Source organism: Hyaena hyaena, unplaced genomic scaffold (assembly GCF_003009895.1).
Source record: "Hyaena hyaena isolate Hyena2069 unplaced genomic scaffold, ASM300989v1 scaffold_795, whole genome shotgun sequence".
Lineage (NCBI taxonomy): Eukaryota > Metazoa > Chordata > Mammalia > Carnivora > Hyaenidae > Hyaena > Hyaena hyaena.
Window position 1 is genome coordinate 72,724 of NW_024081425.1, and position 62,965 is coordinate 135,688.

Genomic DNA, 62,965 nt, shown 5'->3' on the forward strand with positions numbered 1-62,965 from the left:
ACAATGCTATGCAACAATCTCACCTCATACAATCCCGAAACATTTTCATCACCACAAAAAGAAACCTGATACATATTGTAATGGTCGCTCCTCACTCCCCTTTCCCAGGCTGTGGCAACTATTAATCTACTTTCTTTCTCTATTGATTTACATATGCTGGACATTTTACATGGATGAAATCACACAACTCATGATCCTTTGTACCTGGCTCCTTCCACTTTGCATAGTGGTTTTGAGATTCATCCATATCGTAGCATCTATTGATAAAAGATTTCATTCTTTTTATGGCTGAATGACATTCTGTTGTATGCATATATCACTTTGTTTATCCATTCATCCGTTGCCAGACATTTAGGTTGCTTCCAATTTGAGCTATTGTGAATAATGTTTCTATGAAATTTGTGTATAAGCTTTTGATGAAATATCTATTTCTAGTTCATTTGGGTGTATACCAAGGAGTGGGATTACCTAGTCATATGCAAATTACATGCTTAAATTTTTTTAAACATTTATTTATTTTGTTTATTTATTTATTTATTTATTTTTTTGAGAGGCAGAGACTGAGTGGCAGAGGGGCAGAGAGAGAAGGAGACACAAGGTCCAAAGCAGGCTCCAAACAACACAAAGCTGGACTTGACGCTGGAACCCAGGAACGGCAAGATCATGACCTGAGTTGAAGTTGGACTCCCAACCGACTGAGCCACCCAGGCAGCCCTATGGTTAGATTTTTGAGGAACTGCCCAAATGTTTCCCACAGTGGTTGCACCCTTTTACATTCTCACTTGCAAGGTAATTTTTCCATATCCTCATTAACACTTACTTTTTTCCCATTTGTTTTTATTATAGCTATCCTAATAGAGCGAAGTGGTACCTTGTGGTTTTGGTCTGCATTTTCCTAATGACTAATGATGTTGAGCATCTTTTCATGTGCTTATTCATCACTTGACTATCTTCTTCGAAAATATATCTTATCAAATCTCTGGCCCATTTTCATCAATGGGAATATAATTGACATTAAACATTATATGTACAACATAATTATTCAATATTTGTATATATTACAAAATGATCATCACAGTAAGTCTAGTTAATATCCATCACCACACACAGGTACACATTATTTTTTGAGATGAGAACTTTTAAGAACTACTCTCTTAGCAACTTTCAAAAATATAATACAATATTATTACCTATAGTCATCATGTTGTACATTACATTCCCCAATTTTTTTAACATTCATTTATTTATTTTATTTTTGAGAGAGACAGAGCATAAATGGGGGAGAAGCAGAGAGAGAGAGAGAGAGAGAGAGAGAGGGAGACACAGAATCTGAAGCAGGCTCCAGGCTCTAAGCTGTCAGCACAGAGCCCGATGCGGGGCTTAAACCCACAAATCAGGAGATCATGGCTTGAGCTTCAGTCTGAGGCTTAACTGATTGAGCCACCCAGGTGTCCCTCCCCCGTTTTTAAAAACTGGGCATTTTCTCTTTTTGCTGTTGAGCTCAGTTTGCACACTCATTCCAAATCTGATTTCAGAACCACCTGGGAGATAGATGTTGGAGGAAGTCAGATCTGCCTTATTATTGATGAAGCCATAAAAGAGGCTATAGCTTAAATGCGAGAGTTAAGTAGAGTGACTCCGGCCTCCATCTCCAATCCAGATCCTGCACTAGCTCACCCAACACGTTTGGGACTACAGAGCAACACTTACCCAGGATTGCTGCCTCATGATGCTCCTGTTGTTTTTAAATGCTTATTTACTTTTGAGAGAAAGAGAGCAAGCTGGGAAGTGCAGAGAGAGGGGGGGACAGAGGATCAGAAAGAGCCTTCTCACTGACAGCAGAGAGCTCAACGAGGGGCTGGAGCATATGAACCGTGAAATCATGACCTGAGCCAAAGTTGGACCCCCAACTTTTGGAGCCACCAGGTGGCCCTGCCTCACATTGTTTTGAATGGAGTGAGCAGAAAGAGATATCTTACTTTCAGATTTTAAAATGCTTAGCTCCAATCACATGAAAAATAAGGATCAGTAGCTTTGATGAAGTAACTCATCCCACTTCTGTGGAGACGAATAAAGCATGGATTAAGAGGCCATAATACTTTAATAAGGAAAATTCTTCCTCTTAGGAACCAGAAAGTGGGGAAAAATCATCTCTCTCTATTTGGACCACCAGAACAAAAGTATTTTAATTTTTAGATCACGTGTTTATTTTAACAATGTAAACCTGACATTTATTAAATATCGAGGTGATTTGTTTTCCACAGTCTTTCTCATTTTGTATTTTAGATTGCATTCCTAAAATGAGTAAGACATTGACTATCAGATTCAATGTTTATAAGGGTATTGTAAGAGTTAAGAGACTAAAAATAAAATGAGACCACAATAGAAAATGTTTATATTGTATTTGGTTTTGTGTTCTTGAATTCTTTTTTATTTTTAGTTTTCTTGTTTACTCTGTCAGTCAAAATAAATTATGTGTTTGTTTCTGGAAGCATACAATAGTCTTGATTACCCCATTAAAGGGAATCAAGCAGACACATTTCATGGTTGAAGTAATTCCTTTGGAGCATATTATTTGAAGTACCAGGCAGTACGTGAAAAAGAACACTCCCTGCCTGACATACTTTTGGAAACCTCCAGTGTGTCAGCCATTATCATGCTGTGGGCAGCACAGAGCATTTGCAGTTGTTCTTGATGCTTCTCACACCATTTGACTTCCTTAACATTTATGGTAACTTCCCTGCTCTTCCGGCACAAAGGCTTTTCTGTAGTTGTTTTTTTTTTTTAACCCCTAATGCACTATATTCCATCCCGTCTGGCCTTAAGTACTTGGAATGGCTTCTACTCCTCTTACTTCACTCTGGCTGATGCACTATTTGTTACCAGATGTGGTTCTGGGTGCATCAGAGTGCTTCCATGACTACCCAAGAATATCTTCTCCCTCATAGCCCCTGGCCATACCTTACTAAACCAAACCTAATTTTATCCTTCTGCTTATAATGAAGGTGCAAATTGAATTATAGTGCTACCCGAATTCATAGTCTGATGAGGTCTTCTTTATAAAAGTCAGGACATGGTTGAGAAAGTATGGGTCCTAAAGGACTGAACTTGAGAAATATAGGGAGATTCGGAATAATCTGGTGACATTTCTCCTTTAAATTCCACTGGGACTGTCCCGGAGCAAGAGCTTGACTTTCTTAATCTCAGGGCATTAGATTTCCTTTTTAGGAAATCCTTTATTGCCTTTATTTGAGGTATTTTTCTCATTCCCCAAAATGTGTTCTCCATACTTCTTAATAGCTTTAGATCCAAAACTAGAGTTAGAGTCCTACATGCTCTAAAAAGTATGGAAAAGCAAGATATAGCATGAAGACCAAAAATAGTCACTATATTTTTCAATGTATTTCAGCCCAAACTTGGAGGATATTTGTGGAAATAGATTCCATAGGTGTTCAAGTGGGGAGGAACTAGGCTAACACTCTTTCAGATGGAATTTTTTGATGGCATACCTATCAGAGGGTCTTTATTTAATGTGCTGCCTAGGAGTAGTTTTAATAGTTGGTTGTCTGATGGAAATTTAGACTCAGTGGTGTTGTATATTTAATAAACATGAGATTCCAGAACTTCTTTTGTATAATCTTAAGAAGGAATCTAAAGAATAAGAAGATGGAAATGTTGGAATCGCTTTATTATGTGTAGCTTATTCAACCAACCTCTACTAGATGCCTTGAAGAACCCAGAAGGACACTCCTCTGGACCACTGACATATGTCAGTGAGGGGAGCCCCAGCATCTTTGAAGAACTCTAACACAGTTCTTTGTAGGCTAGAAATTATGGTAGATATTATACCATAAGATATACTCCTTGATTTCCTGGGGAGAGAGTAGGATCTGAGAATGCTAGAGGCCAAGTAACAGCACTTAATTTCTAGTAATGAGGTGGGACTGATTCTGTAATAAGTAGGAAAGTTGAAGCAGTAATGAGAATGAAGTAGCCTGTAGAGATCTTTAGAGGCAGCTAATTGAGGATACCAATTAGACCCTTGGGCAGCCTACAGAAGTCTCACTTGATCTCTGCAATTACAAAAGAACAGAACATGCAGACCTCCAGGATTTTGAAGATATGTGGTGCCGCAATATCCCCTAAATCAATTCGCAATCCTGATTCAGTTCACAGATTCAAATTCACTCCAGGGGAAGATGAATATCATTCATTTAAAAAATTTACATACACATATATGTAAATTATATATACATATATAAATCTATCTATATATATAGATAGATTAGCAAAAACCACTGTGAACAATGTATTTTCACATGGCAGACAGCATACCATACCTTCTCTGTTTAAACGTAAGGGTGTCATAATCTTGTCGTCAAGATAATTGGTAAGCCCACCTTCTTACAAATTATCCACTATTGTCCACCAGATTGATAAATTCATGCTGTTTGTATCTGGTGAATAGGAAGTGGCAAATATCCTAGATATCCTAGAAGACGTATGCATACAAGAAGATAAGTGGTAGGTCTCCATGAATATTCTCCATCTCAGGGAAGTGTCCAGAGACCTAGTATATATGCTGGATGTATTGAGATTTTACCTTCAAAACATAAAGACACGTTGCTGGATCTTCTAACTCTTACCACCAACATCAAAAAAAAAAAGTTATTGTTTGGTGGGTCTCTGTATATTTTTGGAAACAACATGTAAAACAAAGGAGTTTCCTGCTCCAATCTGAGGTAAATAGATAGGTTATATGGAGCTTCTGGTAGGTGTTGATAAAGAACCCATGCCAGAGACCTAATAGCCATGCTTACTTCTGCAAATAATGAATCTCCTTGAGGAAGAGCCCCTGACTTGGCTCTTGATAAAAGCTGATCATCTTATAAAACATGATTGTTGTCAGAACTGCCAACTTATGAAGTTGAAAATTCTCAACAACACTCGATTATCAAGTGGAAGCAGTTCATACAAGATTGGGCTCAAGCAAGCCTTGAAGGCAAAAGTAAAGTTACATAAGCTTCATATTCTGTGGCATCTACTCCAGCTGCATTTCACTGCTTCCTCAACCTAAACAATGACTACTCTGGGAATTCTCTACAACCAGTTACTGAGAGAAAATGACCAGGCAATATGCTGGTATCAGTCAGCAGTGGACCTGCACCATTACAGCCCCTGAAGGAGAGGGAGAGGAATGAATCCTCCAGGGGGCACAACTTGGGCAGTCGACTTGTTTACTCACCTTTGGTGCAATAAAGGAGGGATGGCAATTCCTCTACAATGAGCTAATGATATGTCTGGTGATTTCTTGGAAGTAAGAAAAAATTAGAGAATTGAGGACAAGAAGGTTTGTGGATAGCCAATTTGGAATGGGCCCCAATGTGTAGTATATTGCTGTTCTAAATGAGCTATATGTAAAAGCCAGGAGGACTGTGTTAATAACCGGGCGGACAAGAAGAGCTAATGCTCTGTGAATGTTAGTCAGCTTTCTTCAGCCTCTCGGTGTGTTCACTCAAAGCGGCATCCACAGCAATGATGGAGGTTATACCTGAGCTCAGTGACTTAAATGTATCCTCACGAGAGCTGATTTGACTACTGTTAATGTTGAATGTCTCACATTCCAACAGTGGACACCAACACCAAGTCCCTGCTAGGGTCCCATAGACAAAAGGGACCAACGAGTCACTTTTATACAGTTTGATTCTGTTAGACTGTACTCATCATGGAGGAAGTGGAGATCTGTGATCACTAAAACATGCATAGTTACTCTGTATATGGCTTTGTTTTCTCTGTTTAGATTGCTCTGCCAGAAACATCACCCAAAGGTTTATTGAATGCCATATTTACCACCATGGTATCCATCGGAGCACTACATTTGACTGAAGAACACTTTTTACAGAAGACAGATGTGATGTGCTAGGCTGAGCCCATGGGACACTGATTATAGCATGCTCCCCCTTATTCAGGAGCAATTGGTCTCATATTATAGTTGAAAGGGTTATTGAAGACTCAGTTATTGTACTAGTCAGAATAGGATACTCTCCCATGTGATGCACTACGTGCACTAAACTGGTATACATACTATGACTGGCTTTCCCATAGGTACACGGGTTCAGGAACAAAGAGAGGAAGTAGAAAAAGCCTTGTCTTACTATTATTCCTAATGAATTACTTGAAGACTCTGTGCTTCTCATCCCTGAAATGGTAGGTTCTTTGCACTGCGAAGGTGTCGTTTCCCAAAAGATGAATGCTTCTGCCAGTAGATAAAGCAGTGGTCCCATTTAGAAGTTGAGACTGTGACCTGGCCATTTTGGGCTTCTTTTGCCACAACGCAAACATGGGAGTAATTGACCTTGGTTATTAAGGGGCAGTTGGCTTGTGTCTATAAAATAGGGACAGGAGTTTATCTGGAACATATAGTATGTATTATGTAACATGTAATATGTGATGGAATATGTAATAAAAACATGGAAGATTTATCACATACAGACATATATTCACTTTTTTCCCCATTGTTGACTTTTTACCATGTGCTAACATTAGTATAAAAGTGTTCCATGTTTATCTTTGTTAATCTTCTCAACAGCAGTCAGATATAGGTATTCCCATTTTTTTTTCCTGTTTTGCAGAGAAGGATACTGAGGCTTAGAAAGGTTGAGTAACTTACCCAAAGTCACAAAGCTACTAAGTGGAAGAGCCAGGATTTTAACAGAGTTAGGCCCAAATTTAATTGACACTTTTTTAAAAACTTTTTTCACATTTATTATTGAGAGACAGAGCATGAACATGAGAGGGGCAGAGAGAGGGGGAGACACAGAATCTGAAACAGGCTCCAGGCTCTGAGCTGTCAGCACAGCCCCATGCGGGGCTCAAACTCACAAACCGCAAGATCATGACCTGAGCCAAAGCCGGACACTCAACTGACTGAGCCACCCAGGTGCCCCTAATTGACACATTAAAACAAACAAAAATGCCCCTATGCAAGATACATGAATGCAGTGACAACTTGCAATATTTACTTTTAACATTTCCACTGAAATTAAAGATGTAAAGAAAAGTAAAAACATGAAACAAATGTTTAACTAAAAAATCATAGAAGGAGAAAACAAAGAATACATATTGATTTAAATTTAATAAGCAAATGGAAGGAATTAATGGATAAGGACACAAAAATGGCACATAAATCTAAGAGCTACTCCTATGAATGAATAAAATGTGATAGGTTTATATCTAGTGTTAATAGGCATGGAGAAAATTGATGAGACCTGCCCACTGATATACAACAAAGAGTAGATAAACACCATCACAGGTGCAAGCGTGGTCTGTACAGCATTATTCTTGCTAACTAATCAACATTCTTGCCCTACTACATTGATTTTCAACCTTGCCTATTACCTTGTTTTGGATCTTTTCCAGTCTAAAATATATTTTGATTCTGTTTTTCAAAAATTTAGTTTTCTCGATTTACCTGCCACTTATACATGTCCAACATCACCAGTATTCTAAACTTAAAGGAAACACCAGCAATTAACCCCATCTGGACATTTAGGTTGCTTCTAATTTGAGCTATTGTGAATAATGTTCAATTTTGTCTTGTAAAACCGCTTGGCCTACTGAAAGAGGAATATTTCACCATAAGTCAATAAGAAAAAGCCGGATACAAGAAGATAAGCAGAGGTGAGTTCACAGGTTTATTCTAACACACAGGTACCCAATTGTTGAAAAAGAGTCCTCTTTTTTGTTTTTGAATATCATTTTTGCATGCACTTTTAATACATTACAAAATTGTCTAAGTTTGCAGTATTTGGGGAGCATATGAAGAAAAATCATAAAATACTCCATGCCAAAAAAGATATGGAAAGAAGTTATGGCAGCTGATTCAAGAAACAATATGTTCTTAGGGACAAAATTAGCACCATTACCATCATTAGCAGAATCTGAAAGTAGCTAAGCCGTTATGGTCATTGCACTGTCCTTTCAAAAGACTGTTAAACAAATTTCATCCTTCTCCACTAAAAAATACAAAAATGGAAATAAATGCAACCCTTACCTGATGTAATATTTACCTTAAAAATTATAATTATATAAGATCTATATTATATCTACACACAGAGCACACAACATCACTAACTTTGCATGCCTATAAGTTATATACAAGAATTATTTTTTTCTTTTTTTTTTTAAACTTACATTTATTTCTGAGAGAGAGAGAGAGACAGCGTGAGCAGGGGAGGGTCAGAGAGAGAGAGGGAGATACAGAATCTGAAACAGGCTCCAGGCTATGAGCTGTCAGCACAGAGCCCGATGCGGGGCCGAACCCACGAACCGTGAGACCATGACCTGAGCCAAAGTCAGACATTAACCAAAGTCAGACATAACTGAGCCACGCAGGTGCCCAATACAAGAATTATTTTTACTTTATTCTATAAATGCCCACATATAATAGAGATAAGATGATGGAATCTCTCTATTTTAAGATCTGGCTAGTGAGGAATAGACGGGGATACACAGGGAGAAATGATCACTTAATTATCATTAAGTGCTTAATTATGAAAGTTTTTGTGGAGGATGTAAGTGTGGGAAAGAGTTTTGAATGATGGTATGTGGGAGGGGCAGAAGAGAGGACATTTCTATTTAAAAGATGATTTCAAAACACAGTGTGTGTGTGTGTGTAATAATAGAACATAGGTTTGCCTGAATAGAGTGAGAAGGCAGGCTTGTAAGCAGGTGTACATCATAGCGTTCTGTATTTCTCTAACTTTTTTTACATTTTGGTTGCTATTCATTGATCGACCTCTGCAAGATTAGTTATTTAGACTGCTTAGTCCATTTCCAATTGTAAAGCTGTCATACAAATTGGAGCTGTCTTCCAGTAATGGTGGATAAATTAAGTATTATGGTTTGGGAAATTGGTTCTCAGGTTGCACAAGAACTCGGAGACTCTTATCTTTCTCCTCCTATTCTCTTTCTTAAAAGAGAAATCTATATTCAACACTTCAGTGGCTGTCAAAAATTTTTGCCGCTATCTACTGTAAAAAATATATTTTATTCTATAATCTCAACATGTGTGTGTTTATAATACAAATATATTTATATCCTATGTAATATATTATAAATATGTGTGATGTATTTTCCATACATAATTACTCATTATGTATATGGGAACACAGACTTCCTAAAATAGCACATACTTTCTCAGTTTGTAATGTCTGTGTGTTTTTGTGCCATTCTAGTCCAGAATTTCTTTTTAATCTTGATCACAATCAAATTAATGTGATGACTCATTGAGTGGGTCACATTCACAGCTTGGACAACGCTGCCCCTCCTTGCACACACTCACTGATGTAGTTGAAAGCAGTTTCTGCCCCCGGGACACCACTCCCTCATCCTGCCCATCCTCTGGTTTTCGGGTTCTTTCACTCTACATGTACTCCTGGCACCTCCATTTTAGAAAGGGACAGAAATACAGTATCTGATTTCCAACTTCTCTGTTAAACGAGGGAGGTAATTATCTATTCCTCTTTATTGTTTCCTGTGTAGGCTCTCATTACCCTGCCGGTTCTACCAATTCTCTGTGAACGTCCAGGGAGTTGTGGCAGCTACCACCCTGGCGTCTCCTTGCATGTCCCCTAACTCTCTGCACCTGAAAATGGTAAAAAAAAATATAATAAAGCACCCCTACAGTCCCTTTTTTCAAGATTTAGCCTTATATTGACATGGATACAGGAAGCAGGGTTGAGATTTTATAGGAATAACTAAGGTGATAGTGATGTGATAGAAATAGGGCGAAATCTCGCCTGGGTGGCTCAGTCGGTTGAGCGTCTGGCTGGGCTCCAGTCATGGTCTCACAGCTGGTGAGTTCAATCACCCCGGTTGGGGGCTCTGTGCTGACAGCTCAGAGCCTGGAGCCTGCTTAGGATTCTGTGCCACCCTCTCTCTCTGCTCTTCTCCCACTCACACTCTGTCTCTCTCAAAATAAATAACCATGAAAGAAAGAAAGAAAGAAAGAAAGAAAGAAAGAAAGAAAGAAAGAAAGAAAGAAAGAAAGAAAGAAAGAAAGAAAGAGAGAGAGAGAAAGAGAGAGAGAGAGAGCGAGGGAGGGAGGAAGGAAGAAGGAAAGAAATAGTGCAAAATCTACCTCCAAAACATAAAAGCAATGCTCAAAATGATCAGAGCTCTTATTCAACGATAATTTGAATCCTATTCCAAAACTATGAAAGTCTGTGCATGTTTTTACGTGTGTGTGTAATAAAAGTCTTACCATAAAATCAAGCAGAAATATTCTCATCAAAAACTCAATGTCTGAAGTTAAAAAAAAATCGAAACATGTCTATTGTTGTGTCCTGTAATTGAAATGTAGCTTATCCTAGAGTTTTGGATAATTCATATGTAATATTAAAAAAAGAGAAATTCTTGCATTTTTTAAAATTTAGCCAGCCTAGTCCATCAATGTCTCCTAGTTAGGACTATTTCTCTTTTCATTTTGGCCTTATGCTTAAATTATTTATTTGCTAAAATAAAAAGAAAATTATTAATATCTCTTGTTTTTTAATGTTTATTTATTTATTTTGAGAGAAAGAGAGAGCGTGAGCAGCAGAGGGATAGAGAGAGGGGAAGAGAGAGAGAATCTCTAGAACCTCTGGGCTGTGAGTGCAGAGCCCAATGTGGGGCTGGAACTTATGACCTGTGGGATCATGACCTGAGCTGAAATCAAGGGTCAAATGCTTAATAGACTGAGCCACTCAGTCTATTAATATTTTTTTTAATAAATCAATACTTGAAAGGTCTGGTAATAGTAATTTTTGTAGTGTAATTCTACCTCACCCAGAATCATCTTGAATTAAATATAATTTAATTATGTGCAATTAAATTAATTATATTAATTATTAAATATATTAAATATAATAGTGTTGAAGACTTTTTTTTCTTGCAGTCTTAATTTACATTCCAATTAGTTAACATACAGTGTAATATTAGTTGTAGGTGTACAGTGCAGTGATTCAACACTTCCATACAACACCCAGTACTCATCCCAACAAGTGCCCTCCTTAATTCCCATCATCCATTTAGCCCATCTCCCAGCCTACCTCTCCCCCAGCAACCCTCAGTTTGTTATAGTTGAACAGTTTAGATATCGTTAAGAGTCTGTTTTCTGTTTTATGGTTGGCCTCATTTTGTTTGTTCCACGTTCATCTGTTTTGTTTCTTAAATTCCACATATAAGTGAAATCATATGGTGTTTGTCTTTCTTTGACTGACTGATTTTGCTTAGATAATACTCTCTAGCTCAATCCATGTCACTGCAAATAGCAAGATTTCATTTATTTTTTGACGGCCAAGTAATATTCCATTGTGTATATATACCACATCTTCATCCATTCATCAGTCAATGGACTTTGAGCTCCTTCCGCAGTTTGGCTATTGTTAATAAGACTGCTATAAATATTGGGTTGCATATATCCTTTCAAATCCGGATTTTTGTATCCTTTGTGTAGCAAGTACTGGATCTGAGGGTAGTTCCATTTTTAACTTTTTGAGGAACCTCCATACTATTTTCCACAGTGGCTGCACCAGTTTACATTCCCATCAACAGTGCAAGAGGGTCTCCCTTTCTCCACATCCTTGCCAACAACTGCTGTTTCCTGTGTTGTTAATTTTAGCCATTCTGACAAGTATGAGGTGATATTTCATTTTGGTTTTGATTTGTATTTCCCTGATGATTAATGATGCTGAGTATCTTTTCATATGTCTGTTTGCCATGTGTATGTCTTCCTTAGAAACATGCCTATTCATGTCATGTTTTAGGTATCAATTGTATTGCTTGACTACTGAACCTATGAACAGACTATCACATAAATACTATATTGCTACTGAAGGACAAAGGATGTTAGGGAACACTGATGTTGCTATTGTTGCCTCAGGAATGAGAAAGAAGGCTGTGGTTCAGAAGTAGATTCCACTTCTCTAAACCACTGCCAAATGGGAAATAGTAAAATCAACTTGCATTGGCCCTGATTAGAAAGACATCCATGAATATGGATAAACTACATGTTTCAATGATATTTTTAGTAATGACTTGTTTGAACACAGGGCACGCACATATCCTTATTAAATTGAAACATAATACAAAAGTGAAAACTTGTATGCTGGGAGACAAAGTAAGAATTCAAGAAGTTTTCTACAGATTGAAAGATTGAAAAGAGATGCCCCAAAACAGACGATGTTATTTAACACATTAAAATATCAAATCCCACATTTAGGTTCAAAGAATCTTTGAATCATATGGTATCTAGAAAACCACAGCATCTGGTTGAATACAGGTCCACAATGTGAACCGATGTGGAAGCCTAGAAGATGTCAACTTAAGCTCAGAGTGTTATGCAATGTTCAAACTTTCAAAAGGAATCATTCTTTGCATAAGTTAAATCACATCTATGTTATTCTGTTTATCTTTAGACACAACTCTTTTTAAAAATTTTTTTTAATGTTTTTTATTATTTTTGAGAGAGACAGAGCACTAACAGGGGAAGAGCTGACAGAGAAGGAGACACAGACTCTGAAGCAGGCTCCAGGCTCTGAGCTGTCAGCACAGAGCCGGATGTGGGGCTTGAACTCATGAACCGTGAGATTATGACCTGAGCCAAAGTTGGATGCTTACTGGCCTAAGCCACCCAAATGTTTCTAGACACAGCTCTTAATGAACAAAATTGAATTATGTTGCCCAGGAAAGAACAGCCAGGATGGTAATGGGTTTTCACAGCTACAGGAAAGGGAGAATGGGGGGAGTATGTTAAATCTTTCCAAAACAGAAGTTTTATCACGTGAACAGAGGGTTGTATTTATTCTTTGAAACTCTGCAGAATAGCACTAGAATCAACCTAAGGAAAATGGGAAAGCACATCTTGATTAAATATGAAGAATAACATTGTGACAATTAGAGCTGTCCAACAATAGAACACATGCATCATTGTGTTGACATATTTCCCCTATGTCATTCAGGGGGATTCCAGCAGCTATTTTCCCTTAATATTGTCAAAGGCATTCATATACCAAAAATTATTTTATTATTTCTATGGTCTTCTAGGATTCAAATTCCATTTTCTTAGGATAGCACAGTTTCATTTAGACAGGAGAGGTCTCTAAGTGAGACATAATGTTCTTGAATTGCTTTGTCTAAAAGAAAAGAACCTAAAACACACTCGAATATAAACTTTAAAACTGATGTTCATCAACAAGATGTAAAATCAAGTCTCATTACTTCATTGTCTCACTCCATCTAAAACAGCAAGATTTCATTTTTAAAAAAGGTGACTCTGAACTTGCAAAAGATTTAGATTTTGCAATATAAGCACTCAAGAAAGAAAGAAAGAAAAGAAATGAAATGAAATGAAAGAAAAGAGAAAAGAAGGGGAAAAAAAGAATACAGAGTCTGTACTGTAGCTTTTCAGACATCACTAACTTTTAACAACCCCAGACACACAACACTTGAAAGTGTAAAATAAAGAAGAACCTGGGTAGCTCAGTCAGTTAAGCTTCTGACTTTGGCTCAGGTCATGATCTCACAGTTTGTAAGTTTGAGCCTTGCGTCGGGCTCGGGGCTAACAGCTCAGAGTCTGGAGACTGCTTCAGATTCTGAGTCTCCCTCTCTTTCTGCCCCTCCCCCACTCACACTCTGCCTCTCTCTCTGGTTCTCAAAAATGAATAAACATTAAACAACAACAAAAAAAGAAGAAAATGTAAAATAAAACAAACACAATAAAAACAGAAAGAAAAAACCAGATTCACTGACAAGCTAATGTAGAAAATTTGTCTTATTTAACATATATACCACTGGCTTTTTAAAAGGAAAAATTTTGTGGGCTTTAATTATAGAAAGAAAAGTGACATTGTAATATATAATGCAGACAAAAAAGAAGTCTGGGGGCATCCTGATTTTAGGCATACTTAAAATAAGAAAATGCCCCAGGGGTGCCTGCGTGGCTCATTTGGTTAAGCGTCTGACTCTTGGTTTTGACTCAGGTCATAATCTCATGGTTCAAGAGACTGAGCCCCACATCAGGCTCTGTGCTCACCGTGTGGAAGCTGCTTGGGATTCTCTCTCCACCTTTCTCTCTGGGCCTCCCTTGCTTACTCGCTCTCTCTGTTATTAAATAAGTAAACATTAAAAAAAAGAAGTCTGCATCAGATTTTTATAGAGTACATTCTTTACTCTTTCTCCATAATAGAAAAAAAATTAGTTGATTATGGGTCCTGTGGACATGCTGTTTAAAACAAAAAGTTGACATCTGGATCCAGGCCAAGGAATAAAAGCATCACCTTATATATTTACTCAGGAATCACAAAAGTTCATTTTAAGGTTAAGAAACTTGCATAATAGAAAGTTTTTATGAAAGTTTATTCTAAGTTTGGCTACAGTATATGTATATAAAATACTTAAAATTGAATCCTTGATTGGGCAAATGTAGGGCCTTTGAAGTTACATAAACTATGTAGTAATGCTTTAGCATTCATCATTGCCTGTTTTAAACATGAAGAGCTTTCATTTATGTTATTTTTAGTGCCTGTGACCTAATGGATTTCCTTAAGAGCACTATATTAAATAGTGCCTTCCTAATGCTAGGAATAACAGAGAATTAAGGAAATTTGAAATGTTTTATTTTGATTCACAGAAGAATATTTTCCTGTTGCATTTTAAAGTAATTCCTCCTTTCTTTAACCCTTAATGATGCCTTTTAAAAACCAAAGAAAATATTTTTTATTCATGTTTTTACTTGATACATAGTTTTTAAGTTTGTGTCAATATCTGAAAAATTTTTAAAAGAGATAATAAAGTTGCACAGAACAACATGAGAAGAAAAATTTAGCAAACAAAATTGCATCTTATAAAGGAGCAATGAGGGTATCCAACTAATGAATAAATCTAGGTGAAAACTATTTTTATGCTATTACGTTTTTATGCATATGCTGTAAAAACTTTTATGGAAGGCATTTTAGCAATAACTATAAAGCCAGTTAATATATTTTGTATATATAACATATGCTTTGGCCCAGTGATTCCACCCCTAAGAGTTTATTCAAAATAAATAACTATGAGGACACCTAGGTGACTCAGTCATTTGAGTGGCCAACTCTCTATTCCAGCTCAGGTCATGAACCTAGGGTCAGGAGATCGAGCCCTGCATCAGGCTCTGTGTTGTGTGTGGAGCCTGCTTAAGACTCTCTCTCTGTGTCTCTCTCTGCTCCTCTCTCCCACTCGTGCTCTCACTCTCTCTCTAAAATCAATCAATCACTCAATCAATCAATTCCAACGTTTATTCAAAATTGCTCATAAAAATTGGAAACAGTCTAAAGGACCATCAATAAGAATTTTAGAATATACATAATTGTACAACCATAAAGTAATGCACAATTCAAATTTTAATTAACATGAAAGAATTTTCAAGTGAAAAGATCAGGTTATAGAGGAATATATGTAACCTGGACATTTTCATGTGAATAGAAAACATAGTATGGAAAAGAAGGCAAACTATTAACAGTGACCATGGCTGAGTTTGGGAGAGTAGGGAATAGTTTGGGGTATAAGCAGTTATGCAAAGTCTTTTAAAAATATTTATTAAAAATATATTTTCTTGTCACAGTAAACTACTAAATTTCTAACATTCTAATATAAGTGAAAAGCTGATCATTCAATAAGCCTTATGAAATCATTTAAAAAGTATTTTATTTTCCAGTGTAATTTTTAATCACTCTAAATAAAATGAAATAGCTCCAAAATATTAATGGTTATGTTCCTGTTATATTCTCTGGTGCTAAATCCTTTGCTGCCATCTCTTGGAAGTAGGTTACTAATGCATTCCATGGGATTTCAATTCCCTTCTGGAAAAGACTTACCAAAGGAGAGAAACAAAGAAAAATTACATTCTTGCAGGAGCACAATGATAAAGCAGAATTAGCTTTTCTGCATAGTGTGAGGAATTTGTCTTACAGCATCTACAGCTGGATTCTGGCCTCTCTTTCTTTGAAAATCCTGAAAGTGGTGATCTTTTACAAGGAAACTCCAACTGAGCAATACCTGGCTTTCCTCAATGCTGCATTTTTTAAAAAAATTTTATGTTTTATTTATTTCTGAGAGAGAGAGAGAGACAACATGAGCAGGGGAGGGTCAGGGAGAGAGGAAGATACAGAATCTGAAACAGGCTCCAGGCTCTGAGCTAGCTGTCGGCACAGAGACCGACATGGGGCTCCAACCCACGAACCGTGAGATAATGCTGTGTCTTAATTCTACAACAACTCAAAAAATTTTGTGCAATTTTTTTTTGTCTTTTCTATCCCTAAACCAGATTTGTCTTAAAGGGAAGGTGCACAAAGCAGGAGGTTCTGAGCAATTCCAAAAACGAAGATGAAAATGGGAGCTACACTTGGATGAAGTGACATGTAAAACTACCTTACACAGTGTGGGCTAATAGATCAGGAAAGAAAGAACACACTAGCTCAACTTCTGAAGTGAGAATAATTTAGTTCTATGAAAACATTACTAAAATTGGAGATTTCTTAAAACTTGAGTAACATCGTAAAGTCTATACAACAAACCAGTCTCGTCTGACATTTCACAGGTGAAAATAATCACCTGGTTATGGAATTGAATCATTTGCTTTTGAACCCTACTTGAGTCTCAAGATGTTACATTATACACACTGACTTGACTAACATGGCCAGTTTCCATCACTCATCAGAAGCTGATAAACACTTTTAATCAGTGTGGCTGGTCATGGCAGCTTTCCTCGAGATTTGAATACTTCTCTTCTGTAAATATCTCACCCCACAAATAGGCAGGCATTTACAAGAAATGCCTTGTATCTGGGCACTTACTCTCATTCTCTTCTGATGTGGGCACTCAATGTTTAATGTAAATATAGTCTTTTATTAATTGACACGTATGGGAATTTGCTTTTTGTAGTGCACTTCTCGGAATGCCAGACAGCTGCTTTATTTATTCACCCAGGGTTGGCTGTGAGTACAAGATCTTTGGTCTCTGACTTGTGTTGCCAGTCACAAGACAATAAACAATTTGCTGAGGGGAGGGCAGGGAACTCATGAAAAAGAGCCACTCTTCATATGTTTCTTGATTGGAAAAAGATCTCGCTCTCTTTGTCACCCCAAAGGGGGCCACACCATCACTTTGTTCAAAAGCTTAAATCTACAATGAGATAGACTCCATATTCAATGACCATTTCTTCTGCTTAATATACTTCTGATCCTTCTTTATCTCGTAAACTCATTAATCAACTCACGCTTATTTTCTCTTTGAAAATTTTGTGCCTCCAGAATTCTTTGCTCTCTCCGGAGAGCTTCTCTCTTTGTACTTCTACAGAGAAGTTAGCACAATGTAAAATCACAATGTGTTTACTCAGTCTTCCAGCTATCTCTGGTCTGTATGATCCCTAGGCAGAGCCCTAGTCTGGTTTACATTTGAACTCCCCAAATCTGACCCAGAATGTTATTGACATAGATGTGTTTACTGAATGCATGAATGGATGAGCGAAGGCAAAGCTGAGCAAAGAAAAGAGCATAAACTCAAACAATACTTGCAAAGCAAATATGTCTGCGATCAAATATATATTTGAAAAATGAAAACAAGAGAAAATTTTACATAAGCTACTGAAGTTTTGTGTGTTGTAGTCTTTTTATTTTTTTTTTTAATTGAGTGTATGTGATCTTGTTTTGGAAAGCTTCAAATATAATTGAAAAACTGTAAAATTATTCAAAATGTGAAATTATTTTTCAGTTTAAAATGCTATGTGTTTATTCTTGAGTTCATTGAACAATTGTGTATTTATTGCAAACTGTGTTAGACAAAAATCATAGTATTAATTCAGGTATCATGTTATTATTAACATACTGAAGCTACCTTAAAATATTGATAAAGTACATAATATTCTGCAGCTTAAGGTTCATAGAAAAATACTGTACTTCAGGTCTTGCATACAAATAAAGCTAAGTTCATGTTAACTGTCTTTGTTTGCTGTAGCTTTGTAAAGCATAGCTTAATATTATTTATTAATTATTTTAGTATATGTGCTGCCGAAGCGAGCACTATTTACTAATCATTTTGTACTAAGTTGAAAATGAAAATCTAGTGGGTACTGTAGAAAAGATAGGATCTTTTCTGTTTTTAAATTTTTTTAGCAGTTATTTATTTTTTGAGAGAGAGAGGGGACAGAATGTGAGTGGGGGGGGGGGGAAGAGAGGGAGGAAGACACAGAATTCCAAGCAGGCTCCAGGCTCCAAGCTGTCAGTACAGAGCCAAATGCAGGGCTCAGACTCAGAAACTTCAAGGTCATGACCTGAGCCAAAGTCGGATGCTTAACCAACTGAGCCACCCAGGCGCCCCTATGATCTTTTCTTAAAGGCTATTTTCACTAATATTTTTCATGAATTTTCCTTTCTTCTTTTTTAAAAAAAAGTTTACTTATTTACTTTGAGGGGCAGGGAAGGGACAGAGTGAGGGAGAGAGAGATGGAGAGAGAGAGAGAGAGAGAGAGAGAATACCAGGCAGCTCTGTGCTGTGAGCACAGAGCCCAGTGCAGAGCTCTGATCCCACAAACCATGAGATCATAAACTGAGCAGAAATTGAGTTGGATACTAAACTGACTGAGCCACCAGGAGCCACATGAATTTTGTTTTCTTAAATCACATCTAAGTGAAAACTATATATTAGCCCAGTGGATAAAAAATGAAGAGTATTTCTGAATGAATATAAATATTTAACATGATCAAATTAGGACTTTACATAGCAGGAATGTGGATGCTGTCTTCTTACTAAAGCCATGGGCACACAATGGAATCGTATTTGTTTACTTATAACTTATATGAAATAGAAAGTTAACAGTAACTGGTAAGAATGGAAAATATTTCTCTTATGCAAAGGCACAAACATGTTTGAAAGCATTAAAATTAAACAAATGGTGATCAAACTGAGCTTTCTATACAAGTAGATCATGAACAGAGAGCAATATTTTTAAATTTGCATTGTAAATATTGTTAAAAGCATAATTTTTAAGCTAAATTTCCTATTTCTTGTGATGCATATTTAGTTTTCAATACACTAATTTGTTAAATATATATCTTGGGGCATTGAGGTGGTTCTGATGCTTTAGCATCTGACTCGTAATTTCAGCTCAGGTCATGGTCCCAGGGTCATGGGCTCAAGCCCCCTGCCCACCCCTGTGATGCTCTGTGTTGAGTGTGGAGCTGCTTGGGATTTTCTCTCTTTCTCCCTCTGCTCCTCTCCCCCATTCTATCCAACATAAATTAATTAATTAATAAAATATTTTTTTAAAATAGTAGAAATTATGTTATTTCGAAGTCTTTAAAGAATTGTTTCTAAAATTAAATTAAATTAAATTAAATTAAGAACAAATTGTTTCTGTCCTTCATTTGTTTAAGGATTCATTATACTAATTAAGTGATGTCTATTTTGGTTACTTCTGCAGGATATGGTCCTCCAGTCTATAAGACTATTTTGTTTATTGCGTGGCTTGATTTTAACGAGATTATCCATTCACTTCGTATACAAAGGGGGGAGCTTTACACGAAGGGATCACTTGGAACGGGTTTCCAGCTGTGTGGACAAGGGATGACCCCTGTCCAGGCCCTGTGGGACTGTGTTGCATAAAAAGTGTATCTAATATTGACTGAATGCCATCCCAGGCCTCTTGCAGGTGCTCCACCTGCATTATTTCATTCAATACTCACAGCAACCCCTAAAATGGCTTTTTAAATTTTTTCCCAGAAGAGGAAACGGGGGACATAATTTGCCCGACATCACACGGGTATAGAGAAGGGGTGCCACCCGCAGAAGTCACTATGTAGCTATTCTGTCCCATCTGTCAGTACACTACTCGGATTCGCCGAACTTCGTATCCTAACTCGGACAAAATGGTGAACGTGCTTTGACTCAAGCAGCAGGTGGAGGGACGGACTCTCAGTCTTCCAGCTAGCGCTAGGCTCGGGGTTCCAGGCGGGAGCCTGAGGGTCCTGTCTCCTAGGCAACAGCAGTAGCGCTGTGGGCGTTAATGCACCCTTTACCCAGGACCCAAAGGGGTGATGTCATTTCCTCCGTCTGGGCGGTTGCCCCAGCGACGCGTCAGGCCGAAGAGCGGTGTTGGGTACCCGAGAGACCTGGCGGGGAGGAAGTCACTTCCGCCCAGAGACGCTGTTTCCTAGCAACCTTCTCCCATCTCCGCTTTTAGTCCCTCCTCTTTGCTCAGTACTGGGACAGTGTCCGAGAGCCGGAAGGCCCAGGCCGGGGCGAGAGGCTCTAGCCCCAGGCCAGGCGCTCAGTCCCCAGGGTAGCAGAGAGGGCACCGCGGGATCGGCGGGGTGGGTACGGCACGCGGGTCCTGAGGGTCTCGGAGGAAGGGGACTGGGACAGCACTCGGTGTGCACGGGCCGGTAGAGTGCTGGGAGCTGGGCGGGCGGTCCGCGCGGTGCAGTGCGGAGCTTGTGGGGACCCGGGTGCCACCTGGCCTGGCAAGAGCGGTCCCCGGGCGCGCGCCGCGGTGGATGGAGGGGTGGCGGAGACCCGAGCCTCCATTCCTAGCACAAGAAAGGTTCAAGGAGTGATTTTAATGCTGCCTCTCACGGAAGCTTCGTTTTGTGTTAGCTCGCCCTATTAGCACTTTTATGGAAGGGAAGAGAGACTGGACAAAAATATAGCTATTGCAGTTTAGCATTATGACCTTCGTCTTTCACTAGAGCTGTACGCAAGGTTTTTTTGTTTTGTTGGTGCTTTTTTTTGTTTTTTCTTTTTTGGTTGTGCTCTTGGGTTTATCCTTTACGCTGCCAGTCTCCTGGTAGTTTTTAAAATAAGGTTTTAAATAAGGTATGGCTCTTTCTTGGACAATGTTATACTTTAGGAAGGGAAGAGGGGTGAAAAAAAGATATTATATTTTAATTGGCAACATTTTATCACATTAACCAGTTGGCAATCATTTATTTGATGATCTTTAAAATAATTGCAAAACTATTTGAGGACAACTTCAATTTGACTTTTCTTTGATAACAAACTGGTGAGAATTTTATATTTCTTTAGAAGAACTCTACATATTTAAGTGAATATTAGTTCAGTGTTCATATGAGATGCTTTTCTTAAGTGTTTTTTGTTAGCTCTTTTTTTTTTTTTAGCACTGAAGGGTAGTGATAGAAATTCTCAAATATGCAAAGAAGTCTGATTTGTTTTTTGTATATTTCAGACACCATCAGAATTTGAATTATGTCCATTACCTATTAGGCATTTTATAAATATTTTTTAAAAAGAAAGAAAGAAAAAACACTATGTCTGATGAAGTTTTTAGCACAACTTTGGCTTATACAAAGAGTCCAAAAGTCACGAAAAGAACTACTTTCCAGGTAAAGTATTTCAAAACCTCTTTATTTTGAGTGACTTCACAAGATGAACACTGTATTAGTAAAGGTGGACTTGAACTGATTCTAGGAATGGCCTTGTGTAAGCAGGAGTAAATCTTACATCCTTTTGGAGATTTTGCAGATGTTTGGGCTCCCGTATTACCAACTCTTCTGTGTGGCTTTCAGACTACTAAACTAGCTTCTACAGTAGGTTCTTACTAAATTAAATTTTTAAATCAGCTTTTAAAAGTTAAATTATATAGCAACTTTAAATGTACGTGTATGTTTTTGGGTTTCTTTTTTTCATTTCAGTTTTCTGAAACCCTTTCAGTTTTATCTGTCTAGTCAGCGCAGTGTGGAACTCAGCTTCTAAGTTTGCCGTATTGATTATGTTTATTACTGCAATATGCTGAGACAAAAGATCGCAAAAAGTACCAGTTTCCTCCCAAATGCCAATGTGTAATAAATCCTGTATACATTGAGTCCTGTCTTGTTTATTTCTTCTCCTGCCCTAATTACAGCTTGTAATTCATGTATTTGATGTTGTCTGTTTCCTCCAGTCTAACTGTAAGCTCTGTGAAGGAAGGGATCTCGTCAGTGGTGTTACAACTGAGCGTGAGGGTTTGGGTGCATGGCTTAAGGAATATATGCTCTATGAATGACACCTGGGTTTGAAAGCAATTAATCGAGCATCATTTGTTTAAGGAACTAATTCTAAATATGAGACCTCTATGCTTGGGTGGAAATTGATCTCAATTATCTCGTTTCAGGATGAGCTAATAAAAGCAATTACAGCCCGCTCAGCCAGGCAAAGAAGTTCCGAGTACTCCGATGACTTTGACAGTGATGAGATTGGTATGTGTGAACAGGGCAAAGTAAAGCACGTGTCCTTTTTGCACTTAGCCCATCCCTACACAAATAATCTCTTAAGTTAAAATAATACCTATAAATACACTGGTTTTAAATTTCCAACTTTTTAATGAATCAAATGCCATTCATAGTTTTTAAGAAGTTGTATGATTGTCTTTGTTTATTTCTGAACATGTATACTGAAAATAGAAATTAATTGATAGCAGCTTCCAGTAAAAGGATGTATGTGAGTTGTAAACTATGTTGGATACAACAATGTCAACCCTATGAGATCTTCCAGTGACTTGAAAACTAGGGCCTCTGAAATTAAACTTTGGTGCACATCGGACTCATTTTTATCATGCTTTTTATAAACCAGACTTCGGGGCTATCATAGGGGCTCAGTTTTAAAAGCCTAGCCTATCGGCACTGGTATGATTTGATTTGGTCTCTTTTGATTATGTAAAAATATTAGCATTTTAAGTTTCAAGTGTAAAGACATAATTCTAACCTCGCAAGTCAGTGTTTTATACTTTAATATTCAGTGACCAGCTTTTGATATTCTCTTTAAAAATTATCAGAACAATAGTTAAATCATTGCTATATCATTAAGTTAGCATTCTTTATCACTCTTCTCATAGTAAAATAGAATACTCTGGTATGGATGAAATTGTAGTTCTGAAATTTTTATGGAAAAAAATATAATTAGCAAATAACCAGTTAAGTTTTTTCACTTACCGATATTCTTGATTTTATATAATGAAGTCATTTGCAGATAAAAGATCTACAGTCCAAAACCTACTTAAAATTGTTATTTTGAGGAACCGTTGGATGATCCTCAAAGCAAGTGTAGGGCATGGCACACTCTTCATACTCAATAAGTATGTTTTGAATAAATTAATGAAATTTTTATTTTATAAATACAAACAAAAACTCCCTAAGTTAGCCGTGTCTTATAACAGTTTATAAAACAGACTTGCATCCATACTAGTTGTAGGTTCATTTTACAACCTTAAAGATTACTCTTCGAGGTCATCTTTTTGATTCATGTAACCTTCACGACTTTAAAAGAGACTGTTGAAAACATGTTTTCTCTCCCATTTCTCAGTTTCCTTAGGTGATTTTTCCGATACCTCAGTAGATGAAAATTCAGATAAGAAAAAAATGAATGATTTCCATTTATCAGATGATGAAGAAAAGAATTCTCCAAAATTGTCTTTTTTGAAAACCAAGAAATCAAACACTGACATGATGAAAGACCAGCCAGAATTCTCCACCAAAAGTGCTGAGGACATGGCACCTGCTGGTTGTGAGGATGTGGTGCGAGTGCCCTTGTCTGAATCTCAAAGTGAAGAGCAGGAAATTGGAAAAGATAAAATTAAAATGAAACCTAAACCCAGAATTCTTCCAGTCAAAAGCACCCCTTCAGGTAATTTGCAGTTCTTGAAAACTTATTTGCAGATAATCACAAAACATCTTTATATGGTAGGTAGGAGATATTTAAAAAATAGACTTAACTTTGTAATTTCAATTTTTCTTAACTTTTATTCAGTTTTGAGAGACAGAGAGACAGAGCGTGAGTTGGGGAGGGGCAGACAGAAAGGGACACAGAATCCTAAGCAGGCTCCAGGGTCCAAGCTGTCAGCACAGAGCCCAACACGGGGCTCAAATTCACGAATGGTGAGATCATGACCTGAGCTGAAGTTGGCCGCTTAACTGACTGAGCCACCCAGGCTTCTCTGTAATTTTAGAGTTATAAGTCAAAGTAATGGATTTAAAAAACACATAGTTCTGGCGTCCAGTTGTATGTCAGTCTTGTGTGTATGCTGGTGCCTTTTAGAAGGCCAGACAGAGTACCTTGTCATCCACAGCCGTGGCTCCCAGAGCTAGGTCGAGGCCTTGGGGCTTCAGTTTTGTTTTAAGGGATGGGATTGCAATGCACTCCTTTCTAATCCATTTTACACTCCAGAAATTAGAGTTCCAGCAGCCTTAGAACTCATCCTTCAGAGAATCATTCCCGTGCCGTCATTTGCCTGAAAATTTTTTTTGATGTGAGCATTTGAAGGGAGAGAGTTTTGTTGTTGGTGTTCTTATTTAAGCCTCCAACTTTCCTGAAGAAAAGAGAATCTCTATTTAGCTTCTCTGTTCCCTGGGAAAGCCCACTGAAACTGAGTTTCCTGAAGGGGAGTTCCTTGGTTGGGAGTGCACTAGTTTCTCCACAATTCTGAGCTCTAGGCAGTGTGGCGCAAAGACGGAGTGGAGCAAGAACCAGCCTCTCTGAGGCCCCCTGAGCCGCCACAGGGGCATAGAAGATTAAGCGTTTGGTGATTTCTAGCCTTTTTTTCCTGTTTTATGGAAAAAAAATATTCATCGATACTTACCTTCATAAAAATCTATTTTCTTTATATCATTAAATACTGTACTGGTAAATGTTTCATACTTTACCTGTTAGGTATCACTGGTAACATAAGACAGAAGTGTATTTCAGACGTAGCCCATTAACTTTCAAATGAGAAGATATGAACAGAGCAGGATAAAAGCCACTGTATATTAATTACAGGTGACCTTAGTAATTAGGGTAAGCCTTACTGTCTTTATGAGGAGGAGGATAAAACCTGTTCTTCTTGTTCCACAGAATCATTTTGAGAGTCTATTGCAGTGTGTCTCAGAAACTATGCAATTCTACAAAATAAAAGTACAAGGCATAATGAAACAGAATTAAATTGCTGAAATGTACCTTCCCAATGTATCAAATAGCATCAAAACTGGAAAGAAAGCGAACATAATGGAACTTGGCAAATAATCCACTTGTTCATCATTTCACAAAATACATTCTACAGTTTGTTCATTGGTATCATTGGAAAAACATAAAAATATAGACATATTAAAATAATTCTTTATGAGAGGACTTCTTGGGACCTTTAATAAAGAAATATGCATGAGAAATCTTTAAGAAGGATAGAGTAGACAGTGTTTCCTAGTCCTAGTGAATTTAGAAATCTATTTTGATGGATTATATTTATCCTATTTGTCTTGATTTTGCAAAGCTTTTCCTTAGTTAAATAAGAAAGTATAAGCATACAGAAGCTAAAAGTTGGTTTGATGTAGGTAGAGGTATATAATTAAAATTTTATGGTAGATAATCATTAATCACTTATTTAATACCTTTTTTTTTAAAACCTGAGACAGGCTAAAATGAATAGAGAAATACTTTCTTTAAACCACAAGATGGCACCAGGATTCTAAATACTCTACCTAAATGTGCAATACTTTATTTTTAAAGTCATTAGCCATTTGCAATTCACTGGATGTAATGTAAAAATAATTACCAAAAACAAGTAATCATTTACATTTAATTAAAAAAGAAAGCATTTTCAAAATGTATAGAAGTATTTTTTTCTTTCTGAATTGATAATATTTCTAGATGTGGAATTATGGTATAAATTATATGAAAGTCATTATTTCTAGGCTCTTTGGATTGAAAAAAAATTGAGGCTAATGGTTAGTGCCTGGCATTTACAATTCAGTAAGTATTTTAATGTCTAGGGGCACCTTAGTGGCTTAGTCATTTGAGCGGCAGACTTCGGCTCAAGTCATGATCTCATGGTTCATAAGTTCGAGCCCCGCGTCGGGCTTTGTGCTGCCAGCTAGGTCAGAGCCTGGAGTCTACTTTGGATTCTGTGTGTATGTCTCTCTCTCTCTGACCCTCCCCTGCTCACACTGTCTCTCTCTCCGAAATAAATAAAAACATTAAAAAAATTTTTTTTAAGTATTTTAATGTATAAATGAATAAACGAATGATTCATTCATGAAAGAAAGAATGTGGTTTACAGATTAAGCCTCATCCCTCTCTAAATTTTTAGACTTTTTTTCCTACAAAGTTTGGAACTTAATTTTTAAAAAAAGTTTTTGAAGATGTATTCATTTTTAAGAGACAGGGAGAGACAGAGTGTGAGTGGGGGAGAGGCAGAGAGAGAGGGAGACAGAGAATCAGAAGCAGACTCCAGGCTCTGAGCTGTCAACACACTTAACTGACTGAGCCACCCAAGCGCCCCTGGAGCTTAATGTTTTTAATGGGGTGAGACATTGCTGAGTAGCAATTAATGCTTTATAAAAATATTAGAACCTGAAAGTTTCCTTTGTTCTTGATTGGCTTTTGTAAAAAGAGCAATAACTAGACTCTTTATTTCACTTTATCAAGCAACTGTCATGTGGGCAGTGATTGTAGAAAGTAATCTTTACGGAGTATATTGTTTTTATTTTAACATTAAAATGACTAAAGTCATGAACTTTGGAGTCAGGGTGCTCTTGCTTTAATCCCACAAACTAGAGTTTGTGATCGTGGGTGTATAACCTCTTTGTTCCTCACTTTATTTGTCTGTGAATTGGGCATATTAGTTGAACCTGCACTAGAGGTTTGAGACAATTAAATGAGTTTATAGATTTGAAGTGTTTAGAGCAGTCTGCTGAAAATTAAGCACTTTTCTAAATGTTTTTATTGTTTATTGTTTAGGATTTGCTCATAAGCAGATCAATTTATTTTTCCACATATATTTATTGTGAATAGAGTCTTATTTCACTATGTTACAAGCACTGTGATGATAAGTAAGAATACGACATTATAAAGACATAGTACTGATCCTCCAAGACTGTCATAGTCCATTTGGGCCACTGTATCAAAGCGCCATAGGCTGGATGGCTTTTTAAAAACAGAAACCTCTTTCTCGCAGTTCTGGAAGCTAGCCATCTAAGGTCACAGTGCCAGCATGGTCAGATGAGACGGAACCCCTTCTGGGTCTCAGATTTCTTATTGTATCTCTATGTGGTGGAGGAGTGAGGGAGCTTCCTGGAGCCTCTTTTATAAGGGCACTAATCCCACTCATGAAAATTCCACCCTCATGGTCTGATCCCCTCCCAAAGGCCCCACCTCCTAATACCATCGCTTCCATGGTTAAGATTTCAACCTAAGAATTTGGGGGCGGGGGAGGCACAAACCTTCAGATCATAGCAAAGACTTTACAATTTAATGGAAGGGTATATAAAAGGTACCTAAGGAAACTAGCACCTAGGTGTACTTGTAGGCATCAGGGAGGGCTTCCTGGAAATGGCAATAATAGTAGTAACTGCCAAATAGTAGTCAGAAGTGTTGGTTGTAAATCAACTCAAACTTCAGTGGAAAGAGGAATTTCTCACCTTATTGAGCATGATGTCAGAAGACCTCTCTTTAGGTGTGATTAAATTTAGAGACCGTACTTTTTATGTCCTTGGAATTCTCTCGACTTCTGTCTTCCTTTGCTGACTCCCAGGCCTTCTCACTCTCTCTGGCCCAGTTACTCCATCCCTTGCCCCCCCCCTTTTTTTTTTTTTGGTCATTTGGTCTTTTTGTCTCAGCCATCCCTTCACTTGGCAGGAAGGAATCCCAATAGCAGTCCCGAAATCATATCCTCACATGTGCATGTGACCTTAAAGGTATATCCTCCAACTCCAAATAGAAAAACACTGACCTCCTGACCTCCTGCTGTGGTCAGGGGAAATGAAGTTTCTGTGATTAGCTGGGAGGGTGGTGTGCATTGCGGACCCACCCTTTGCACTGAGGTATGGAGGAAGTATTTGTTAATCTACTAGAATCACAAGGATGGAGAAAAGGAGAGACTATCCCAAGGAAAATAGGAGTGGTGGACAAACCAAAAAAAAAAAAAACAAAGAAAGAAAGAGGAAAGGAAAAGTTTACCAGAATTATCAATGTTCATTGAGTTCATGACTCAGGTACTGTGCTATATACACTTTACATGTATTTTCTTACTCAGGTCCCACAGGTACCTTAGGAATTCTTAACTCATGTTACCGACGGGAAAACTGAGGTATGTGGAGGTTATATGATTGTGTAAGGTTACCGTGCCAATAAGTGTCAGAGCCAAGGTTCAAACATGAAATATCTGAAATAGACAAACTCATACAGAGAGAAGGTAGAATGGTGGTGGCCAGGGGCTGTGAGGAGAGAAAAAGGGCACTTACTGTTCAACAGGCATAAAGTTTCCCTCGAGCAAGATGAAAATGTTCTAGAGAGCTGCTGTGTGCCACTGATCCTTTAGTTGATAATACTGTAGTGTGCACTTAAAATTTGTTAAGAGGGGAGATCCCTTGTTAAGTGTTCTTATCACAGTAAAAGACACTGACTCGGCACCTTCTTTCAGGCGTTATACAATATTCCGCTTACCGTGAGGCTTGAATGGCATGCAAGTATTTGTCAGGAGAGGAAGCAGGAGGCAGACATTCTAGGCAGAGGGATCAGCTTGGGTAAAGGTGTGGTAGTAACAGGAGGGTCTGTTGCGCAGCCCCGAGAGAGCAGTGAGCTGAGTATTTCAGGAACACAGACTACAGAGTGGGCGTGCCAGTAGACAAGGCAGCGCTGGTAGCCTGGGCGAAGACTGAGACCTTTTATACTGTTCAGAGGCAATTAAGCTTTTATTTGGTAGGATTGGATGCTGGGGAGCCATTGGGGAATTTTGTGGAGAAGAGTGATGTAATCTGATTTGCATTTTGTAAATACCTCTGAGGCAGTAATCGGAAAGAGTGAATGAGGAGCTGATGGCGGGGACGTAGAAAGTAGGGTAAAAGAGATTTAGCAGAAGAATCAATAGGGAGTCCTGATGCTCTGGACATAAGGGAAACATGGGGAGGAATCCAGCATAGGCTTGAACATTTGGCCAGAGTTGAGAACACAGCTAAAATTGGCAATAAAACATTTATCGTGGTGCCAGCTTGGTATGGTGATGGAATCTTCTAGCAACATTCATAAGCCCATATGTAGCTAACGAGGAGGAAGGTGTTGATTACTTCAGTTTTGAAGTTTTGTCAGAAGAAAGCACTGGTAGAACAATGGAGAAATGACTATGTATAACAGGTAACATTTAGACAAAGCGTTTACGTAAAACACTTTCTTACATTTGGAGGGCTGGAAGTATACCAGCCTTACATTGTTGTTTTAAACTTGGAAGTAATGGGAATAGTAACTCAGAAACTTTAAAAACTGTGGAGAAGTTTTATGGACTCAAAGAACACAGCTCACAAGTATAGTTCTTCATTCCTCTCTCCAGTGAGAGCAGCACTCCTGTCCCCTGTCCCCACATCATCTTCTTACTTGTCACAGAACTTACCTTTCTCTCGCAATGTCTTTTGCTTACAATCATCTCCCCTCCCAACCTGTAAATCCTTAGACAGGGCCATTGTCACTGTCTTGATTATGAAGTCCAGTAACGTGAGTAATGTGTGGGTTATATAGGTTCAGCACCTGACAGCAGACACTCAGTCAAGGTTTATGGATGAACCCCCTCATGTTATAGAGGCAGAAACTGGGGCACGGCTGGTGTTTTGTGTTTTATTTTTTTATTGTTTTGAATGCTATGAGAGTTTATAACATTGAGGAGTCAACTTCTCACACAACTAAACTGGTTACTTTCAGGATGGCAGCTACTTTGAAAACAAAAGTTGATTTTGAACTATTGCTCGTTTGTGCTTTCTGGAGCTCCGTGTAGAGAAGGGCTGCGGGCTTCTTCTGAACTGTCCAGGAAAGAGAGCCAAGGTGCATGGGCCCAGGAGGAGTATGGCAGCACCCTAGGGTGTAGTTGAAATCATGGTCATTTTTTGGTATGCTCACCTTAAAACACTTTATTTTTTGGCAGAACGCAGTAGTAGCCTTGAAGCAGGCAACCACTTCAAGCCTTTACCTCGGCCACGGACCATGTTGAAAACACACAGCCACAGGGAGGAGAAAGAAGGGCCAGGAGAAGGTGAAACAACTGCCCTCCGTGAAGAATTGGAGGCACATTCTGCATCTTCCCCCCTCCCAGCGCTAGATGACAGACAACTAGAAGCTGAGAAAAAAACATTCTCCGAAAACCTAGATCCTGAGGTTAGTGCTAATGGCTGAACTGCTGAATTTGTACTTGAACTTGAAACAGAGGTCTTTGCCTCTGATTCCGAAAAAGAGAATTTGTGTGTGTGTGTATGCGTGTGTGTGTGTGTGTGTGTTACATGTTCTTTTCAGCAATTTGAAAAATTTTTATTTTTATTTATTTTGATAGGGAAAAATGTAAAGACATTTTTAATGTATAGTATTCCATTGAATCTAAAGCTCCAACTGTAAGATATAGTGAAGATGTATGTAGCATTATTTTATGTACTGCTAAGACAGAAGAAAACTCTGACAACAAATCTGTAATCCACCAATAATTATAAGATGGATCATCCAATTTCAGAGAAAGTAAATGTGAAAAACATGTTGCACTTTTAAAGTGCAAAAGATTGTTTATTTTGAGAGAGACAGAATGTGGAGGAGAGGCAGAGAGAGAGGGGAAAGAAAGAATCAAAAGCAGGCTCTGTGCTGACAGTGCCCCCAGTGCAAAGCTCAGTCTCATGAACTGTGAGATTACTACCTGAGCCGAGATCAAGTGTCAGACAGTTAACGGACTGAGCCACCCAGGCACCTCTCAGCAAATGTTTATTGAATGATCATAGCAGTGTCCCATATCTGGGGGATATGCCAGAGTGGGAGTAAGTATGATCCTTCAGGATTTCCTCAGCGAGTATACTAGGTGTTATTGCAGGAGAACACTTGGGCCCCTCTCTTTACATTTCACTACGGTTAGTGAACTTGCACCTAACGTTTCAGAAGGCGTAAGTATGGGAAGAATGTTCCCTCTCTATAATCTGCTTTAGCAGATCAGGGAAAAGGAACTAAATGGTACCTGGTTGAGCTTCTTTCTTTTTCTCCTCACTCCTCTGTGGTAGTGATGTGTGTGTAAGGATCCGGTCCCTTCCAGGCAGTACACAGGGGGCTGGAGCACCTCCTTCATGTTATGACTAAATGGATGAATGCTTCCAATTCAGAAGGGAAATATTAGCACAATACTGATTCAAATTTGGTTTTATAGTATAGCTTTACCGGTAAAGCTGACAGTCTGAGGTAAATCTAGCTGAGCTCAAGGTGTGATTTCCTAATATGTTCTGAAATCAAGAGAAGACAAGGGGGTGTAATCAAACAGTTATTTTATATTTAGTAAAACTATTTGCCCAAGTGGGTTTTGTGTCAGTTTACTATAGCTACTGTAACAAATTGCCACAAACTGATGACTTAAAATAACTGAAATTTATTCTCTCAGTTCTGGAGGGCAAAAGTCCAAAATCAAGTTGGGGGCAGCGCTGTGTTCCCTCTGGAGGCTCCAGGGAAGAATGCTTCCTTGTTTCTTCCAGCATCTGTTGGTTGCCAGCCATCTTTGGTGCCCCTTGGCTTATAGCTGCCTCACTTCATCCCTGCCGCCATCATCATGTGGCCTTCTCTTCTTCCCTGTGTCTCAGTGTTTCCCTCTCTTTTCTCTAAAAAAGACACCAGTCATTGGATTTAGGGCCCACGTAATCCATTGTGTTCTCATCTTAACTAATTCCATTTGAAAACACCTTCTTTTCAAGTAAGATCACGTTCTGAGGTTCTGGATGAAATTTTGAGGGAATTTTGAGGGAACACTATTCAAAGTGGTATTGATACCTAACTTTAAATGCTCTTTGCTAGCATTTCTGTATCCCTTGATTTAAAAAAAAAAAAAAAAAAAGGTATTCCTGAAGTTTTTAAAATAACATCATATTATGAAAAGATTTAATCAAATAAAATATCAACCCGTAATCATATCATCTAATAACAACTACATTCATCATTCTTATTCCCTTTTAGGCTATTTTCCTGTAACTGCTTTAGCAAACTTGCCATTTTAACATAATGTTTGTATCATGCTTTTTCTTTATCTCTTAGCATTAGGTCATGAAGTATTTCCATATTGCTGGGTGAGCTTGAGAAGACTACATTCACCTTATGATTATAACATAACCCATAACGTAAAACTCATGTTATTTCTGTGTACTCTGGATACTTCTATTTTTAATAATCTGAATGTTCCATATTTCTCATTGTGAAAATCTTCCTGACTATACTCCGAATCTTCTTTCAGCCCACCCCCTCAGGGATTTCTCATCTAATTTTTGTTCAGCTCTTGTCTCTTCTGTGTCTTTAGCCTTTGGCTCTTCACTGGAAGTCAAAAACTGGAGGGCTGTGTGTCTCTCCATATTCTACTCTGCTCAGGTCTCTAACTGTGTACACACCTCACTTGATACCTCACCTCTCACCCCTGCCCTACCTTCCTGCAAATGTCACAGCTGGATTTTGAAAAGGTGACATTTACTTTCTCAACATCCTCACTTCCTACCTTGTGTGTGTGTGTGTGTGTGTGTGTGTGTGTGTGTATGTGTGTGAGAGAGAGAGGTGGAGATGGTACATATGTCTAACTAAGCATTCCTGGGATAAAATCTGGTTGAGCACAGTAGAGAATTTTATTGTGGCATTTGATTTGTTAATATTTTTTGTTAAGATTTCTACATCTATATTTATAGAGGCTATTTGTCTATATTTTTTTCCCTTATAATGTTATTATACGGCTTGGGTATCATATGAGTTGGGGAGTATCTCTTCCTCTCTTATTTTCTAAAGTTTGTTTGGTATGAAATCAAAACCTTAGTATCATTTTTTTTCTTTCCTTAATTAAGAGAACTCACTAGTGAAATTGTCTGGGATTTTCTTTGTGGTGAGGTATTTGACAGTAAAGTGTATTTTTTGATAGATATTTGGTATTCAGATTTTCTATCATCAGTTTGATAATTTATGTCTAATAAGAAATTTGTCCATTTCATCTGAGATGTTGAATCTATGAACATGAGGTTGTGATAATTCCTTTATTCTTTTGATGACAGTAGGATTATCACAGCATTCCATCTTTTGTTTCTAATATATAGTTTATGTTTTCTCTTTCTTGTAATATCTTGATAAGCATTACCCAGTTTTATTAACTTTTCTAAGAACCAACTTCTGCTTTGTCAATTTTCTCTATTTGTTTCCAGTTTCACTGATTTTCTCTCTTCATTATTTCATTTCTTTTTTTCTTTTACTTTTAGTTTAATTTGCATACCCTTAAGTTAGAAAATGTTTTCATTGATTTTAAACCTTCATCCTTTCTATTAAAACCTTTAAAAACTATAAATTTCCCTCTCCGCACTACGTAAGCAGCACCCAATTTTTAATGCCTTTTATTTTCATTATCATTTCTTTAAATATGTTTTCTAATTTCCCTTGTGATTTCATTTTTGGCCAATTGGCTATTTTGTGGTGAGTAATTTTATTTTCAAATATTTGGATTTTCTTTATATGTAATTTTGTATTGAGTTGTAATTTGATTTTGTTATGATCAAAGTATATATCTTACATGATTTCACATTTTACAAAATTTTTTAGATTTTTTTTTTATGGACCAGCGTAAGTGTATTTCTGAAAATTCCATTTGCATTTACAGAGAATGCAAGTTTTGCAGATGTTGGGTGTACTGCTCTATAATTTCAGTTTGGTAAAGGTGGCTGGTGGTGTCATTGGGATCTTCTCCATCCTCACTGAGTTTTTGTCTGATTGGTTTACCAAGTATCAACTAAGGATTGTTAATATTTCCAGTTAGGTTTGTGAATTTGTTCTTCCCTTTAGTTCTGTCAGTATTTTATGACTGTCTTAGACACATACACATTTATTATTATTATGTCTTGACCTTATTTACATTACAAAATGGTTCCACCTCTGGTAATACTCCTTATCTTGAAGTTTGCTTTGTCTAATATTTCAGCTTTCTTACTACCGGTGTTTGCATGATTTATATCTTCTTGTATCATTCTCTGCAAACTATTTGTGACTTTTTCTTTTATATATAATTTTTTATAATAATTTCTAAAATAGCTGTTAGTTGTCACTTTTTTTTTTTAATCAAGCCTGAAGTCCACTTTTTAATTGTAGTCCATCTGTGAGTATTTAGTCCACTTACTTTTAATTTAGGACCAATTTACTGCTGTGTGTTTTCTATTTATCTGGGTTTTTTTTAAGTTGATGCTGCTATTGTTGTTCCTCTGTAACACTTTCCCTGATTTTTTTTTTTGAGAGTTAATCACATAGGTTTTAGTTTCCAATTTTGATTCCTCTATTGCCTTTTTAACTGTACCTATTTGTGTTATGTTTTTAGTAGTTGCTCTGTGAATTACAAGATGCAGCTATAAATTCTCACAACCCACTTGGTATCAGTACTGTAGTATTTCATATTTAATATAGAAACCATGTGATAGTGTAGTTCCATCCATACTGCTATTGTTGTCACAAATAATGCATTTACATATGGTATAATTCCCACAATACAGTGTTACAATTTTTCTTTACAGAAAAATTTTTTGTCTTTGACTTTTAAAGAATTAAAAGAAAAAAAGAATAAATATTTATGGTTTTCTAAAATGTGAATGCTATTTCTAAGGATCTTTATTCCTTTCTATAGATCCATATTACTTTCTAGTATTATTTCCCTTCAGTTTTAAGAATTTATTTTTACATTTCTTGTAATGTGGGTTTGCCAGTGATGGGTTCTCTCAATGCTATCTAAAAAATATTTATTTCATCTTCATTTTTTCAAAAAAAATTAATGTGTATTTGTTTTTGAGAGAGAGAGAGAGAGAGAAAGCACAAGCAGGGGAAGGGCAGAGGAAGAGGGAGACACAGAATCCAAACCAGGCTCCAGCCTGAGCTGTCAGCACAGAGCCCAAGTGGGGCTCAAACCCAGGAACTGTGAGACCATGAGCAGACTTGAAGTCAGACACTTAAATGACTGAGTCACCCAGGCGTCCCTATTTCATCTTCATTTTTGAAGGACAGCTTAGCTGAGTATATACTTCTAGGCTGATGACAATTTCTTTCTCATCAACCCCATCCCCCCCAGCTCTTTATTAGTTTCCGTTGTTCCTGGCTGGTATTATTCCCAGTGTGAAATCAGCAATAATTCATTTTGTTGTCTTCCCGTGTATGTTCTGTTTTCTTCTGGCACATTGTTTTCAAGAAATTTTTTAAGGGTTTTTTTTTTATTTTTTTAACGTTTTATTTATTTCTGAGAGATAGAGAGACAGCGTGAGCAGGGGAGTGTCAGAGAGAAAGGGAGATACGCAATCTGAAGCAGGCTCCAGGCTCTGAGATAGCTGTCAGCACAGAGCCTGATGCAAGGCTCGAACCCACGAACCGTGAGATCATGACCTAAGCTGAAATCAGATGCTTAACCAACCGAGCCACTCAGGTGCCCCATTTTCAAGATTTTTTAAAAGATTTTTAATGTTTTTTTTAATTTTTAAAATCTTTTATTTAATTCTTTTTCTTAAATAGTTTATTGTCAAGTTGGTTTCCATATAACACCCAGTGCTCATCCCAACAAGTCCCCTCCTCCATACCCATCAAATGTCTTCCTTTTGCCATGCATAGATGAACCAAAGGTTTGGGGTGAATATTATATCCAAATTTTATATCATGCCCACTACAGCTCTTCCTTAAACTTACTGACTGATTTTATAGTCCCAAACTCCATGTCCTCACCCTTTAAGCCAGCCCAGTGAGGCCGCAGCCTTCTACCAGTCTGGCTGCAAGGATGGGTGAATGCTCTCAGGCAAAAATCTACCAACTTGTCAGTCTCTTCTGGTAAAGCTTTGTCTCTCAAGGTAGATTGCTGTGTGTCGACCCTTCTGCCATTTTCTCAGATAGTTTCTACTTACTGCTTTTGACAAATAATTTTCTTTGTACCCATAAAAAATTGTGAGAAAGAAAAATAGAATTTATGCAGTAAAATCAAACTTCTTACATTATGATACCATCAACTTTAGGCTAGATTACTATTCTGTAAAGAGATGTTTAGTGCAGACACACAAATGTCATTATTTCACTTCAGATATAATTTTCAGAATTTTGAGAAAAACTGAAATGCATGGGATCTATGTACTTTTTCTATCTAAATATTTGGTAGTAGTTGTCTACTTGGTTTTATATTGCTTTCATTTGGACAACAAGTACCATTTGACCCCAAGTATACCATTTTTATACTTTCTTAGAAAAAAGAATTAGAGAAAAAGATACTAAATCTTTGTCTCAAATATTTATGACATTTGATTTGAGAGCATGAGTTTTGAAAATCGCTAAAAACAGGGGCACCCAGGTGGCTCAGTCAGTTAAGTGGCTTACTTTGGCTCAGGCCATGTTCTCATGGTTCGTGGGTTCAAGCCTCACATCAGGGTTTGTGCTAACGGCTCAGAGCCTGGAGCCTGCTTTGGATTCTGTGTCTCCTTCTCTCTCTCTCAAAACTAAATAAACATTTGAAAAAAGAAAATCACTAAAAGCAAATATCAAGATACCCATTAAAGAACTAGAAAAATTCTTCAGTGACCCCTTTTAATGATTAAGACATCAAGCCTTGAAAGTAAGGCATATTAGCCTCCACAGGCTTAATGCTTTTGGTGTTTCATCCACAAACTCCTTATAATGCCGATTTCAGAGTTATAAAGTAGTCTTAATAATGCTGTTGTCTCACCACAAGTCTTAAGAATTAAACTTACATAGTAAATACTCTTCTTCTTTTCTTTCTTTTTTTTTTTAAACAGGATCCATGGTTAACAAGTTTATCATCATCATCCCTTAAAGAAAGTCTTGGAGATTCCTTATCACCAGGATCTGGGGAAAAAGCTTCCATCCTAGGTGGTTATATCAAACTGTTATATCTTATTTTATGTGTGAATTCCATATTGATTAGGATCTTATTTGCAAAAGATAGAATACATACTTTTAGGAATGATGCATGTTTGTATTTGCCTTAGTTTTAATCACCCCTGTGCTATTTACTAACTGTGTGATTTTCAATGGGGTGTTAGACATGGTTACAAGCGCAAAGTACCTAATCTCTCTGGCCCCGTATACTGATCTTGAAAATGGGGATTTAAGAGGAATCTACCTCATACACCATGGCTGTGAGAATTAAATGAGCTAATACCACATGTACAGCACTAAGAACAGCGCCACGGTAACGCACGTAGTAAGTATGAGGCATGAGTTGTTAATGCATTTCTTTCTTCAATCCTATGACGCATAGCTCAATGAGAGCTAAAAGGCATAGCTATTTCTAGGACCAGGATGTGTGGCATTTATTAAGTACTTACTGTGTAGTATAATTTTTGTCATTTTACAGATGAGAAAAACTGAAGTGCAAAGATACTGGGAAACATACCCAAAGTCAGTGATGGAGCCATGATTTGAATCTTTGGCTCCAAAGTCCTTGTTCTTTTTACTGAATACATTACTTAGCCGTTCTAAAGAATCCATTAAAGATACTGGGAGTCATGAGTGCTCTCCAAATGAAAATGTATAACTGTAATTGCAAAATTATTTTAAATAAGCCAGTTCCAAAAAATGGTTGTAATAATGGAAGCAGCAGAATTAAGACTTTGACAATAAACATACAAGGTTGGCCAGTGGGTGGACCCTAGTAGAACTGAAAGTTGGGGATCACGGACTTCTTTCTGTTGGACATTCTGAAGCGAGGCAGACAGAATAGGAGGAGCAGTTCTGTAATAATGAAACCGAATCGTGTCATGCCACAGCTTGAGACTGTCCCTTAGAGCATGCGGAAGTAATAGGCCTGCTGTTAGTGCCCCGTTGGTAGTGGAGGCGGCACTGCATCTAGGCAGAAATAAAACTGTCTAGATGAAGGCTTTATTCTCTGTGTGCTGGACTCTTCTAAGATTTCGTGAATGTTTGCTTCTCCTGCAGCTCTACAATTTCACCTCTGTACCGCTTGTACCGCTAGTAACAGAGATGTGTGCCTCCTGCCCACACAGCTTCTTGTTCCAGCTAAGAAACACAGGCTTTCGAATAGAATAGATAGATATTGCACTTACTTGGTTTATCATCACTTACTTGGTTTATCATCAATAGTAGCTTCTGGTGTGCTTTTGGTGTAGGGTAGTTATTCCATTCTATTTACTAATATGATTTTTTTTCCCTAAGTATTAGGTACGTCAAATGCTTTAGTACATTAAGTAGCCATTTTCTCTTTCATACCTCACTTTGGAGAAAAGTTTATTCGGGTTGAATACAGTAGCTCTCTTCACAGTTTATTTTGCACGACAAAGACCTCGTAGACAATCCTCATTTAGTAGAAAGCAAATGAATCTGTTATCTTCCTTATTAATTCAGAAGAGAGTTTTAGTTTTGTGACTCTGTCTCAAAATAGATCAGAATGAAGAACTTACTGGGAACCACAATTCCTTGAAATCAAATGAAAATGAAGAGAATTCATTTTTGATAGACTTTGTTACTACTACACATGAGAAATCCAAGGACAGTCAAGTGATTGCTGATGACCTTGTAGAAGAAAAGGAGAAAGCTGAACTGCTTATAAATGACTTGACAGTTGACCTACCACTGTTGAAATCTCAGAGTATCGTAATATCCACTGATGCAACCGCATCTTCAAAGGTATTTTATATAAAATTATGTCTTTTATACTACAGAAAAATTCAAAATAGATCTTTTAAGTGTTTTATCTGCTACATTATGTACTCCTGAATTGTCTGTGGAAAACTCATCTTTTGATACTGGTATATTATCAAGTGATTCTTATTTAATTCAATAGAGTTTTACTTCGGGGATGGTTTGCAGTGGATATAATAATAGTCAATATTTCATTAAAAACTATCAAAGATGTATGATCATAATATACTTTTAAATATCTTGAAATATAAACACATAAGTGGGTAGGTTTCTGTAGGTCTTCATGTTACATAAAAGCAGCTATCTGGAACAATTTCTGAGGTTTTGAATTAGTGAACGTTATTCCTTTGGATGTCATTTTTAAACATTTTATCAACTTTAAGGGAAATCTTTAAGATAGGTTTACCAACATTTTTCTTGTTTAAATGGATGGACAGTATCATTATCAGAAACATTATTATTATTATAACCTTGAGAACCAGATTTATGGTTTTTAAGATTACTCAAAACTATACTATACTGTACCACAGTAGTGTACTTTTAAAATTTATGGTATAGCATTTTTAGTCTTTTTTTCTCTTGAAGTTAGTCTTTATTTCTTATACCTATAGTCAGCTGAGACTATGTGTATTTACTATTGGGGAAGATAACAGTGCTAGTTGAAAACGTGTGGTTGAATAAGACTTTTATAATACAAAATATTAGTGCTTTGTATTACAATTTATGGAGAAGGTTAATTACTATGTTCCAGGTACATTGTTCATAACCACTTTCCTTAGGAAAAATCTCTCATGCCAGGTTAGCCATGTGCTTATATCTGTGCTCTCACTTGAAATGCTAGCACCCTTCTGTGTTAAGAAGTGAAGTTACTCCTTAAAAAGAAGAAGGGTATTTGGAACTTATAGATGGGATCCTAGAAATGTCAGAGACAGTTATAAATTACAACAGGCAATTTATATATAGTAAGTAAAACCATGACGTTTATTTTGACTGAATCCTTGCTTTATCCTTAAAGGACCTTCCTTAAGTCTGAATCACATCATTCCCCTGCTAAGGTCTCTTTCTTGGATTGTCATCATAAGAATAAAATGCAGAGGGGTTCCGGCTGGCTCAGTTGGTTAAACATCTGACTAGATTTCTGCTCAGTTCATGATCTCACGGTGCGTGAGTTTAAGCCCCGTGTCTGGCTCTGTGCTAACAGCGTGGAGCCTGCTTCAGATTCTCTCTCTCAAAATAAATATATAAACTTCAAAAAAAAAAAAAAAAAGAACAAAATGCAAAACACTTTTACCACTTCCTAAGGACCTCACGTGATTCTCTCTATCTCATCTATCCCTCCACTCTGTCTGTTTTTCACTGTGCTTCAGCATCATTCACCTTTTTCTGTTTGTCAACATTATCAAGTTCTTTGCCTTCTCAGCCTCTTAGCACTGACCACTTTCTTTCCATAGACCTTCTTTCTTGTGACCCCTTTCTTCCATCATTTACCACTGATGTCAAGACCTCAGGGAGGCCTTTCCTGACCACTGTCATTAATGTCATCCCTCACTATGGTCACTGTCACGGGGCCCTCGTTTCCCCCCTTCTTGAGTCACATTTGTTTTTGTGTTTCATGTCCATCATCCCTCCCTAAAGTGTAGTATCCTTATTAGCTCCCAGTGACTGCTGTACTTGACACATAGTAGATGCTTTAAAAACATTGATTTCCTTGCGGTTTGTCCCTTAACTCTAACTGTGATCGTTATGGAGAGTAATCCTTCTATGGTATTTTCTATTTAACAGAAAACTATTGAAGACAGAAATATGAAGAATAAAAAGTCAACAAATAATAGAGCATCCAGTGCATCTGGCAGGTAATAAAGTTATCAGTGTCCCTAATTTATGAGTTTACTTCCAACAAAGCTAATTTTAGCTCAGCTTCTATAAAGTGAATTTCACTTGGTATTACTTGATTTCCTTTCAGTTCTCATCTCATGAAATGAATGAAGTAGTTAGTTTATGATTAGACTCTTCAGTTGATCATGTTTTTTTATGATGAGGCATTTATTAGGGATTCTCTATACTTTAAATTGTTCCTGGGATAGAGTTTCTTTCCTGTTTTCCTGAGACAGTAGATAGAAAGTGGTAATAAAGCTAAAATCCAGCATTATACTTCTCTAGTGTCTTTGTCTAATATATTTGTACTTAAATAATTGTACTTAAAACCTTGAGGTTCTGTGGACTAAAGTGGTTTATTAAAATGATAAGACTCTATACTGCATCATTCACACTGGTGATAATGAATCCCTACCTAACTCATAAATGTTAATCAAAAGCTTCTCACACTTTTAAGTTCCATTAATCAAATAAAACAAGAGTCAGCAACCTTACCTGTAAATTGCCAGTTAGTATGTGGATTAGGGATTGTGGGCCATACTGACTCTGTTGTGACTACTCACCTCTGCTGCTCTAGCAGGGAAGCAGCCTCAGGCCACACATAAATGATGATTGTAGCTGCAGTGCAATAAGCTTACAGAATAAATAAACTATACAAAACTAGGTAGTGGGCCATATTTTCCTGCCCACCCCTGAAATAGAAGATGCTATTCTAATGGTTTAAAATTGTTTTTTTGTAACAAAATGAGATGAGACTAAAAGTCTACTTTGTTAATATTATTTTTTCCATGTAACTTGAGATGTAATCCATGTTTCTTAAAAATGTTCTAATTACAAATATCTAAAAAGAGGGGCAATTGGTGGCTCAGTTGGTTAAGTGTCCAACTTCAGCTCAGGTCATGGTCTCATGGTTCGTGGGTTCGAGCCCATGTCGGGCTCTGTGCTGACAGCTCAGAGCCTGGAGCCTGCTTCAGATTCTGTATCTCCCTCTCTCTCTGACCCTCCCCTGCTCATGCTGTCTCTCTCTCTCTCTCTCTCTCAGAAATAAATAAAACATTTTTTAAAAATTACAACAAATATCTAGAAAGAGCAAGCACTTTGAAGCTCCTTAGTAAGAGGAGACATATCATTTTCTTTTTTTTATCATTTTCAAAGTACTTATAGTTTATTAATTTATTAATTTATAATGGAATTTCAAATAGAACACCTGTAAATTCTAATACATTTTTCTTCTACCAAGTGCAGTTGTAATAACTATGTTGATTTATTTGGATCTTTTCAGATTAATGACCTCTGAGTTTTTAAAGAAATCTAGTTCCATAAGAAGACCTCCGTCAGCAACTACCTCTTCTCACTATTTAGGGACTTTGAAAGTCTTGGACCAAAAGCCCTCACAGAAACAGAACGTAGAACCTGAAAGAGCAGATAACATAAGGGCAGCTGTTTATCAGGTAAAAAGGAAAACATTTTTAAGAAATGAAGAACTAATCACCTAATAAGGCTGCTGGTTTCTCAAGGAATAAAATGACCCTGTCAGAAATGGTGATTTAATACTTAATTTATTGGGGAAAATGTTCTTTATAGTACCTGAGCAACCCAAAGTTTTTTTTTCTTTACTAAATTATTTCTTTACAAGCCTTGCTTAACCAATCATAGCTGTTTTTAAAGAAAGAGAATATGCCATGGCAATTTCTGAAATTCCAGCCAAAGCAAAAATATTGTTAAGGTCTATATATGTTCTTATACTTTTTCTTCTTAAAATGTATATTGTAATGAAAAAGCAGTTTTAATTTTTTTCTTTCCTAAGATCTTGTATTTGAAGTAAGCTTACATAGAAAAAGACTCCTGATTTTTCCTCATTTCCAAACAGTTTCTATTTTTTGCCTTGTTTATTATACTCAACAATACACTTTAGAAAATTGTACTTGAGAATTTTGGAGAAAAATGTGAACTTATGTAGCCATTATATTCAATCTTTGAATTTTGTTGTTGAAACTAAGAAAGATAACAGATATATTTTCTTGTTCATGCTTATCTTTATATTAGAATGTTATGAGAAAAAGAAAAATGATACCAGTGCATACAGAATTTCTAAATTTTGTGTTTTGCCTTTTTAAAATTTTAATCAAATATTTCAGAAATGGATAAGAATTCTAATTCATTTGGGAAAGTTTGAATACTATATAGGGTTTTTTCTTGTTCTCACAGGAGTGGTTAGAAAAGAAAAATGTGTATTTACATGAAATGCACAGAATTAAAAGGATTGAAAGTGAAAACCTAAGGATCCAAAATGAACAGGTATTCTGAAATACAGAAGTGGAAAATATTGTGGATTTTTAAGTCACTAAAATATCTCTAAATATTTAACATTGTTCAAAATCTACTGGTTTTTAAGTGGCAAAATAACATGTATAAAAGAATTGTTTTCTGATTTTCTTTCTCTGTACTTTATACATTTTTAGTTTGATACGAGTTTGATAGGAGTTTTAGTTTGATCCGTTTTACATGAAAACAGATACACAGATTTCTCTTTTCATGGGTGACGTAGATTTGGCAGTACTAATTATGAACATTGTTGCTTACAGCAACCTAGTCATTCTTACTTCACTTTTCACTGTTACAAATTGACTTCAATCTTACAGCCTGCTTGGTAGTCTCCAACATGCTTCCTTCCTTCCCATTTTCTAAACTGAAAGTCCTTTACTGTGCTGCCCAACACTTATATGGATTTAGGGAGGAACCTATTTCCCAAATGCAGGGTGCTGCCTGGAGCAGCCCGGCAGGGGTGAGCCCACATTCCCGTCACCACTTTTGCAGCGCTACACTGCAGTGCTCAGTGCCAGACACCTTCTCATGTGATCTGCACAACTCGGTGAGGTAGATTGTACCTTCACTTCTGAATCACGTTTTCTCTTTCTAATGCTTTTAGTCATTTAATGGTAAGCAATATTTTAGAGCAAACAAAGAATATGGGATTAGATGGAGGTTAGTAAAGTAATAACAGTGGCTCGGTCGGTTGGGTGTCCAACTTCAGCTCAGTTCATGATCTCCTGGTTCGTGGGTTCAAGCCCCGCGTCGGGCTCTGTGCTGACAGCTAGCTCAGAGCCTGGAGCCTGCTTCGGATTCTGTGTCTCCCTCTCTCTCTGCCCCTACCCAGTTCACATTCTGTCTCTCAAAAATAAATAAAAAATGTAAAAAAAAAAGGTTAAAAAAAAAGTAAAGTAATAACATACCATACATTCACCTACCTATTTTCCGGCACATAGTTTCAACATTTGGGCTGTTTTTGTTTAGTAACGATTTTATGCTTTAATGTCCATGGGAACTCGGGTTCAAAGCAAAGATCTGTGGCTTAGTGTGTGACGTGGCCAGCCTACCTCACTCTGACTTACTTTATAAGCCTGTAACTTTCCTGATATTTTTCTTGTAATGGAATGTGGGGTTTTTTTAAGTTTATTTATTTATTTTGAGAGAGAGCAGAGGAAGGGCAGAGAGAGAGAAGGAGAAAATCCCAAGCAGGATGTCAGCACAAAGCCCAAACGTGGGGCTGTATATCATGACCCTGAGATCATGACTTGAACCGAAATCAAGAGTTGGTCGCTTAACCAACTGGCCACCCAGGTGCCCCCTCAATGGAATGTTTTATTATTAGCATTTTGCAGTAGTACTCAGCCTATTAGTTTGTTTTGACAACATTTGTTAAAGACATTTCTAAAAAAAAGAGTTCTTTCCCATGAATAGCAGATCAATATCTGATAAATGGCTTAAGTAAAAGACATTTGAAAATGCAGTGAATAAAAATAAAATGAAAATGCAATGAAAAATTCAGATAACATTTTTTTGTAAATCAACTTGTCTAAACCATTCTAAATAAATTTTCGGCTTGGAAAAACAGTTTCTAGAAATGATGACTATACGTGCGGTTTCCGTAGTGTAGTGGTTATCACGTTGGCCTAACACGCGAAATGATGACTATGAAGGGAATGAAATACAATCTGTATGTGTATGTCAGCATCTCCTGATACCTGGCCATCTGTTTATCCATACACATCTGACTCTCTTATTTTTCTGAAATAGAAAAGAGCTGCTAAGAGAGAAGAAGCATTAGCATCATTTGAGGCCTGGAAGGCTATGAAGGAAAAGGAAGCAAAGAAAATTGCTGCCAAAAAAAGACTTGAGGAGAAAAACAAGAAGAAGACGGAGGAAGAAAATGCTGTGAGGAAAGGAGAAGCACTTCAGGTACGCGGGGGCTGCGGACATCTGCCTTCCTTACCCTGCCTCGCTCGGCACCTGTGGTCAGGATCAACGGTGCTTCTCCTTGCCTGATCATAGCCACGATCAGTAAGAAAATCATTGTGAACTTTTTCAGGCGTTTGAACGATGGAAAGAGAAAAAGATGGAATACTTTAGAGAGAAAAATAAAAAGGAGAAAGAATATGAAAGAGCGAAGAAGCAGAAAGAGGAGGAAACTATTGCTGAGAAAAAGAAAGATAACTTAACAGCTGTTGAGAAATGGTAATCCCAAAGGAGAACTCTTTTGCTGCATTTCAAGTGAATAACACTCTAGGCTTTTAAAAAAGTATTTGCTTGAAATTTATTAATGCATTGGCCTCTCCTTACCACAAAGATATGTTAGGAATTCTTTATTATATCCTCTCCTTTAACTATCTGGTGTTTTATACTGTCCTGCATAGGAATGAAAAGAAGGATGCTTTTTTCAAAGAAAAGGAGAAAGAGAGAATAAATGAGAAAAGACGAGAAGAACTGAAAAAAGCAGAGAAAAAAGATAAAGACAAACAGGCTATTGATGAATATGAAAAGTGGCTGGTAGGTATTATTTGTTAATGCACTTGTCTTATTAATGTACTTGATGCATGACTTTTCGGTCCCTAATTCCAGTTCTACTTGCCCCTGCTTCCTGGCCATTTCTACTCAAAGCAGCCTTGTTGACTCCATTCTCTCCCTATGTTTATCATATTGCCCCTGATTTACTCATTTCTGTTAAGGCTTCTGCTGTTCCCTCAGGCACTCAGGCATAAACCTTCCGACATAATACTCCTCTTTACCCACATCCCCACCTTAATCACTTACCAGTCATGCCTAGTCTTACTTTGCAGTGACTCTTAGGTGTAAAATCATGGAGAGCCGATAAGTGCACTGCTGAAGCCCTTGTCAGCTTTTGGGTGGGACTTGTCACGACACATAGTTACACTGAATTGAACGGTGAGAAAGGCAATCCATTTTTAAAATTCTCTTTTGATCTTTCTGATGACCTCAAGGAAAAAGTCTCCTTTTGGTGCTTTTTAATGAAAGAAAGCAAGTAAGAAGTTTGGGAGGAAAATGTCTAGAAGGACTTAACATGTTCTTGGGTTTTTTAAAAGATATTTTTGTCTGTTTCAGTGTACTTATGTTTATAGTTACTTTTCATTGATGTCGAGCAAAATACTGTTTTCTGTTTTAAAATGTCATATATACATACATGTTTATTAATTTTTGACTGAGTAATGCATTCATGTGAAAAGTACTTTACATCAGTAGGTGGCACATTCACATGGATAGTTAGCACCTCACCTGTTGCAGCAATCAGAACGCATCAAGTTGCTCTACAAGGTTTAGCATCCAGTGGGGTCCCTTTCTAGTAAGATTTCTTATAACCTTTTTGAATTTATGTTAATCTGCTAGTTGAAAATACTGTTCAGGTTATTTTGTGGATGTATATGTCTGGGTAGGACTGACTTTCAGCATCTTTTCATTTGTAGAAGGGTCATTTGTCTTTTTTTTTTTTTTTTTTTTGGATACTGTTAATCCATAAACTTTGCACATCTCTCTGTTGGTCTTTTTCTTATTGGTTTTCAGAAGCTTATTTACACATTAGGGAAATTAGCCTCTTTCTGGTAGGAGTTACAACCACTTTTTCCCATTGTTTGGTTGATCTCTCAACTTTGCATATGCTATTTTCTGCCATGAACAATTTTATTTTATCTTCTGGTGTCAAGTTTATCAGTCTTCTGGGTTTTATTTTCATGCATAGTTGAGAAGATTTTCTTCATAACTTGAAATTAAATGAAGTGCTCTTATTTTTCTTCTAGTAACTTAAGGATTTTAATATCTTGACGTTTTAACATTTGACCAACTTGGAATTTATCTTGCTCATAATGAGATATATGATTCCAGCTTTATTTTTTCCAAACATAATCTCCTATAAAATAGCCTATCTTTTACCCAATGGTATGAGGTACTGTGTTTGTTATCTGATACATTCTCAGAATTTAGGATCTGTTTCTTGACTTTCTGTTCCATGGGTCAATCTCAGATCTCATTATACATATTCCATATGCTGTTTCATTATCAGGGCTTTATATGTTTTCATATGTGTTCTGGTTAATCTTCCTTCATAGCTCCACTTTCAAGTATCTCTGTTATTATTTACTTTTTCACATAAACTTTAGAATCAACAGTAGTTAGAGAGGCATTCAGGACACAAAGCAGGCTATTTAAAGATGGGATAAAAAGATGAAGCAGTTAGGAATAAACCTAAGAAATGTGCAAGACAACTATGAAGAAAATTTTAGAACACTCCTGAAGGGCACAAATGAAGACTTGAGAACATGGATCAAAACTCCTCTTGGATAGAAATACTCGGTCCTATAATGATATTGTAGATGTCAGTTCTCCCTAAAGTAATTTACGAATTTAATGCAATCCTAATAAAAATAGCCATAGAATTTATTATTGTTTATGTGTTGCCTTTGGGGTTGCTTTATGCCGATTTCAGGCAGAAAAGCAGTAAGGAATAAGGAGATCAAAAACTGGTTTAATGGTTTGAATGAGGAAGGTGGTGTTTCATGATTGCTTTCTTAAATTCTTTCTATTTACATTTTTTAATGTGTATTTATTTTTGAGAGAGAGCAGAGGAGGGGCAGAGAGAGAAGGAGACACAGAATCCAAAGCAGGCTCCAGTCTTTGAGCTATCAGCACAAAGACCTACGCAGGGCTCGAACCTATGAACCGTGAGACCATGACCGGAGCTGAAGTCAGACATTTAACTGACTGAGCCACACAAGCACCCCTTCCTTAAACTCTTAAATAGTGCTAGATCCTAAGAAAAAGTAAAACTCTTCATATATCAAGGAGACATATACCGTGTGCTAGTATCGCTTAGAGCAACTAAACGTACGTGTTTAAGTTTTCGGTTTGAAAATGGAATAGAACCTCCTTAATGACTAAGTCATAGTTAGGTACATTGTGTTTTATTACAGTACTTAGTCACTCTCTCATTCTGATCAGTCCTCTAGAGAACAAAAATTCATCAAAGATCTAAGATGAAAATGACTTGTTTTAATGTCAGTATAACCTCAACAAATATAGTGCTACATATAAAAACATCCATGTACAATATGCTACAGAACTATTCCTGCATCCTACCAATTTCTTGTTAAAAATTTGTATGCAGATAGATTGGAAAAGTACCCCTATTTGAAGTCTAAGGACTTTCATTTTAATGTAAAGTTACATCTCAAAATTTTGTTATAAAATCTAACTTGAGTAGTGAATATTGGATGAGTTATTCTTTTAGGGGAAAATTATAGCCAAAGATCAGTAAGACTTTTCTTTATGTTGGTTCCCAGATTGAGTAATTGTTATTAATTAACACACTGATTAATCAATTATGTCTGTCTCCAACAGACAACAGTCAGAAGGGCTTTATAACAAGGTTCTTTTATTATTAATTATTACTTGAATAATATTACCAATAATTAATTCCTACTTAACATAATATTATAGATCATCTGAATTGATATTAAGGTTGATAGTTGCTTATTTTCTATTCTGACCTTTTTAGCACCTACTAGTAAGAACAAATTTGTTTCATGTTTCCCTTTCTCTCTTCCCATGTTAAATGGAACAGACAAAAAGAGGTTTGTTTGGTCAGTTTCTGTGGACACAGCCTCGTCACTGCTTTTCTGCTACCTAACAAGAGGGTCTGTCTCTCTCTGGGATAATAAAATGATTGACCGTGACCCAATTACAGTTTTCTTTGTTTTCTCAATTAGGATTCTGAAAGGAAGTTCCTTCTTTGCTTTAGTAGGACTAGCAGGCATTCAAACATTTTCATGATCTAGAGCAAGATGTAGAGACAGAAAAAAGAATTTCACACCTCTGTCCATTCCTTTCGTTGTAAGTGGATAACCGTGTGCCGATAGAAACCTCGTGTTATCATATTCTCCTTGTGACATCTATCAGTTCCACACATGTCCTGGTAAAAGAACCACAGACACCTAATAACTTACCAAAAAAAGCTGCCCCTCTCAACTGTCTAGCCTGAAGAGGCAGTGTTATCTGAGGGGTCCCAGATACTACTGCTCTTTGAGAAAAACACCAAGGTGAGGAAACCACCCAACTTTCGGGTGTTAGCAGAGACTTGGAGAAATGGAGAGACAGTCTGAGCTGCAGGATGAAAAGAGCGAGAGCTGTTAACATTTCAGGTGTTCCTAGATTAATGTCTCAATTTCATAGTACTTCCTACATGCCCAGTCATCCCTTTGACGGGAGTGTGTGCAGGGAAACAGAATGGTCCTAAAATTCATCTGCTTTCATGAAAACGTGAGAATCTGGAAGATGGTATTTTCAAAACAGATGAAGAACAGGACTGTTCCCGTCAAGCAGTAAAATAAAAACTTAACCATTCCACTCACCCTGGAGCCAGCATTCTTCTCGCCTGGATTAATCCCCGCCAATTTCCAGGATATGTAACTCGTAATTCCTCATTTGCCTCCAGATGTGGTCCCACATTTCACTGCTTTTTCTATGAAAAACTAACCTTCTAAGGTTTTCTTTACACTTCTTAGTTCTCCGTGCCCTTTTCACCGTCCACACACTCCAAGCTTGTCTATTTTGCCAAAGCATTACAGAAACCACGCTTTAACAGTTAGTTTTGCCGGAACGTGTAGCCATCCAACGTGCTGTTTTCTGCCACATTCCCTGGACCTCTGAAACATCCTACATTGTTGCATCCGCCTTCTTGCAACCGTCTTCTCCCCTGGGCCCCCTGTTCCCCTGGTTTCTCTCACTTCCTGGCCTCCCTTCCCAGCATTACTTGTTGGCTTCTCTTCCCTTACCTATGTTCCAGATGTTACCGTGGCCCGCGGGCCCCACCGCACCTCACTCACCTGCCTGGCACCCCCTCCCATGTTCCCAGGTGGAGTCACACCGGCTCGCTCGTTCCCTCTCACATCCCAAGGTTCTCCCACTTGTTAGAGCCCTCACACATACTGTTCTCTCTGCCTGTAATGCTCTCTTCTCATCGCGTAACACAATCATGTCTCAGCGACATTCCTTGCGTCTGCTTTTCTTTGGAAGTAAGTACTCCCTTTTGTTCTTTAACAATCACAATGATTTTTTCATGTGTTCCATAGGAATTCTCACAATTTGAAGTGATCTGTGGTTTATTTAACTGTTTATTAACTGCCAAGTGTGAAAATCCCCTGAGGTTTGAAAAAAATAATTGGGGCACCTGGGTGGCTGAGTCAGTTAAGTAAGTGACTGACTTCAGCTCAGGTCATGATCTCACGGTTTGTGGGTTCGAGCCCCGCATTGGGCTCTGTGCTGACAGCTAGCCCAGAGCCTGGAGCCTAATTCAGATTCTCTGTCTCCCTCTCTCTTTCTGACCCTCCCTTGCTCACACTGTCTCTCTCTCTCCTAGAAATAAATAAAACATTAAAAAAAAAAAAAAAGTCAGTGTAGGTGCTGCTTGGAGGGTGAATTCCTACAGCCACTTTGAAAAATAATCATTTCCCAGTAAAGTTGAACATATTCAGACCCTACAAACCAGCAATTTTTGTCCAGTCATATATATGGAGAGAAAATCTTGACTAATAAGTACAAGGAATCAAACAAGGATGTTTATAGCATTGTCTTTGCATGGGAAAAAAAAAAAAAGGAACATCAGTTTTTCAACAACAACAAAAATTGATTTATAAATTGTGATAACTTGCTAAGCTGGAATTCTATGAATATTCTATGGAATGTCAAGGAACTAGACCTATAACTTCTATAGATGGATCTTAGAAATATTAAGATGAATAAGAAAGGATGTTACAAAAATATATAGCATGTTCCCTTTTATTATAAATTGTAAAAACATGAAAAACAAAGTTACTGTTTGGGGACTAATGCATATATAATAAGAGTATTAAATAAATTTTATAATAAAATAGTATAATAAAATTAAGAGATACACTGGAATGATAAGTATCAAATTCAGAGCGATGGTTACCTCAGTGGTGGAGATGAAGGAGTGCAATAAGGGAATGAACACAGAGAGCTTCAAAAGTATGGGTCATGTTTTCTTTTAGAAGGCAGATAGTGGGTTCACAAGTTTTGATTGTATTACTCTTTACACAGTTGTCATGACTGAAATATTTCTTAATTTTTTAATTTTATTTTTTTGGTAAAAAGTACCAAAAGTAACAGATACAATGTTTGCTGCAAAGATAATATTTACTTTATATGAAATTATGCAGGGGCGCCTGGATGACTCAGTTGGTTAAGTGTCCAACTCTTAATTTTGGCTCAGGTCATGATTTCACCCTTCGTGGATTTGAGCCCTGCATCGAGCTCTGTGCTGGCAGCACAGAGCCTGCTTGGGATTCTCTGTCTCCCTCTCTCTCTGCCCCTCCCCCATGCATGCTCTATCTCTCAAAATAAATAAATGAATTCTGAAAAAGGTATTTAAGAAAAGATATGCAAATTGCTAAAGACTAAAAGCACTGATACCCATATAGTTAGATGAGCCAAATAATTGAGCAAAAAAAATTCACAGAAGGGTTAAAGAAATAAAAATGTGCTCAAATTCAATAATAAGCAAAGAAACATGAGACATAACTTTCAACTATTTATGAAATTTTGAAGTATCCCTGCTGCCCTGGCGGATTCAACCTTTGCACCCAGTAAGTTTAGTTCTGAGAATCTGTTCTCAGAAAGTCATCATTGACTTCTAAGTTATGGAATTTTAAGTATTTCCCCCCTTTTTACATAATTTAATTTAAATATTATCACTTTTAATATTAAAATAAGCAATTAAGTGATGCATTAATACCTGTTGGTAGTATACTTTATAAGCAATATTCTCTAGTTGCTATTCCTTTCTAACCAATTAAATAGAAAATGACATTTAAATCTCTTATGGTGGATTATTTTGTTCTTCAATAAGCAACTTGATTTGGAAATAATGCTCATATATGTATATAAATTTATAGTTTTCTGTTCTCTCTTTAGGAAAAGAAAGAAAGGCAGGAAAGGATTGAGCGAAAACAAAAGAAACGTCATTCTTTTCTTGAAAATGAGGCACTTCCTCCCTGGAGCCCTCCAAGTCGAACTGTGTTCTCAAAAGTGTTTTGATAATTCTCATTCTTACATGATGTAGTTATTTATCAATTCACTATTTTAACCATGGGTTTAAAACTGTTGATTCAATTAGTTATAGTTAGAAGAGTCTATTTTATTAAATGCCGGCCATTTCCACTGCATAAGATGCTTTGGAGTTAATCAGTGAAATAATTGAAGGCATTTTTTTGGACTGTGGATAAGCTGCCTCAAATGAGAAACTAATAATCAGATCACACTTGCCATTAAAATAACTCTTTATCATGTCCTTGCAGTTGTTACAATCAGATGACCCATGACCACTTTCAGCCATGCACGGTAGCGAAGTGTGTGTATTCCCCAGAATAAAAAGGAAACCATTTAGGTACGACAATCATAGAAATAATTGAATCATTCTGTGAATGATTGTGCATCTAGATTCAGGTTTTAGAAGGAGTCATTGCTGGGAGTACGCACGTATTATTTTTTCCAAAACTGATCTTTAACTTGAGCGGTTGCACTTGCACTATGCAAGTTACAATTTTGGTCAGGTGAGGCAGTAGTTCAGTAGAACTCTAATCTTCCAGGCATTTTATTTAAGAAGTATGCCTTATGTTTTAATATGGGATTGCATCTGTCCCAGATTTCCATGACAATCTTAGGCACTTTAAAGTGAGTAGACCTCTCAAATGTGTCTTCTAAATTCTATTTCATTTTATTATTTTGGTGGCATCAAAAGATATCCATTTCTTGGCAGTGATATACTCACACAATAGTGATGGAAATTCCACAGGAGTTCAAGGTCATTATCACTATTATTATTATTTTCCAGACTTAAGCCATATAGGTGATAAAGGCAATTTTTGATCTCTTAGCCTATTCCAGAGTCTTATAGCTTATATTTAGAAGACAGCTGTATAGGAAGGTAACTTGTAGAAAGTGCCCAAAGAATCTTTATTTATTTATTTGATCTGTGCATATCTTTATATTTGGACTCATACTTGAACTGGTCAACTAATTTATCATAGACCAAATGTATGCTTTCAGAGCTGAAATACTACTTTAGCCAATGATGCAATGCAATATAATTACTATTGGGTGAGAATATAATTACTATTTCTTAAGCACCTATTGTATGCTCTCTCCTGGGTCTTTACAAATGTTAATTCTTTGCAATAACTAATCCATGTAGGTGATATTTTGCAGATAAAAAATACTGAGACTCAGAGAAATAACTTGCCATACATTTAGCATGTGATAGTGGGGATTAGAATTGAGTAAGTCTTCCTCCCTCCAGAATCAATAGGCTCATTTTTATGCTCTGTATTATATCAACTTTACAAACACATTTTACCTCTCAGATCCTAAAATCATGCATTGCTAACTAGAGCTTATATTTCCTTTTAAGAAATATCTGTATGTTATTAGAGATGGTCAACTTCATTAGATCTATAAAATGAAAGAAGATTTCATAATATTAAGAGAATTAGTCAAATGCCTTATATGTAGTATTAGAATATCAGGAAACCCAGCAGGTAGTGGAACATGGCATTTGAGATACTCAGAAGGCCTCACTCTGAGGATTGAGTTGGCTGCTATGCGTGTTCAAGATAAAAAAGGTGTAAAGGATCACTGGGTCACATCAGTGTTACAGATTTTTTTTAAATTATAAACAAACCTGGAAGCCTTTTTATACTGTCAGGAACTAGGAGAATACTTCATGAAATTGAAACTATTATCATCAGTGTGTATTATCAGCATGAGATTTAGCTCCTCTCTTTTTCACCAAATATATATATATTTGTATATACATATACAGTGTCTACCAGAATGAATCATTGTTTATGGTATCTAATTAGCTATTCAGAGCTAAGGAGGTATTTGCAAGTTCCAGGGAAATAAAAGGAGAAAACGTCAGGGATATGAGATCCTAAATGTATATGTCATAAATTTCACATTAAATATTCACTTACACTTCCCAATTGTTTTCTTCATCATGTCATATTTAGTGGCTTGCTATTATTGCTTCCTAGTTGTGGGAGCACTGAATGAAATTAGTAATATAAAGCATAAGGCACATAATAAGGACTTAATAAATGTTCATTTTCATTTGCTTACTTCCAATAAGCCCTGCATTTACCCACTTCACGTATGTGAGGAAAAGGTCAACACAGATGGGGTTGATAATGGTTATTTGACTTATACGTTTTTAGCATACGAGAAGAAACCACCACTTTCCTGGCCAGTCGAGCACTCAGAAGAGAATCTGGAGGTTAGTTGTATTAGAGACCTCCTAAAAAGAGATCTAAAGAAATCTAAATCTTAGCACTGTTTGTGAAGTAGGATGAAGTGCAAAACTGAGGTGTTCGTGAAGACCCAGCAATTCATTTCTCTCAAATGGGAGATTTTCTACTCACTGTGATAAATAATAAATTATTTCCTGCTTACAGTAACATGTGCTAATCAGTTATCTAGTTGAATGAAATCCTCTCTCCTTCCTGCAACAAAAATAAGGCCGAGTTTTAAGAGCTGGGTGAAAGTATTGTTTACTTTCTGAGATCCCAAGGAAAGAATCCAACCTGATAATATCCTCTTGAATGTGTTTATCTATTTAAGGGGTACGATTTTCCCATATATCCTTAAAAGTATCAAATGTCAATACATTTTCTCATCAAGTTTTCATTAATTTATAATATGAGGGAATTCAAATTAAAGACACTAAAAGCCTGTAGATTTTCAGATTAAACTTCTAGTTTTATAAATTGTATTGATGACTTGAATGTTGACACTTCAAAGTAAGGAAGGTAAGAATTTAATGAATATTTTACATGACTGAAAACAACAATTTCCCTAGAAATTGACATATTAATACAAAAAATAAAATTGTATACAGAATGTATTTTCCATAACAACCAAGAAGACAGTAGTGTTCTATAAATAGAGGAAAACTATATGGCATGTTAGATCAGAAGGAAGTGGCAGTTTTCTTAAAGAAAATAAGAACTATTCAGGTATAACAACTTTCTGGTGGTTTCTATTGCATCATGTTTTGAAAATGTTAGTTCACATACTGTTCTGAATAGTATTGAAACTGATAGGTCTCACTGTTGCCAAAGCGGTAGTTGAAAATAGTTAAGTTGTTTGTACCTCGGACTGATAAAACTATGTATCTGGAATGGTTTTAATAATTTAACAAAGCTGGCCCAAATCTTATTTCTAAGTTGAACAGGACTACTTTGACTTGCCCAAGAGAGCAAGTCATGAGATACTATGAGATACCAGAGTTAGAAATCAGAGGTCCAGTTTTCTAGTTGTAATCAGCCCACCATTCCACAATTTTGAGATCTAATAAAACTTTCACAGTTTTATAACCATGGTCATTTTGATCCTCTCTCCAATGGTCCCTTATTCTTCCAGTGCCTTCTCCATAACTCCACCAGATCAAAGGTCTCTGGGCACCTCCCCCACTGCTTCATGGGTAGGGAGTACTGAAGTTTCTTAAGCTCTGAATCACAGGCTAAGATGGAATGGAAAAAAGGAATTTCTCAAAATGGGAGAAATTGCATGTTGGTCAAAGTAGTTCCTGAGAATAAACTAGTACAGAAAACAAATATTCCTGATGTAATCTTGACTCTGATCCCAATAGTGCTTTATTAAAAGGCATTTAAACCCATATGCTTCCTTTCTATACAAGGTAAAGATATTACCAATTGTCCTACTTCATAAGTACATGGGCTGACAGAATAAAGAATGCTATGTAAATGCTTAACTAGAGACTTCCCTGAATTCTTTTTGTTTTAAAATCTCTGGTGATTTGATTATTTTGAAACACGTTACCTGTAATTGTATAATGTTAACTAAATTATTGGTATTAAATTTAGGATGTTTAAGAATTACTTGAGGAAATGTATTTAATGTCTGCTTTTTAGTAGCATATTTCATGTTCTGCTTAATTAAAGTTACTCATTCAAGAGTTATTTTATTGGGTCCTGTTATTTATCGATTATGCCAAATTTCATTTCAGAATGTTGGAAAATGTGGTATGAGTTTTATTTATGGTCTAAAGACAAAATAACCATTGTCATCTGCAGCGACATGGATGGATCTAGAGAGTATAATGCTAAGCGTAATAAGCCAGAGAGACAAATACCATATGATTCCACTCATATGTAGAATTTAAGAAACAAAACAAATTGAACAAAGAAAAGAAAGGAAAAAGACAAACCAAAAACCAGACTACTAACTATAGAGATCAAACAGATGGTTACCAGAAGGGAGGTGGATGGGGGGATGGAGGAAATAAGTGAAGGAGATTAAGAGTACACTTATCATGATGAGCACTGAATAATGTATAGAATGGTTGAATCACTATAGCATACCCGTAAAATTAATATAACACTGTATGTTAACCATACAAGAATTTTTTAAAGATGAAATCATTATATTATGCTGATATACCTTTTATTAGAAATGACTGAAATTTTGAAAAAAAAGACTGAAAATTTGAATATAAACTTTTTTTACTTGAAATACTACACAGATTACAAAGGTAATGTAATTATAAAATTATCAAATAATTAGAAAGTGCAGCGTCACCTGGGTGGCTCAGTCGGTTGAGTGCCTAACTCTTGATTTCAGCTCAGGTTATCATCCTAGGGGGCGGGGATTGAGGCCCATGTCAGGCTCTGCAGTGAGCATGGAGCCTGCTGGGATTCTCTATCTTTTCTGCTAACCCTCTCCCTGACTTGCACACACTCTCTCTTAAAAAAAAAAAAAGTGCAAATATCAAAAATAACCCACGTTCCCATCTCCCTGAAACAGTCATAGTTAACATATTTTGTACACATACAGCTTTTAGTTTCCAGTGCATTTTTTCCTGTAGTTGAAACTAAGCTAAGAGTCAAGAAGGCAGAGATACAGCTCCCTCTATCTTTCTGGTTTTCTGTTTCTCATTATCTCTGTCTCTGTCTCTCTCATGCTACCTACATGTGTACACCTATGTGTTACACTTCTCTCTCTCTCTCTCTACATATAGAAATAGAACACCTACATGCATATATACAAACTTTTTTTTTATTCTCTAAAATAGAAAATGAGCTCAAACTATGTAACCAGAATTTTCCACTCGATGATTTATAATGAACATGTTTCCACCCTATTATGCTTTTCCAAAAATCTTTGATGCTGCAACTACAATTTAGCCTACTTTGGGCAATTTGTTTCCTTATGAATGTTTACTATAGTAAGTAATGACACAGCCAACATTCCTGTAGTAAATGTCCATATTGTTAAGATGATGGACCTCATTAAATCTATAAAATTTAAAACAATTCATAATATTTAGGAATTAGTCAGATTTCATGTGTGTGGTATTAGAATGTTAGGAAACATAGCAGCTTGTGGAACATGGATTTTGAGACAGTCACTCAGAAGTTCTCACTGCCGTGAGTGTGCAAAAAAGACATCACAGATCACTTAGATCCCATCAGCACCCTCCATAAATAAAGGAGATTTCATAAATAAAACAAGAAACCTTTTTATATTGCCAGAACCACAAGACATGAAATGGGAGTTATTTAATGGGTGTGGAGATTTAGTTTCTCAAGATGAAAGTTCTGGAAATTGGCTGCACGGCAATTCGAATGTGTTTAATGCTACTGAGCTGCGCATTTACAAATGGTTAAGATGGTGAATCTTGTGTACATTTTGCCACAATTTTTAGAACACTGCACAGCAAAACAAAACGGTTGCTCATTCATCTGTAGGAGAGATACAGAGAAAACTTCTCCCCTCATTACAGATACGTGTTTTCCTTTGCTTTGATCAGATCAACTTGCTCATCCCAGACAACTCATCCTTGATTCAAACACAGTTTTGAGGAATGTTCTAGCTGCTAGACATAAACTGAGAATGAACACTGAGTAGAAAAGCAACATTTCCACCACCCCTTCTAATAACTCCTCTTTTCAGAGATTTTGTCTTAGATATTCTTGCCCACTTCATTTTTGACATAAGCTTTGGGGTTCTTTTTAAGCTTTTAAAACAAAATTATTATGTAGAATTGCACTAATCATACACAATAAGGAAATCTGTTGGTTTGAAAAAGAGAGATTGAAACCAACTCTGAGACTGATTAATGTTCACTTGTCTTTTTGTATGTATAGCCATTTAACTCTTAAAATTAATGAACTCTATGGTGCCCATAGATTCCCTTTGGGGAAAACCCACTGTGATCCTTACCCATCCTACACACACCCTGAGTATCTTAGTTACTGTCTTTTCTACACTGTTTCCTTGACTTAAATAACTCTTATTGAAGGTCTCACCTTTGTAGTTATATATATGTAATTCCCCAACTTAAATAAGAACTTTAGGAGGACAGGAATTATATTTTACACATCGTGGTGTTTCTACTTTATCAGTGGAGTATGGATGCATATTTCTTGACTGATAAAAGGGCAAGTTAAAAACAGAATATAAAAGGGCACCTGGGTAGCTCAGTCTGTTAAGCATCCAACCCTTGATTTTAGCTTAGGTCATGATCTCACAATGGTGAGATCAAGCCCTACATAGGGCTCTGTACTTGGCGTGGAGCTTTCTTAGGATAATCTCTCCATCTCCCTGTGCCCCTCCCCAACTCAAAAATCAAAATAGAATACAAAACACTGCATATATTTTTGTGATGTATATATGTATGTGTATATATGTATATAGTACATATATGAGCAAGGACCATGTTATTTGATGAAATTATATAAATTATTTTATATATAATGAAAATGGCTGGGCATCTTGATGGCTCAGATGGTTGAGCATCCAACTTCAGCTTAGGTCATGATCTTACCATTTGTAAGTTCAAGCCCCACGTTGGGCTCTGTGCTGTCAGCTCAGAGCCTGGAGTCTACTTCAGATCCTGTGTCTCCTTCTCTTTCTGTCCCTTCCCTCCTCATGCTCTGTTTCTCTCTCTCAAAATTAAATAACAACATTATTTTTAAAATTAAAATGGCATTAAAAATGAGTATTGTAATGACCATTGCAAATAGTTTAAAATTTTATTTTAGATATGACATAATTTTTCAGTCCCAAACAAAACAAAAATTTTAAAAATGGAAATTTCTGTGTGTGCATATCTGTGTGTGTGACTGCATTAAGTTGGAAAAGCTCATATATATCCTAATGTATTCAATTAAATAGGTTGAGCCCTATCAAGAGAACTCTTGCTTGCTTGCTTGCTATACTTTCTATGGTAATATTAAGCGATAACATCATGAAGGAAGGAAGGAAGGAAGGAAGGAAGGAAGGAAGGAAGGAAGGAAGGAAGGATAGCAAGCAAGCCCAGAGCTCCCTGGCTCATTCAGCTGAAGGATGAATCTTGGTAGAATAATCTGTCAACTAAAGCTTAAATTCAGATATGCCAAGTGTGAGTGCTGAAATGACATTGTACAGTGAGGCCTCAATCCTGGTGAGTGGAGTACATGGTCACTCGGTGGCTACATTTAGTCTCATTACTAGATTTAGAACTCAGAGTTACACCTTTAAAGCTTGTGATGATGATCACAAGGCTATCACATGTTGATTGGTCTCTATCAAAACTGCTGGTTTATCAAGTAGTAAACAGCTGCCAGTGTGGGAGACTCTTCTATGAACCTTAGGGATTTGGCAATAATAATAGCCCCTGCTTTCAAGTAAGGTGCAGTAAGCTCAAGAGGGGGAAAAAAGAAATCACATGAACAAATATACAAATAAAATAATTTCAGTCTCTGATAAACTCTATGAAGAAGACAAAATAGTTTAATATGATAGAGTGTGACCAAGATGTGGAAGATTGCTTTTCGGTAGTAAGATTAGAGGAGGCATCTCTGAAGAGAAAATATTTCAGTTGCAACCTGAAATGAGAGGAAAGCAACTGTGTGATGAATTGTTGGAAAAACAGCCCAAGCAGCAGGTACATTGAGTGTAGACACTTTGAGGAAAGTAAATGCCAACATGATGGGTAGTGAACAAGAAAGCAAAGGGAGGAAATGAGGCCAGAGAGGAAAGAAGGTTCTAGATTAGGTAGAGAGTCTGGGGCCATTTTAAGAAGCCTGTATTTCATTCCAAGTGCAATGGAAGAGTTTTAGCTGGGGGTTGAAGAGATTTGACATTGTTCTAAGTGATAGTAATTCGCAATATACGCACTTTTGTTTTCATGGAGGAAGACGATTAATTATAAGGGAAAGGGGATATAGAAAATTAAACAATTATAGTAAACATAAAGGGAGAGAAGTAATAGAGAAAACCATAGAAGGCTTAAAACATCAGTTTGGGTACTTACAACCTCCAACCTTCTGTATGAGAGGTGAACAGCCAGGTTGGAGTGCCAGTTGAGGGTCCTGGGTGGAACATTGTCTCCTCAAGTGAGACTTCCAACTAGCTATTCCCCCAAGAGCAATATATATACTACCTATGTGTGATTTATGGTTAGCCATTAAGTGTGCCTAAGTACAGTCCCAAGTGAGCTGGTTTTTCTGTTTCTCTTATCATATCTCACAATCTTAGGAGCCTAGGTGTCCTCCCTGATTTATTCCATGGGGCCAACCTGGTCTGGCTCAAGGAGGTGAAGCACACTGATCCTTCTTGGCATCAGGAACAGAAGGGCCAGTTCTGATCCCAAGGCCAGATACGAAGTAGAAGTCAGCTAAGCCCCCATGAGAGTATATGTGCAACTCTGGACAAGAATACATGACAAGTCACACAAACAATTTGTATACAGAACAGACATACACTTAGAAAAATTCTTGGAGCTCTTGGATGGCTCACTTGGTTGGACATCTGACTTCAGCTCAGGTCATGATCTCACAGTTTATGGGTTTGAGCCCCACATCGGGCTCTATGCTGACAGCTCAGAGCCTGGAGCCTGCTTTGGATTTTGTCTCTCTCTTTCTCTCTCTCTCAGAAATAAATAATCATCGAAAAAACAATTCTCCCAAGCTACTATGTGAGGCGTAACTCACCGGGAGGTTTCCTTACTGGCCCAGATAAGGATTAATGGAGACTTGGTCTGGTGTTGTAGCAGTGAAGGCAATAAAAAGTGGTTGGATTAAGGGGCACCTGGGTGGCTCAGTCAGTTGGGCGACTGACTTTGGCTCAGGTCATGATCTCGTGGTTCGTGGGTTCGGGCCTCATGTCGGGTTCTGTGCTGACAGCTCAGAGCCTGGAGCCTGCTTCGGATTCTGTGTCTCCCTCTCTCTCTGACCCTCCCCTGCTCTTTCTCTCTCTCAGAAATAAATTAAAAAAAAAATGTTTTAAAGTGGTTAGATTTGATATACATTTGGAAGGTAGAGAAATAGACTTATCTCATGGATAGAATATATGTTATGAGAGGGGGAAAAATCAATAGTGACATCAGGGTTTCATCATAGCCAGAGAGAATGGATGGATGCTGATGCCCTTTGTTCATATAGGTTTGAATGTGACAAATTTGGAGGTACAGAATACGGGAAGTGGATCATAGATTTGTAAGGACTAATGGCAGAAGTCTCCGAGCCTAATGAAAAGATTAGGGAATGGCGAGCTGATTGATCCAATCTGGCTCTACATGCTCTGTAATTAGCACTTACCATACAGAACCCTGTGGCATAGTTCCAGAAGGTTTATATACTTCAAGGGGGCTTATTTACTTCAAGCATGGGCCATATCTGTATCAAGAAGCAACCATATCCCCAGACAACCCGTCCCTGGTGTTGTCCCCAATCACAAGGCCAGTTACCACTTCTCTTGCTGTTTGTAAAGCCTTTCTTGCCTATTCTCCTACCATGATGAGCAGGAGCCACTTCAGTATGTCATGACAAGGGGTAATGAAAAAGACGTATCTCTGTGTTTGTACTTCAGGAATCTGTTTGGCTCTTTGCTGCTTTCCTCACTTTTTTTCCAACACCTTTCCAATTTTGCATATTAATAAATACATATGAAGGTCACAGTTTGTCAGGCAAAACACAAACAAACTTACTATTGTATTCCAGACGGAATAGCTGATTGATTCACAAAGTACTAAATTCACAAGTGTGATATTGTGAAAATGAGAAATAAATATTTGGTATTCGCTTCTGGCACAGTGCTCCTAAAACTCTTGGAATGTCTTAAGAGAGCAACACAGGTGTCTTTTGTTATGCTAATATGGTGACTGTACTTTAGGATGAGGGCTGGTTGCTAGGAGACTCAACCTTGTGATTAGAGGGTTGGGACTTTCAGTCCTACTCCAGGAAGGGAAGAGGGGCTAGAGGTTGAATCAGCTGCCAGCAACTGAAGATTTAATCGATCATGTCTTAGGTAATGAAGCCTCCATAAAAACCCGAATGAATGGGGTTTGGAGAGATTCCAGGTTAGTGAACACAGAGAGATTTGTAGAGAGTAACACCCTGGGGTAGGGCATGGAAACTCGGTGTTCCTTCCCCATACCCTGCCCTGTGGATCTTGTTCTGAATCCTCAGGCAGTTCCTGAATTACATCTTTTTATAATAAACCAGTAATCTAGTAAGTAAGATGTTTCTCTGAGTTCTGTGAGCCACTCTGGCAAATTAATCTAACCCAAGGAGGGGGGGCATGGGCACCTACAATCAGAAGCACAGATGATAAATAACCTGGGTTTGCAACTGCCATCTGAAGTGATGGTAGTGGCCGTTGGGGGAAGATGGGGAAGTCATGTGGGACTGAGCTATTAGCCTGTGGAGTCTGAGGCTCAACGGGTACATGATGTCAGAATTGAGTTGAATTGTAGAACACTCGGGTGGTGTTACAGAATTGCTTATTGATAGTGTGGAAAAACCTCCACACAAAGGAATTAAGGTACAGAATCCATTTAAAAAGGTATAAAAGAGTATACAGTCAAAAATGTCTCCTTTTGGGGAGCTTGGGTGGCTCAGTCGGTTGAGCATCTGACTTTGGCTCAGGTCATGATTTTACACTTTGCGAGTTCAAGCCTCATGTCAGGGTGGCTGCCGTCAGCAGGCAGATTCTGCTTTGGATTCTCTCCCCCCCCCCCCCCCCCCCCCCCCCCCCCCCCCCC

General features: G+C 37.2%; 1 protein-coding gene across 1 annotated transcript; it reads left to right on the forward strand.

The window, feature by feature from the left end:
* The first annotated feature begins 20,292 nt into the window (after positions 1-20,292).
* Positions 20,293-55,864, forward strand: MAP9 (microtubule associated protein 9). Its single transcript, XM_039219143.1, has 14 exons — positions 20,293-20,384; positions 21,257-21,413; positions 22,181-22,265; positions 23,368-23,688; positions 29,942-30,171; positions 36,798-36,891; positions 38,423-38,667; positions 40,465-40,535; positions 41,840-42,008; positions 42,766-42,855; positions 44,635-44,796; positions 44,927-45,072; positions 45,252-45,384; positions 51,835-55,864. Exons 2-14 carry the CDS (start codon positions 21,339-21,341, stop codon positions 51,955-51,957), a joined length of 1,944 nt encoding a protein of 647 aa, XP_039075074.1. The 5' UTR covers positions 20,293-20,384; positions 21,257-21,338; the 3' UTR covers positions 51,958-55,864.
* Positions 55,865-62,965: the final 7,101 nt, after the last annotated feature.

Excerpts from the sequence above, each read along its gene's own strand:
- MAP9 (XM_039219143.1), top strand. The coding sequence starts at position 21,339 with ATGTCTGATGAAGTTTTTAGCACAACTTTGGCTTATACAAAGAGTCCA. Across the intron at positions 30,172-36,797 it reads CCGAAAACCTAGATCCTGAG|GATCCATGGTTAACAAGTTT; the intron begins GTTAGTGCTAAT and ends TTTTTTAAACAG. Across the intron at positions 36,892-38,422 it reads GGAAAAAGCTTCCATCCTAG|ATCAGAATGAAGAACTTACT; the intron begins GTGGTTATATCA and ends GTCTCAAAATAG.